Below are 72089 nucleotides of genomic sequence, written 5' to 3'. Positions count from 1 at the left end.
ACATATTTCATGAACTCGCCTATTAGGGTTAAAACTAGTGACTGGTTGAGGGATTGTGTAGTTCCAAAGGCCAAGCTTCGAGATTGAGGCTTGAGACTGTGCAATGTGTAGTTCAAGATGGCCAAGTTCAAGAGATTTCACAATTTAGGGGGTTAAGAGCTCAAGGCTGGGGCTTGAGGCTTGATGATTCCCACTGCACATTTCTGGAAGGACAAAGGCCAAGGAATTGCACAGTTGAGGGACTCAAGGACTCAGTTAGGATGTTTGAGCCTTGAGACTATGCAAATGCACAATTATGGAGGCTTGCGAGGAGGGACTATCTAGTTGAGGGACTTAAGGACTCAAGCTGGAGGCTTGAGCCTCTATTTTACTCAATGCATAGTTCTGGGAAGAAGGGAGGTTAGGTGATTGCGTAATTGTGCAGTTTTGGAGCTCAGGGATAAGGCCTAAGCCTTGAGACTACACAATGTGCAATACTAACTAGGCAGGGGAGAGAAATTGCACAACTTTGGAGGTAAAAGGTTGCACTTGAACACTGTTATTATGTAGTGCACAGTCCTGGAAGGCAGAGACTGCACATTGCGTAGTGCCAAGAGATAAGGATGCTCCTAGAGGGCTCAAACTTCATAGTGCATAGTTCAGGTTGGGCAGAATGAGGCTAAGTGGCTCAGTTGGGGAGTTTTCCCAGTTGGACTAAGTGTTGGATCAGTGAGATGAAGATGAGAAAAAGAGAGAATCTGAGCATGATCACACACTTATATCACTTGAAAACATGAAAAGGAACACTTAGAACGTATGAACAACATACCTTCCTCAATGCAACAACTTTGCGATGGCTCCTACCAAGTGTGACACAAAAGATATACTTTGCGATGAAAGTGGCGACACTCATCCGACAATGCTTGAAACTTTGGGAATGAGTATGAAACATTTCTACATGATAGGAACAACTCATTATAACAAAGATTACCCATTGAAACAAGCCAAAACTCTGCTTTATGCGATAAGCGACAATTCCCATGCCAAAATATGACATTTACGATATGACAAGAAAAGTGTCAACGACACATGTGATATGCAAATGATAGTGAAAAAAACACATGTCAAAGAGAAGATAACATGAAAATGACACTAATTAGAGTGAAAGAAATAAAAAGTTACAGTCAACAACATGAAAACGACACTTGCAAAAGAAAGGGTGTGCAAAAGCGATAGTTTGCAAAACTCACCGCAATAGAAGCACAAACGCAGCTAGAAGTGAGAAACTATCAATGTTAGTGCACATCAGCTATCATCATGGAGTGAACATTGCGTAAGCACTGTTTTGATGGATTGTGCCATGCATGTTCAATCTTGCATGAAGGAATTCTTTCATGAATGCATTACGGACTTAGTATGTGTGAGCAGGTGTCTTCGACACTTACGATCCAAATGCAAGCTCAAAGACTTAATAGAGCATCGACTGAATCAATCTCAAAGACTTAACAAAGTGTTCTCTCAATCCTCAAGCCTACAGCTTGAGTCCTTGAGTCCCTCAACTGCACAATCCTTTGACCTCGACCATCTTGAACTATGCATTGTGTAGTCTCAAGCCTTAGTCCTGGACCTTGGCCTCTAGAACTATGTAATCCCTAAGTTAGTCACTCAAACAGTCACTAGTTCAAGCCCTAACAAGTAATTCTATGAAGCATATTAGGCTAGGGGTTTATCAGATTGATGTTGTCTTGTAATGGGTGGATTGCAGTCGTAGGTATTTTATTATGTCATGACACGATGATGATGAAGGAGACCATGCTATAAGTGATTCAAATTTATGTAGGAATGAAACATAATATAGATATAAACATAAAAATAGAGATGCAACAGAAATAAATCTTCATTTCATTAATATCAAAGAACTAAAAGAGGCTTACAAGCGGAATGGAAATAAACTAGCTCGGGCGATGGTAGCTTATCTCTAAGAAGAGATGTGGTGGCTACATGCCTCTGAACTATGTTACAATGAGACCCAAGGGCTTATATTATTGAACAACAAAGGGAAACCCTAAATAACCAAAACCCTAACCCCAGGAAATGGAACGCTGAGAGTTTGTGGGCCCCCTTGGGATTAGTTAGGGAATCGACTTCCCAACGTCGTAACTTGGTCATATGATCTTCGTTTGGTGCGTACGATACCTCGTTGGAAATATCTCTCTGAGTACTATATGATTTGCAATAGGTCCATAACGGGGCTTATTGTGAACCTAAAAAAATGCCGCTTAGAGGGTCAAAACAACTCCAGAAGTTCAAGACCCGAAAAACTGCTGAAAATAGTAAATATTACTATAATCAAGGAAACTAATGAAACCAAATGGAGGTATAGGTGGAATAGGTTGCTGGCCACCAATATCCACCTAGATCAGTCCTCCCCCCTTACGAAGCATTAATGGTCTTGTTGTAGTGGCTGCAACACCCTCCAAATTTTGGCCTACATTCAAATTTTGGAGCTTACTATGGATCCTATGATTGTTCATTCCTTAGTCACTTATTGGTAAGCTCATGATTTCAAGCTCCCTTCCTAAATCTTAAGAGTTGTTCAAGCTTTCATCTTTATATAGCATGTGTCATCTTCGGGCATGGGGATTGTCGCTTGTGATGCAAAAGGAAGTTTGTTTTTCTTCAAGGGAAAATCTTTGTGGAAATGATTTGTTCTCATCATATAGGCATGTTTTGGACTCATTTCCAAAGCTTTCCGCATTATTACACAATTGTCACCATTACCCTAACAAGTCTATCATTGGAGCTGCACTTATCATAAGTTGCCACAAAGGTTGTTGCATTAAGAAAAGTATGTTTTCATATGTTCTGGATGGTCTATGTTGTATCACTAAGTGTTCAAGTGTGTGATCATAGTTAAGTTATACCACTGTTCACATTGGTTCCACTAATCCCACACTTGGCCAAATTGTAGAGTTTTCCTAGCAACCTAACCTCATCTAGATTTCCTAAACTGCACACTTCGCATATGCAACCCATAAGATTTTCCCTTGCCTTTGGGAATTGCGTAGAAATCCTAGCCTCCCTTGGCATCCAAAACCGTGCAGTGGCTTCCTCTAGTGTCCTTCCCTCATCTAGAATCCACTATCTCGAGAAACTACGCAGTTTCATCCCTCAAGATTCTTAGCTGCCTAGTCCACCTTGCCTCCTGAAACTGTGCAGATTTTTCGTCCCAGGGCCCTATCTTGCAGGAGTCACTACCTGCTTAAACTGCAAAAATTTTTCTCTTAGTGGCCACTGTGCAATTCCTTCCCTCTGTGAGGGCTGTGCAAAAAATTTCCTCTAGTCTGGCCTAAGTTGCACACTACATAATCTCAATGACCAAGATTGACCCTTGGCTGCTTGAATTGCACAATTGCATAGTCACTGGGCCTTCTCCCCTGGCCTGTCACCAAGTCACAACCTACTTTATGAATCCAACTGCAACATCTTAGACTAGGGGTTTATCAAACTGATATCATTTTATCATGAGTAGATTAGAGATATAGGAATTCTACCAGGCTATGACAAGATGATGAAGAAGGAGATTAAGAAGGATGACATGCTAGATGACTCTCAAGGAGCTGAGGAGAAAATATGATTATCAGATAAGAATACTAAGGAACCCGAGGTATGATAGAAGATCAGGACCACATGAAGACCCCATCTGTTGCATAACCCTTTGGAGGGTATGTATGGGAAACAAAGCACATATTTTGAAATACACCTCTTAGTGTAGCATGAAGGACTGCTTATCATTGTCATATCATTATTTCTTCAAATAAATTCATGGTTGCAAGCACTGAATGTCATTCTATGTGTTTCCTCTAAAGTGTCTTTCTCCCTTTCACTTATTGGATCAATTGTCGTCTTTTAGTAGGTTTGGTTGTTATGTCATGTTTGCGAACCTTTATGGTGATATTGAAGATTGGTCTTTGTGTATATGAGTTATCCTAGCCATGTAAACACCTGTCGCACTCATATGCAAAGTCTTGAGCGTTGTCGCACAAGTGTCGTCACGGTCGTCCTAAAGTCTATCTCAAGTGTCACACTTGTTGTTTCTTGTCATGAGACAATCACTTAGAGGGTAATTCTTTGCTTGTTGTTCTGATGGTTTTTGGGTTTTTTGTCGTTGAAGTATGCTAAGTGTGTGATCATAGTTTTATTTCATCACAAGTCCATCTTTTCCCTCAACTTAGCCATTCTCGGAAATCTTCTTGATCGAGAAACTCAGCTTCACCATGCCCTAAATGAGTTGTGCACTGAAAAGTCTCAACCCTCAACGATGTGACCTTACTGATCAGAATTGCATAGTGTGCATTCATTGCCCTCTAGGGTAGTTGAATTGCGCAATTCCGGAGTTCAGCAACCTTCCTTGATTCCCAGAATTGCACAGCAGTTCCTTCCAGTCCAGCTTGAACTGCATATTTCACACTTTTAGTCCTCAATATTTTCCCTTGCATGTTGGAATCCCATAATGCGCAGAGAGCCCAACCTCGCTTGGCCTCTAGAATTACACATAGGTGTCCCCAGTGTCCTCCCTCAGCCGGACCTCACTGTCCTTAAGAACTGCGCATACTTTTCCTCTAGGCCTCTCTGCTGACAAGTCCTCCTTGCCTCTAGAAACTGCACAAATCTATCTACTAGGGTCTCATCTCACATCAACCATTATCTTCCTGAACTGCACAATCCTAACTCCTAGTGGCCATTGCACAATTTTTCTCCCCAGTGGGGACTATGCTGGAAAGTTCCTCAGTCAAGCTTGAGCTACGCTCTGCGCAGTCTTAGTGATCAAGCCCTCTCCCTGTTACCTAGAACTGCACAATGAGTAGTTACTGGGCCTTTTCGAACCTGTCACTTTTCTTATGCCCAGTCCATGGATAATAATGCATCATCTTAGACTAGGGATTTTTTGGATTGATGTCGTCCCATCATGAGTGAATTGCAGGAGCAAGTACATTGTTAGATTATGGCAAGACGATGAAGGAGGATAAGAATGAGTGAACATGCTAGAAGACTCACTTACAGTTGGATGGAAAAAGAATATTATCAAGAACAATCAAAGGGAACACATGCATGCAACCACCTCTCAAAATCGAAGATCATTGAATACCCTGCATCATCAATCTTGCGGAGGAGAAGAGAAATCACATCAAAAAACACATCTATCACTCAACAATAACAACGGCTTGACATTACCACTTCAACAAGCTAATCCATGTCAATAGTGTCATGTCAAGTCATGTCATGAGTTTACAAAGGCCACATCACTATTATGAGCCATGTCTATTGTAAATAGAATTTAATGTAAAGTGGAAGTCCAATGGACACACATGAATATGAAGAGTCATGTTAGTTGAAAAGTCATAGGTAGTTGAACAATCATGAGGGTAGTCAAAGTCACAAGGATCAAGCATCACCCATTGGTTATATATACCCCCCTCATTGTATGAGCAAAAGGATTTTCACCTTGGCTCCTCACGCAAGGCATTAGAGAGATCAACTAGTTCTTTGAGGAGCAAGGAGTGGCTCCAATGTCCCACTACTGGGGTTAGTGATGTACAATATAAATATGTGTCTTCAAACTTTTTATTAATTACAGAAGCCTTTTCAGGCCAATACGTTTCCATGCATGACTTATGGATGTTTGTAATACTATTTTGTGAGCATTTGTATTTCATGTTTTCTTTGACATGTACTAAGATAGTTGAACTATTTCGGTTGTTTTAGTGCTTATCTTGTTGGGAATGTGTTGTAATGGTTGTCACTGCTGTCTCATCCTTGTGGACTATTCCTCAGGATACTAGACATAAATTTCCATTCTTACTAATTATAATGATTGTCACATTTGTTGTGGACTATTTTGTTGGGTGTTAGACGAATCTTCGCTTGTTTATTGGTTGTAACGACTATCACATCCACTGTGGACTATTCCGCTGGATGTTGGATAGGCCTTTCTGGTTCATGTGTGTCTCTTCCTGGGTGGTACTATTACCTCTCACGTAGAGGCTCACTTTTATCGCCCATTTTTTTGCAGCAAGAGAACTCAGATACAGTTGCACTGCACACTCACCTTGTTATTTAAAGACACCATTGCATCACTCTCCTGTGTTGACAACTAGAACAAAGGTAGATCTTTGAGGATTTGGAAACCAGGACTTTATACCGGATTGGACTCCTACACCAAATGGTACGAGGTCTAAATGGGACTTCATATTGGAGAGATCCCCTAGGTTGACGAATTTCCAGCACCGTCAACAGGTCCCCATTGCATGCAAAGCCTCCATGAGGTGAGAAATTTTTTGTTGAACGTAGTCCCTAGAACCACTTGCCCTAGTGAAGGAGTTGGCCCACTTTGCCAACTTGATATATCTAGATCTTCTGTTGGAGAGTGTTCTTGATTTGTGTGTCCAATCCTTTCAGTTGTGGCTTGTTCGATGCATCTTGGGTTGAGCTCTGTTGGTGTCATCTTCTCAACAACATCAGATGTCTCCAATGATGGGGGAAAGTATGGTTGCAGTTGGTCCACATTAAATACTAGGTTCACGCTAAGGAACGATGGAATACTAATATTGAAGGCATTTTCATATACAACCTTGGCCATGGTATACGACCCATATCGGAGTGTGTGAAGCTTTTAGTGGGGCTTAATGAGGCACTCCTTGATCAAGAGCTCAGGACCAAGTGTCGTAAAATGGTCAAAAATGAAAGTGCTCAAAACTAGTCCAAACTTGAATGAACGGATAGGGCTCATCTTCCTGATTCCGACGCCATGAACGGTTCAAAAAACGGTCACCGTATGAGAAAGTTATGCCAAAAACAAAATCGCCCAATAACCCTTAATTTTTGAATTTAAAAAAAAAATTAAAAAAAAGAGAATATTCCTTGGAATATTCCAGGGAATATTCCTTTTGGACAGCGAATCAAAAGCTACCACGTGGCAGGCCTGGAGGGTGCCACGTGGCCCATGATGACGTCAGCAAGGTTTGTTTGGGCGCATATTAAAATTTGTTGGAGGCAGTGAGGTTTGATCCCAAGACCTCCCGCCTAACACCCAAGCGCCTTACCGTTGGGCCACAATAGCGCAACTTGAATGGAATGTAGAACAAATATTATTTAAATGTTAAAATTGTTTGGGCGGGAAAATGAAGGGGGCCAGCCCCTAAGCGCCAGCCCCCATTCCATATGACCTTGTGCCGAGAACCAGGGCCAGAACACTAACCACCGACGCGGAATCCTATGCAAACAGCCAGCCCGAATGTTTTGGTCACATGCGCATTAATCACAGCAGTTAGACTGGTGGAAATTTTGGCGGAGCGCCAAATTTGGGCGGACCCACCATATTTGGCGGGCCTAACTGGCCCCAACTAAAGTTAACTGGAGTTTTTCAAGGGCAGCTGGCAGTTGGGAGTAAATGGCCATAACTTTGGCTAGGAAAGTCCATTTTGGACGATTTTGTTTTTGATTTTGGGTCTCTTCGACCTTCTGAAGCATTGGCACAGGTTTCACAGCCATCTGAGGTCATTTGTAGGTGTTTTAGCTTCATGGAAGTTCCAGGAGCCACCAGGGCCAAACCAGTTTGGGAGCTGCATTGGGAATTGTGCAGCCATTGAATGTAGAACGAAGGTCATTCCTGAAGGTTTTCAGCATTCTAAATCCATTTATACAGCTCGTTTTTCCTGTTGAGGCATTCTTCTCACTGTTTAGCTTCAGGGAAGCTTTCAGGGCCACCATGGCCATTTCAGTGCTTGAGCTGTTTGGAGGCTATGTTCATCCGTTTTTGGTGATTCAAAAGCCTATGTCTGCTATTTTCGACCTTGAGTCTAATGGCAGAGGTTTTAGAACCAATTGAGGTCATCTTCACCTTGAAATTCTCCATGAAAGTTTAAAGGGCCACCAGAACCAATTGGGGAAAGTACTGTATAAGGTACAAAATTCACTGTTTAGTGTTTGGGAAAGAGCATGTTTAGCTAATTCCTATCTTCTGATTCTGTATTTACAGTCAGATCTATCTTTCAAGACACTCATATTCTTGTATTAACCTTTGTAGCATTTTTAATACAAGAGGACAAGCCTAGTTTGAGAGGTTTGGTCCAGTAGATGTAGCCCAGAGGGGGGGTGAACTGCTTTATTATTTTGATGTCTTTATTTGCTGAAGATGAGATGCTAAACAAAACTGATATAAAGTTTTAAACAACAAATAAATATAACTTGCATGCACACATAATCACCTGTTCAGCTGCAGAAAGTTACTTGTCTTATTCCGCAAGACCTTAAACTTCAAGTATGTGTATGTCAAAGACTTCTAAGTGTTTACTTTGTTATTTCTTTAGGCAGAGCCTATAGAGGGCCAGGTAGCCTCTAGAACTCATCCTCTTTGTAGAGGTGACATGTCCGGTGAATGCCCCTACAGTCTATCTCTGTATAAGAAATAATAAGTTTTCACATTTTCAGAGGTCTCTTGGAGTGTATAGCTCACATTTGCAATTATGGGAAATGGATACCTTGCACCCTTAAACAAGTACATTCCATTTTCAGATCACTCCTTATGCAAATGTAACTAAACTTTTTCACCCACCTGGAACTTGTGTGGCACCCAATTTTGATCATGACGTTGTTTGTACTTAACATTGGCTTTGTCCAATATTTCATAGACCTGCTAGAGGATGTGTTGAATATGCTCAATGAGGTTGTTAGCCATGTCAGCTTTAGACTCAACATGACCTGAACCTTCCTGAGTAGCTACAAATGGTATGGCCACATCAATGGGATAGTGGTTGGAATCTTAATCCCACCTGAAAGGGGTTGTGGCTAGTTGAGCTATGTGTTAGGGTCCTATAATTTATAGGATATCAAGGTGATTGAGTATTTTATCTTAGAAATATATTATTGTAAATAATTGTCAATCTACAAATGATTTCCAAATAAAAGAAAAAATAGAATAAAAAATGAAAAGAGGGTAAAAAAAAAAGGGGGGGGAGAAAAATAAAAAATGAAAGATAGAACCCCATCAAAAGAAAGAAAGATAAAACAAAAAGAAATAATATTGAAAGTGTTGCAAGTCTAAATGCCACTACTGATAGATAGTTTTCTTATCATTGATAAATAAAGGTTGTGTGCAATTTGTTTAAAATGACAATGAGTAGTTATTTGTTTAATCATATAATATAATCATGGTTAAACATGTTTAAACTTCTGTAATTTAGACTATAGAATAAAGATTTTCCAAACAGTTTAATCTTGGTAAATCAATAGTTAGGAAGAAAATGACATTGATTCAACTGTTTAATTTGAATCAATAGGAGAAATAAGTGATAGGATTTAGATAGTTTTTCATTTTTCATAAATTAAAATAATACGGGTTTGCTAGTCTAAGTGCACCCTTTAAAAGAATAAAAATGTTAGTTTAGTCAAAGGGTAGGTAGAAATAGTTGGTTTTATAGGTATATGTATATTCCTTTTTCCCTAAGTCTAATAGACATTGTAAAAAGGGTCATGATGGTGATAAACTATTTCATATGTTTTATACTCTAAGCTTTATCCTAAGTTCAAAAGCAAAAATTAAAGGCACATATGGACAAAGTTGTTCTTCCTTATATGGTTAAAGGATGTTGTTGTCAGAGCATCAAAATTTTCCACCCTCATGATCCACAACCCTCATTTGCTTTCGCCCCCCCCTCTCCATCCTACCTTTACCAGGGGGTCCAAAAAGGTAGTTATTCCCACCGATCCCCATCCATACTTGGCGCCCTCTCCTTATTTTTCACCCCCCCCCTTGCAATACTAGTTAGCACCATTTACCCCCTCCAAAACCACCTTCCCCTCATCCACACAATCATGTCCCTACCTTGATACCTTTGCCACTCATCTCTTGCCACATTGAATAGTCGTTGCCCAATTAAATAAGTTCCCAAAAGAATTACCGTTGGGAATTTAATTTGTTTTCTCAGGAAATAAAAGTCAAAGATATTAAAATAAAAGGATGAGGGGGTATTCATGACATTAATGATAAGTGGTTGAGGTGGATGAGAGGAAGAGACATAAAAGGGAAGGATGATGAGAGGAGAGGAGGAGATCATTGGTCTTTGTTTTGACATTGGAGGATTTTATTTTGGGGAGGAATGTGGAGAAAGAGAATGGAGAGAATGGAGAGAAAAATGAGAGAACTTAAACTTAGATCTATTGGAGAGTGTTGGTTTAACTTGGACACACTACAACTGGTTGGACTCGGGCTCAGAGGTCTAGGGAACCTGTGGAGGTTCCCTGGGCTAAGAATTCATCCCTTGTTGGTTGGAAGGTAAATTTAGTTGGGTAGCCAAGATGAGCATCCCAACAGAGTCAAGAGCACCCCAACCAAGCTACTGGAACATGTATTCTTCCATTTGTTGATTACTTATGTAAATTGTTGCAATGAAATTTCTTACTTGTTTAATATGTTGTAAATAAATTTTACTTGTATATTATCATCAGATAAATGTTGAGCTATAAATAGGCTATTTCCCTTCTTATTGTGTTTAAATTAAATAAATTTAGTTTTAGTTAGAGGACCCTAGGTTGGATCCTCACATATGGTATCAGAGCCCAGGTTCAAATCTGGACCCTAAAAACCCACCTACATGACCCAACACACCTTGCTATAGTCTTGTGTAACCCCACATGCCTATAAGAAATCCACCCTGCAATATACAAAAGAGAGAAAAAGAAAAATTAGCTCTACTACATAGTATATATTGCCTGCCATCATTGGATTATGATTATGATACCAATTCACCAAGTAATTTGCATATTGATCATCTGGGAACGTAAGATCTACACCATTTCCCATCCATACTTTAGGGGTCGGCGGGCAACCACTATACTCGCTCATGTTCCCACATGTCTTTTGAAGATATTCTTCATATGTCATATGTAGAAGACCTTCCTTAGGTAGATAATCAACTCTGTGCCTTGGATTCCCACCAGCTCGAGATCACTCTTTATTTACATTTGTTCCTGAAGTCCTCTCTCTTTATGTGCCTATAATTTATCCTCTCCATTGCAAACAGTGAGCATGAGGTAGAGGTTTTTCCTTCCTCCAAATGTCCAAAACTCATATTTGACACCAACCCGCTAGAAGGATTTTATCGTTCAAGTGGTTTTACAGGCGGGTGTTGTGCAGATGGATACAGATTAGGCATTATAGGCCAATTGCCTTGAGATGTTGAATATCCTCCCATGCAATTTACATCAACTATAACACTACCATAATCTCTATGGAGCCTTTTTGTAAGGGTAGAATCTCTCACAACCATCTTGCACTTATGTTTTCCTTCAAATATAGCTCATTCATCTATAAGACCACAAAGAGCTTCTCTAATTTCCTACATCAGCTCTTGAAAATCTCTACTAATCTTCACTGGGTTGTACTAACTCAATGGGTTCTTCAGATGAACCTTCTTTTGGAATGGTAAATTGTAAAGACGAAGCCACCTCAAAAGTGTGTCCCCATGGATTTGTTCCATTACTTGATTCATTCCAAACATTTTCCCTCTTCCAACCAACAAGAGACATCATTTGGGCATATCCTTGGAAGTATCCACTCATATTGATGCTAAAAATTAGAATGACTCTTTCTGAATTATGGAAAGCTTCCTCTAAAATGGGCTTGTTCATCACTTGAGTTACCCAAATTCCCTTTTCAATTGACATTTATATATTATGATGGATCAGACTCTTAATTATGAAGTATAATGTTGAATGAAACCTTCCCTCTTCTGAAGAAGCGTTATTAATCATTATGTTATTAGATAAATGCTTAACTCTCCATTGATTAAATCCTTGGGGTTGTTTACCACATTCCTATGGTTTTCACTTCCTGGCTCTTCTAATGGTTCTTTCTCTTCGAATGCATCTAGTTCCTGCTTGCAGTCAGTCAGAGATGAATCAACCATGGATGCATTTTCCTTGGGGGTTCCACTAGGTGAAGCTTTCTCTATACCCTTCGTGTCCATATTGATTGTTGTAAGTGCTACCCCTAAGGCATCTTATTCTTCTTCAATTTCCATCTTTAGAGTGTCTTCCCAATGTATACCATCACATTTTGAACCCGCATCCAAGTCGCGAGGTCTCCAAAATCGTCAGGATCCCCCATTATATATGTCCAAGTGATGCTTTTCTAGTTTAATCATTTTTTTCATTCCCAATTTAATGAGCACCCAAGCTAACTATGTGTATAAGAAGTGATGCTTTTCCATGTGTTTTCAAGTTTCAACCTTGGTGCCAAAAATACAGCTATGCTCAAGAATGACCAAACAAGCACGATCATTAACTATAGTCTATTCCAAGACAGGTAAACTTGGGATTACCGCATAAGTGAACTGAAGCTCTTGAGCTCTTACTCAAAACTGTGGAAGCTGTAAAATTTTGATATCCAAAATCTTCAATTTCGGGTAGAACACAACCCTGAGTTTCCAGAGTTTCGACGTCAAATTCTTCCTTCCAGACTGTTCTTATTCTCTTCGAATTTGGGGTTGTAACGGATTTGTCGACATCAAAACCTTCATTAACATTTTCTTCTAGCCAAAAACTACCTTGCATGGACCTTTTCTTTTGTTGGACTAGATTAGCTCTTGCCAAATGACACTTAATTTCTAATCCAGGTGGATATTGGTGGCCACCCGCTAATGCCACTTGGATCCCCACCAGTGCTTCTTTCAGTTGTTTAGTTTCCTTAACTATAGCACAATTTACTATTTTTAGCAGTTTTTCGAGTCCTAAACTTTCGGAGCCATTTTGAGGCCCTAAACGACATTTTTTGGGAAATCTACAGCTAGTGATTTTTCATCTAAAATCATCTTTTCCGTCGTAATCCTCGGAGAGATCTTTCCAACGGGCTATCATGCGTGTCAAATAGAGGTAATATGACCAATTCGTGACCCCGGGAAGTTGGCTGTCCAACTCACTCCAATGGGGCCCACAAACTCTTGGTGTTACATCTCCTCAGGTTAGGGTTTTGGTTGTTTAGGGTTCTCTCTTATTGTTCAATAATAAAAAGGTCCTTGAGCCTCATTGTAAGATAGTTCAGAGGCATGTAGCCGCCACATCTCTTCTTAGAGATAAGCTTCCATCACCCTAGCTGGTTTATTTCCATTTTTGTTTGTAAGCATATTTCAGTATTTTATAGTAATGAAATGAAGTGTTATTTCCGCTGCATATCTGTCTCTATAGTTATCTTTGTATTGTATTGCGTTCCTGTTTAAATTCAGATCAGTGGTATCAGAGCGGTCTACTTTTCTTCTCTGTTTTTCTTTGCATGTCCCCAACGCAGTCAGGATATAAAGAGTTAGGGCTTGAACTGGTCGAACCTTTGCAAGACCAGCCTCGCAAATCCCGACGGCCTCCCATGGCGGATGAAAAGAAAGATGAGGGGGCAGGAGATCCTATCAAAATATTGCTTGAAGAAGCCCTCGAGTTGCAAAGGAACGCGATGATGGACAACTTTGCCCAAATCCTTCAGCAGCTACCTAGGGGCGACGCATCGGCTTCCAACAGTAACTCTGGAAATGCCACACCATTTAAGGTACAAGTTAATTTTGAAATCCCCATATTCGAGGGTCAGATAGACACAGATGCTATCGATAAATGGTTAAATGTGCTAGAGGGTTATTTTTCTGTTCATGATTTTTCCAGTCGGGAAAAGATTATTTTCCATCTTCTCAAAGCAGCCCCTACGTCAAGGATTGGTGGGAAACCTACTACAAGCAGAAGGATGAAATTACAGGCTCACTATTTTCAGCCGCACCGACTTGGGATTCATTCCGGGATGCCATCAAGGAGCAGTACTACGTTGTCGGAAGCTGTGAGGATCAATACATAAAGTGGACCATGCTGTGGCATGGAAGGGACCAAGACGTACCAGAGTTTACCAATATTTTCCATACCCTTCGCACAAAGTTGGGTATCAAGGATACAAAGCAGCATTTGATACTTAAATATCGTGGCTGCCTGCACAAGTACATCCAAGAAGAAATAGAATTCTTGAACATCTCCTCGCTCGGAACGGCATACCGATATGCCGTCAAGGTAGAGCAAAAGTTTAAGCAGAAGAAGCGAGACTTTGGGTCTGTGAATCCGAAACAAGAGAAAGGTGCCCCCAAACCACAGAACAAAGGACAAAGCCAAGGTGGGGTAGCCCAGGACAACCCGCCAAAGCTGCAAGCAAAGAATAGTGGCACAAAGCCAAAAAATGACACAGGAAAGTGGTGTGAGTTCCATAAAAGCTCCACTCATAACACAAGTGAGCGTCGGGCCAAGTAGTCACTGGTGGTCGAGCTAAGGGTTTCAGAATCAGATGCATGTTCTAACTCTGAGTCAGAACCCGATAAGGGGAATGACAAAGGGAAGTAGATTATCGAGGCGGAGCCCAACGCCACCATTGCCACCACGAAGATCCAGAAGGAGGAACCTGAAGATCCAGAGGAGGAGGAGCATCTCTTCCACTCCTAGATGTGGGTAAAGGGCTCCCTGCTACAGTTCATTGTCGACAGCGGGAGCCAAAAGAACCTCATTTCGGCAGAGGTCGTGAAATGGTTGGGCTTACCGACCACAGCACATCCATACCCATACACCATAGGGTGGCTGCACCAAGGACATGATCTTCACGTGAGCCGACAGTGTCGCCTTCCATACAACATCAAGCCCTTCACGGATGAGGTATTGTGTGACATTGCTCCCCTTGAAGTTTGTGATGTGTTATTAGGACAACCATACTTGTGGAAGCGACATGCTGTGTATGAGTCAAGGCCCCGTGCTATTATTGTTACTTTGGGAAATAAGTTGTACAGGATACCAGAGGTAGCACCGCCTACCACCATCTCTTTGGTTACTACAAAACAATGCAGTAAGCTCATTTCCAAAACCGTAATTTTTTTTTTTTTCTGATGATACACCCTCAAGAAAAGAAGAAGATGGTGGCCACAACCTCCAGACAGTGCCCCTGCGCACGACAACTACAGATGGACGAGGTCATGGAGGAGTATGAGGACATCTTTACCTCCCCCGCAGGGGTTCCTCTGCATTGTCAGGTCAAGCACTCCATTGATCTGTCCCCAGATTTGCCACTGTCCAATGGACCAATCTATCGGCGCTCTGTTCTGGAGAACGATGAAATCAAGAGGAAGATTCAGGAGCTGCTGCAAAAAGGTCACATCCGTCTGAGTTCATCGCCCTGTGGGAGCCCAATCATGCTGGTACAGAAAAAGGATGGGACTTGGAGACTATATTGACTATTGGGCGCTGAACAAGATCACTGTCCGTAATAGGTACCCAATCCCATGGATTGATGACCTCCTGGACCAACTCAAGGGGGCAAAATATTTCAGCAAGATCGATTTGAAGTCAGGATATCACCAATTACCAATCGAACCCTTCGGTATGTGGAAGACTACCTTCAAATCCAAGGAGGGCCTTTTCGAATGGTTGGTTATGCCTTTTGGATTGACGAATGCTCCTGCAACCTTCATGAGGCTAACAGATGACATCTTGTGGCCATTCACCAACTCATTTGTAGTGGTATACTTGGATGATATCTTGATCTTTAGCAAGATTTTGGAAGAGCACCTCCACCACATTCGACAGGTTCTCCAAACACTGTGGGAACACAAGTTATGTGCCAATTTTGAGAAATGCACTTTTGGCATGGCCCAAGTTTAGTATCTGGGATACATTATTGATGAATGGGGGGTGCATGTGGATCCAACCAACATCCAAGTAATTCGGGATTGGCCATCTCCAACCACTCTGACAGAGCTTCACAACTTTCTAGGCCTTGCCAACTTCTACCGTAGGTTCGTGCTGGGATTTTCTCATATCACTTAGCCCTTGAGTCAAGTCACCAAGGGAGGAGCGAAAGCAAAATTCTTTTGCTCTGAATCTCAACAGATGGCGTTCAAAGAGTTGAAAGATTGTCTCTCCACAACACCAGTTCTTGCATTACCAGACTTGCAACAACCATTTGAGGTTGAGATAGATGCCTCTAACTATGCTATTGGGGCAATCCTTACTCAACACGGGCATCCAGTGGCATATCACAGTGAGACACTTTCAGACACAGTCCGAAAGTATCCCACTTATGACAAAGAGATGTATTCCATTATGTAGGCCTGTCGACAATGGAAGCATTACATTTTGGGGAAGGAAACGGTCATCCACATAGACCACCGACCCCTACAGTTCATACAGACCCAAGGGAAATTGCAAAATGATCGCCATCAGAAATGGTCCACATACCTGCAATAGTTCCATTTGAATATTAAGTATAAGAAGGGCAGCACCAATAATGTTCCAGGTTGCCTCAGTCGACCACCGATCATGGCATTAACCACCATGCTCAACTCTTGTGGGCACGAGACTTCTAATTGGCCACTGCTCTACAAAAGCGACCCGGGATTTAGCCACACATACTAGACACTCTTGGAGGGTCAGCATGTTCCAGATTTTCACCTCCAGGATGACCTATTATGCCACCTGGGTCACCTTTGTGTTCCTTCAAGCGAGCGTGCCAAGATGATTTGGGAAGCACACTACAGTCGGGCTGTTGGGCATTTCGGGGTCGAAAAAACGGTGGCAGTACTGCAGAAATATTTCTATTGGCCGAATCTTCGACAGGATGTCGGGAAGTACATCAGATCATGCACTGCTTGCGCCATTGCCAAACCGACCATCAAGAAGCAAGGCCTCTATACCCCACTGCCTACCCCTAGTCGACCTTGGGAATCCATCTCCATGGATTACATGTCAAGCCTTCCTTCCACTAAGCATGGAAATGACTGTGTTTTTGTGGTCGTCGACAGGTTCTCGAAGATGGCCATTATGGCGGCCTGCAAGAAGAATATCACAGCAGAAGCCACTGCTAAACTCTTCTTTGAATGAGTGTGGGTACACTTTGGGATCCCACAGTCTATCATTTCATATCGGGACAGCAGGATCCTCAGTACATTTTGGTCTAGTCTCTGGTTGATGCTGGACACCAAACTCACTATGTCCACAACCTTCCATCCTCAAACTGATGGCCCGACAGAGGTCATCAACAGGATGATCGTACACATTCTGCACATGTACAACTCAAAGCATCCATGCACATGGGACAAGAGCCTCCCCTATGTTCAGCACAGCTAAAACTGGGCTCTCCACAGCTTGACTGGCCACAACCCTTTTCAGGTGGGCTTGGGATTCCAGCCACTATGTCCCATCGAAGTGGCCATGCCATTTGCAGCTACTCACATAGATTCTGCTCATGTCCAGTCTGAAACAGATAAAGCAAAGAGATTTATTGAGCACATCCAACATATTCGCTCGTAGTTCCATGACATTCTAGAGAAATCAAATGCCAAGTACAAGTAGAGACATGATCAACATTGGGTGCCACACAAGTTTTAGGTGGGCGACAAAGTCTGGTTGCATTTGCAAAAGGAATGTGTTGGGTCCCTATAGTACTAGTGATTACCCCATTACTATTGTAGTTATACCCCTTATTAATATTGTTGTGCCCCTATTCCCCCATATTGTTATTACTGTGCCCCATAGAATCCATCTATTGTTATTTTTGTGGCTTTATATTATTATTGTTAGGTCGGCTGGATTATATTGTGACTCCTTAGACTCCTATATATAGAAAGGAGGTTTTTTCATTTGAATCATCCAAGAATTGTTCATTTATGTAATGTAAAGGAGGTTGCCCCCTCGAAGAGGCTGAATTCTAAGGCGTTGATCTATCTTTTCTATCTTTTCTTGGGCTGGTTTCATAACATTTGGTATCAGAGCTTTGGATTCTAGGGTTTTGCTGCTCCAAACAGGTCATCGTGGCAGTTTCGCTATAAATTTTTTTCTGTGACGTTTCAAAAGTCGCAAATAAAACCCATTTGAGAAGAAATCGTACTGAACCTTGGGTCCGAATTTCAGAGTTTTTCACGCTATATTTGCGGAGATATGATCTGAGGAAGTTGGTCTTTTTGCAGACTCCTGAATTACATTCCAAACAGGTGACCTTGGGAAAATCATCATAACTTTCTCTCTGGGGGTCGGATTGAAATTTTGTAAGAAGGTACAGAAAGAGGACGGACTGTAGTTTCTTGTATGCGTTTTTTAGATCCAAAGGTCGAAACAGTGACTCGTGGCACGTCGTACAAGTTCGCTCTACTGAACTAGTCTATAATCAAGTCACTGTGGGAGATTTTGCATAAATCTTCCTTGGAGAATCCAATTTGGGTCAGAATTGTGGCATTGGAAAGAGGACACAGAGGGCTAATACAGATCACAAATTTAGAACTAGATGATTGGAAGGTAAAAAGATACATCAGAGGCAATATCGAGCTCCTACAAAGTGAAAAAAGGTGTGTAGATTTTCTTAAATTTTTGCTTAAGCTTGGTTTGAAAATTTATTTTGAAGGAATTCAAAGGGCATAGTAGAGCATTATTATCGGTAACTGATGCCCCGAGGAAAGAAAATGCAAACACCTATTAAGGAACCTGAAATCTCTAGCATGACTCATGAAGAAGAGGAAGAAATGCAACATGATATATCAAAATTACAAGACCAAGTGCAACAACTGTCCCTTACACAAAAAGGAACAGAATCTAAGATGGATGGTTTAAAGAAAGGTGTAGAAGCTAAGATGGACTGTTTAAAGAAAGGTGTAGAAGCTAATATGATTGACGTGGAAGCTAAGATGGATGATTTGAAGATAGATTTGAAGACAGACATGGACGAATTGAAGGTAAATGTGAATAAGTTGCTACAAGAAATGGGCACTAAGGGTGAAGGGGTACTAAAGGAAACTCATGATGAGAATAAAAAAAATGTTAATCATGATTCCGTAGATGCTAATGTTGGATCAAAGACTTACCATATTCCAAAAATCGATATGAGGAAGTTTGATGGCAAGGATCCTGCCACATGGATATTACAGATGGAGCAATTCTTCGATCTCAATAATGTGCAAAACACACAAAAGGTACGTGTGACAACTTTATATTTGGAACCAAATCAGTTTGTATGGTATCAATGGCTTTGCTCTCTAAACAATTTATCACTTGGGCAATTTTTACGGAAGAATTGATAGCACATTATGAGGATACAAAAAGCAACACTTTTTTTAGCCAATTGATAAGTCTCAAACAAAAGGGTTCAATAATGGAGCACATTGAGGAGTTCCAAAAATTGAACATAAGGGTAAAAGATATTCCAGAGGAGCATAGGATTGATGTGTTCATAGGGTCTTTAAAGGATAATATCCAACATGATGTTCGCCTTTGGGAACCTGATTCATTAGAGAAGGCATTCAGGTTAGCAAGAAAAATGGAAAGCAAAATTATGGCAACCAGGAAGCATACCACTCACAACTATAAAGACGGAAGTTTTGTTTCCCCTAGTCTTCCACAACCTATAAGGTTGACACCACAACAATTGGAAGAAAAAAGAGCAAAAGGGCTTTGTTACAGTTGTGATAGCAAATACACTAAAGGTCATAAGTGTGCTGAGAAGAAATTATTCTACATAGATTGTGAAGAGGAAGAAGAAAAGGAGCAAGAAAGGTCAAAAGAAGAGGATATACTCCAGGAACAAAGCCTAGATGAAGAACAAATAAATCCGACCATATCTTGTAATGCATTGGCGGGAATTACCACTCCTCAAACCATCAAGATAGAAGGACAAATCAAGAAGAAAAAGGTAATAGTGTTGATTGATTCAGGAAGCACCCACAATTTTATTCATTGTAAGGTAGCAAAAGAATTGAATTGCTTCCTATATCCAGCACCAGAGTGTCAAGTGATGATTGCAAATGGAGGAACAATAAATTGCTCTGGAAAGTGCCATAATATCAAGCTATCCATGGGAGAATATGTATTGACTAGCCCAATGCTTTCCATTCCAATGGGAGGTGCTGATGTTGTACTAGGAGTCCAATGGCTACAATCCCTGGGTACAATAGCTTTTAATTTTCAAGAACTTTTCATGAAATTTTCTATGGAAGGAAAGGAAGTTGAATTAAGGGGTATTGCAGGGAAACCAGGAAAGATAATCAGCTCTAATGGTATGACAAAGCTTCTAAAAAAGGAGCAAAGAGGTGTAATTGCACAATTATGTTGCTAGATGTTTCCACATTGGAATCATCTATTTCTCCAGATCTCCAAAAAGTCCTGGACAATCATTCCAAGGTATTTGAGACTCCCAAAGGTCTCCCACCTATGCGTGATCATGATCATGCTATTCATCTGATTCCAGGAAGTGTTCCTCCAAACATCAGGCCGTACAGATATCCCTATGTCCAAAAGAGTGAAATTGAACGTATGGTTGCAGAAATGCTAGAGGCTGGTATAATTCAACCGAGTCAAAGTTCTTTCTCTGCTCCAGTAGTATTGGTGCACAAGAAGGATGGATCATGGCGCATGTGTCCAGATTATAGGGAGCTCAACAAGCTCACTATTAAAGATAAGTTCCCCATTCCTGTCATTGATGAATTACTGGATGAATTGCATGGATCAATTTACTTCACCAAGTTGGATCTTCGTTCAGGATATCATCAAATCAGAATGAAGATTGAAGACATTCCGAAAACAACATTTAGAACTCATGAGGGTCATTATGAATTTTTGGTCATGCCTTTTGGCCTTACCAATGCACCTTCAACATTTCAAGGTTTGATGAATTCAATTTTCAAACCATTCCTTAGAAAATTTGTGTTAGTATTTTTTGATGATATACTAATCTACAGCAAGTCTTGGAAGGATCATGTTGAACATGTTGACAAGGTGCTACAACTATTGAAGGAGAAACAATTATATGCAAAAAGATCCAAATGTTTCTTTGGAGTCCAGGAGGTGGAATATTTGGGTCATATTGTATCTCATGAAGGAGTTAAGGTAGACCCTAGCAAAATTAAAGCCATTAAGGAATGGAAAATCCCCACATCCATAAAGCATCTGCGAGGATTTCTCGGGTTGACAGGGTATTATCGCAAGTTTGTTAAGAATTATGGGAGAATAGCAGCACCTCTAACAACATTATTGAAGAAAGATGCATTTTCATGGACTCCGGAAGCAACAAAGGCCTTTGAACATCTTAAAGAGGCAATGTGCCAAGCACCAGTCTTAGCTACACCGGACTTCACAAAAACCTTTATTGTGGAATGTGATGCTTCAGGAAATGGAATTGGTGCTGTTCTAATGCAAGATGAAAGACCCATTGCTTTTGAAAGTCGTCCAATCAAGGGAAAGTTTTTAAGCAAAGCTATTTATGAGAAGGAAATGTTGGCAATACTCCATGCACTTAAGAAATGGCGACCCTACCTAATGGGAAGACACTTCAAGGTAAAATTGGATCATGATAGCCTTAAATACTTTTTAGAACAAAGATTATCCTCTGAAGAGCAAAAAAAGTGGGTCACAAAGATGTTGGGTTATGACTTTGAAATCATCTACAAAAAAGGGAAGCAAAATGTGGTGGCAGATGCACTCTCAAGAAAGGATGAGGATGTGGAAGCATTGTTGTGCGCCATTTCTATTATCCAACCAGATTGGATAAACGAAGCAAGGGAGGAATGGAAGAATGACGAAGAAGTGTGGGCACTTATTCGAAAGTTACAACAAGATTCCAGTACATCTGATACATTTAGCTGGAAAAATGATTCATTATGGTACAAAGATCTCTTATACCTCTGTAAGAATTCCCAGCTAAAACAAAAGATTCTTATGGAATTGCACACTTCTCCCTTAGGAGGGCACTCAGGATTTTTAAAAACTTACCACAGGGTTAAGAAGAAATATTTTTGGGATGGCCTTAAATCAGATATTCAAAAGTTTGTGGCGGAATGTTTGGTTTGCCAACAAAATAAAGTTGAAACAATTAAGACACCAGGTCTATTACAACCTTTATCCATTCCAAGCCAACATTGGGAGGAGGTTTCAATGGATTTTATCACAGGTTTACCCAAGTCTGAGGGAAAGAGTGTCATCATGGTGGTAGTTGACAGACTTACCAAGTATGCACACTTTTGTGCATTATCACATCCATTTAAAGCCAGTACAGTTTCTACTGAATTTATGGAAACAATTCAAAAGCTACATGGAAACCCAAAGATTATTGTAAGTGACAGAGATCCCATTTTCACTGGAAATTTTTGGACAGAATTATTTTCTTGTCTTGGTACTCAGTTAGCTCATAGCTCATCTTATCATCCTCAATCTGATGGGCAAACTGAGATAGTAAACAAATGTTTGGAAGGATATCTTCGTTGCTTTGTATCTGATAAACAGACACAATGGGTCAAATGGTTGCCTCTGGCTGAATGGTGGTATAACACTTCCTTCCATACAGCAACAAAAATGACCCCATTTATGGCACTTTATGGGTATCAACCACCATCCATCACATCATATTTAAGAGAAAATTCTAAGGTCAGGCAGTGGAACATCACATCGAACATCAACAACAAGTCCTCCAACTCTTAAAGGATAACCTCGTGTTGGCACAGAATAGAATGAAACAACAGGCAGATCAACATCGCAGTGAAAGAAGTTTTGATGTAGGTGATTGGGTATTCCTACGGCTACAACCATATAAGAAAATGTCCCTCAAGCAAGCTAAGAAGGATAATAAATTATCACCAAAGTATTATGGTCCGTACAAGGTGTTGCAAAAGATTGGTACTATGGCATAGAAAGTGGAGCTTCCTGCAACTTCTCGATTGCACCCAGTTTTCCATGTTTCATGTTTAAAGAAGGTTATAGGCGACAAGCTCCCAGTTCAAACAATATTGCTAGAACTTGACGAGGAAGGAAAAATTATATTGGAACTGGAAGCAGTCACAGAAACAAGAACTCGACAACTACGAAATCGTTCAATTTCATAGTATCTTATCAAGTGGAAGAACTTATCCGCTGAAGATTCCACATGGGAGGATGAGAATTTTATGCAGAAGTATCCAGAACTACTCAAGCATTGAGGAAAACACTTTTTTGAAGGAGAGGGGCATGTTGGGTCCCTATAATACTAGTGATTACCCCATTACTATTGTAGTTATACCCCTTATTAATATTGTTGTGCCCCTATTCCCCCCATATTGTTATTACTGTGCCCCATAGAATCCCTCTATTGTTATTTTTGTGGCTTTATATTATTATTGTTAGGTCGGCTGGATTATATTGTGACTCCTTAGACTCCTATATATAGAAAGGAGGTTTTATCATTTGAATCATCCAAGAATTGTTCATTTATGTAATGTAAAAGAGTTTGCCCCCTCGAAGAGGCTGAATTCTAAGGTGTTGATCTATCTTTTCTATCTTTTCTTGAGCTGGTTTCATAACAGAACGCCTTACTGGAGCCTATCGGAAACTCAGACCACTCCGATATGGTCCTTACACCATTACCAAGGCTGTGGGAGACAATTGATTTGAGCTCAGCATTCCCCCATTCCTTGGCCTGCACCCAGTGTTCAATGTGGACTGCCTTCGGCCATACTTTCCACCATTACTAGACACATCGAACATTGCAGAACAGTGCACACCCACAGAGTTAAATCCAGATTGCATGGAACAAGCTACAAATGATCAGATCATGGACACACAGATCAAGCACACTCGTCAGCAGAATATCCAACTGTATTGAGTTGTCAAAGTAGGCCAACTCCTTCACCAGGGCAAGTGGCTCACCAGGGACCAAGTTCAACAGAAGTTCCCTCATCTCATGGAGGAACTCAACGCAATGGGGACCATTGCTTCCTAATGGGGGAGGAATGATCCAGGTGGATATTGGTGGCCACCTGCTAATTCCACTTGGATCCCCACCAGTGCTTCTTTCAGTTGTTCAATTTCCTTAATTATAGCACAATTTACTATTTTTAGCAATTTTTTGGGTCCTAATCTTCCGAAGCCGTTTTGAGGCCCCAAATGACGTTTTTTGGGAAATCTACCGCCAACGATTTTTTTTCTAAAATCATCTTTTTTGTCGTAGTCCTCGGAGATATCTTTCCAACGGGCTATCATGCGCGTCAAATGGAGATAATATGACCAATTCGCGACCTCGGGAAGTTGGCTGTCCAATTCACCCCAACGGAGCCCACAAACTCTTGGTGTTACATCTCCTCGGGTTGGGTTTTGGTTGTTTAGGGTTCTCTCTTATTGTTCAATAATAAAAAGGCCCTTGAGCCTCATTGTAAGATAGTTCAGAGCCATGTAGCTGCCACATCTCTTCTCAGAGATAAGCTACCATCGCCCTAGCTGGTTTATTTCCATTTCTGTTTGTAAGCATATTTCAGTATTTTACAGTAATGAAATGAAGTGTTATTTCCACCGCATATCTGTCTCTATGGTTATCTCTGTATTGTATTGCATTCCTGTTTAAATCCAGATCAATTTCTCTATTCTTTTGTTGTCTATCATGGATGTGAATTTTTCTCTTATAATAGAAATCTCCCAATTCATGGATTTCATTTTGAAACTGATTAGTCTGCTGATGAGGATGGACAATAGGAGTGGCCAAAGGAAAATTATTGGGCTTAACACGAGAAGAGAATCCTTCCTAGTACCTGTATTAACAACGTTATTGGAGGATTCAATGTCCTCAAGTGTGAGCCAAGAAGGTTATTGATACTCTTGCCCTCGGTTGTATGTTTCCATTTTATAATATGGATGCCATTTATTTGGTCGACTTCCCTGTGAAAAAAAGGAAAAGAAAAAAAACCTCGCAATAAAGATGAACCAAATCGAAGTAACCTTATAATCACTCCAAGCTTGTTGATTGCATATTCAACTTCCCGTCTTGCCACATTTATTCCAGCAGATTTCTAAAAATTAACAAAAGTGGGAAGAGACTCCTTCCTAGTACTTGTATTAACAATGTTGTGGGAGGATTTAATATCCTCAAGGGTGAGGTAAGAGGGTTAATTGATACCCTTGTCGTCGATTGCATGTTTCCCTTTTACACTATGGATCCCATCACCGAACAAGACTTTGTCTTTTTCTTTTGAATCCACCTCAGAATTGAGCAATCTCAAATTCAATAGCCTAGAATTTTGTTGTTAGGAATTGAGCAATCTCAAATTCAATAGCCTGGAATTTTGTTTTTAGGAATTAAGCAATCTCAAATTTAATAGCCTGGAATTTTGTTGCTATTTCCATAACTCTTTGACATGTTCTAAAAATCTAGTATTCAATAGCCTAGAATTTTGTTGCCATAGCCATAACTCTCACATGACCTAGGGAGGAGACTAGAAAGAAGTGTTTGGGAAACCACTCTCCTTCCTTGATCCCTTTTGAGATCAAAACTTTCCTACATCTCAAACCTTGAAGAATAGTTATAATTGCTAAGAGATAAATAAGGATCTGCTTCACAATTTTTATAATCCTACTTTGTGATTTGCAATTGCTAGAAAGATGTTGGAAAGTTGAATTAATTTTGGAGGTTTGTATCAAAATGAGTGACCAAAGGCAAATTATTGGTCTTATGAGATGAGGGAGGTGGGGCCCGGTCTTACAGGTGGCGTGCGTACAATCAACTTATTCCAAGAGAAAAAGAGGCGGTGATTTAGCAAACTGATTGGATTTTAGAAACAAACTTATTAGTTTTATAAGGCTAGCCATGGTAAGAAGTGGCCAGTGAAAAGAAAGAAAAAGAAGCACATCTATAATAGTGATGGAATCCCCCACCAAATTATTACTGACCAAGATCCCATGTTTATAAGGAAATTATGCTAAGAGGTTTTCAAAATAGCATATGTCACTTTTAATATGAACATGTACATATAGAGGTAGTTAGTAATTTTCTAAATGTGTATATTCATATGGCCACATAGGATAAGTATATTAAATATATGATGTGGTTGCATCTAGCTAAATTTGCATATAATTTATGTATTCCTTTATGACCAAATTGATCTTTTAAAGAATTATATGATTACAAACCTTGGACACATAAGGGTTTGGGCATCCAACATATTAAATTATTCCTTATAAGAATGAACATTCTCAAAAGAAATGTAGAACATTGCCAACATTCTAAAGGAAAACATAGCTATGGAAACAATTAAGATGAAGCAATTAACAACATTTAGAATGACACTTTGAATTTTTATTGAAATTAAAGATATGGTCTTCTTGTGACCACAACCAGACAATCATCTAGAAACATGTTAAGACGAAGCTTTAACCCATAATAAATGTGATAAGAGATAAGACACATATTATTTTGTGATCCATATTCAATTATGACATAAATTTATGATAATATCACTTGTGAAACCAATATCGCAATAAACATAAAAAAAATAAAAAATTCTAGTCATATATCATCTAGAGAAATAGTAGTGTAATTTGAAATAACCACTTGGTGTTGATCTATGATGTCAATTGATGGATAAAAAAATAAATAATACAACATACTTTCATGGTTATTTTCTAAATGTTTCTTCAAGGACCAATTGTTTATTTGTTCCTCGCGAAATCCTAAGATTCATAAAATGGACATAAATGATTTTAAAACAAAGGTTGGGAAGGAGCAACTAATTCCCATAGAAGGAAGGCATGACTAAATGGGTATTATTCACATTAGTATTTAATTTAATTATTTGAATATGTTAAACTAATTTATTAATTAACTTTAATATTAAATTAAATAAATACTTATGGTTACTAAATAATTTGGTGTTAATAAAGCATCAAAGCGTGACTGACACATAAATTGCACTAGTAACCTAGTTAGTATCAAGAAAAAATTTATAGGTTAAGTAGAGCTCACACATGAGAAGATTTAGTGGATCCTTGGGGATCTTCCTAGTATAAATAATGCTCATTTATGAGTAGAGTAAAATAAAATCTTATGCCTATAATTTTATATATGTGTGTGTGAGTTGACTAAGAGTGGACAAGTTCTAAGTTGCATTAATAAGTCTCGCATGGAATAAATATTTGAACAATTCAAAATGGTGAAAACATGGGGAAATAGAGGTCGAGGAGGATCATCACAAGGACCTCCTATAAATAACCCATTTCCATCACCAGAACTAGCTCTCATCTTGCACTCCCTAGAGGCAATTAATGAAACTTTAAGAGGGCGCCAAACAACTGAGTTGGAAGTGGAACACCCTCCATCAAGGTTGGGAAATCTTGAGGGACCAAGAGACTCCCATAGAGGATATCCAATCGAGGATATTACTAGGGAGCTCCAAAAGATTAAGCTCCTAGAGTTTGCTAGAGGTCGTGCTAGCGAATGAGTAGAAGCCTGGTTAGAAGGAAGGAGAAGGTGCTTTGCACTAAGAGATTTTACTTCCAATTCAAAAGGTAAAATAGAAATATTCCAACTTAGAGATAGTGCTATGAATTGGTGGGGTAACCTAGTGCATCAACTAAAACTCACTCCAGACACACTTACCTAGGATTTATTTGAGAGATTCAGAAAAAAGTTCCTACCAGCATATTATGAAGAAAAACAGGTAGGAGCCTTCCATGCTTTGGTACATGGAAATTGAACGGTAGAGGAATATGAGATTAGATTCATGGAATTTGTCAAGCATGTCTCCTACATGGATACTAATCAGCGATAAGCAGATCATTTCATTTATGGATTGAACCCTAAGATTAGGGCAATGGTGTAGATGTGGAAACCATCCTCAATTGCAGAATCTGTTGAACATGCTCGTTATGTTGAAGAGCACTTAGACTTAAAAGGTGGAGACAAAACCATTTTTCCAAAACAACCAAGGTTTATGGGGAAGGCCCCACGTACCTTCTCGAGGGGAGGAAATTTGAGGCCACCATAATATGGAAATACGGTTATACCCAGAGCACCAAAAATGGGGATTTTAATGGTTACCAGTGTAGCTTCACTCATAGCTTCGAGGACTCGTGCAAATCAAGGTCATATGCGAGGAGCCACAAGTAGGGGTAGGGTTCCGAAGGGAAGGAACTCTTTCCAAAAAACTTCACAATGAAGGTTTTAACCCCATATATAAATTACTTGCATACGAATTCTGAAACATAGAAAATAAACAATGCGAGAGCATAACACATAAAACACATATACACAGAGATTTTCCCCTGGATCCCAAAACCAGAACTACCAGCTTGATTTTTCATTAAGTTCCTTTTAATGTTACAATACATATTCATACGTGCCAAAGCATCCAATACCATGGACCAAAAACCATCGTGAACCATGGACCGAAAACCATCACGTCCAAAACCATGTGTGAAAATCATGCACAAAACCATAGGTAGGTCTGCCCAACCTAATATAGGGTCCAAAAAACAAAATTTTATGGGGCGCTACCCCGGACGCCATAGAGGGGGCTTACCTGCACCCCTCAAACCCCCTGTGATCCCCCTACTACGCAATCGATGCAACGAAGGGGGGGCTCTACCCCCACTCTAACCCCCCGATGAACTACGTGGGCTAGTCGTGGAAAGAATATAACACAACCCAACAGAAAACATTATGTTCAAAGTCTACCTTGCATCACTTTTTGGGGATGTGAGGGGTCTCATTACCAGCGTAATTGTCCTGAGTTACAAATTGGTAACAACCGTAGAGAAGGAAAAGCATCAACAGGGGGAGAAATAAACCACCATTGAATCTATGCAATAGTTAATAACCAACAAGTTGAACACTAATTTGTCATGGGAAAAACCTCGGGTATGATAAACAATGTAAAAGTTAAAGTTTTGTTTGATTCTGGTGCTATAGATAGTTTCATTTCACCAGTTGCATTAGAAAAATGTGGGTTGGAAACCTATGAGCACGATGACTTTAAACAAGTTGAAATGGCTTCTGGGATAAAACAATGAGTAGGACCTAGTGTTGACTAATGTCAGGTGAACCTTTAGGTGTGTATAAATAAGCTGAAGGAATACATCACAACATTGGGGACGTACGATGTAATCATCATAATATACTGGCTAGAATCTCATTGAGCTTTGGTAGACTATTTCAAAAAGAAGGTGATTTGTTTAGATGATGAAGGTAGATTAATTATGAATTATAAGAGTGTCCCTAGGATTCATTTCCACGATGAATGTAAAACATTGTATCTAACAATGTTGTATACTATATTTCACCAAGGCTATAAGTGACCAGAAAGGACCCTCCCTAGATCAAGACTCAGTTTTGTTATAATTTGAGGATGTTTTCCCCAAGGATTTTCCTGGATTACTGTCTATGAGGGAGATCGATTTCACAATTGACCTAAAACTTGGTGAAAAACCAATCTCCAAGATAGCCTATAGGATGGTAGCTCCAAAACTTTGTTAGTTGTAGAGGCAGCTAAAAGATATTTTAGACGTGGGATTTATCATACCTAGTATTTCACCTTGGGGTGCACCAATGATTTTTGTTGAGAAGAAGCATGTTTCCTTAAGGTTATGCATAGATTATACAGACTTGAATAGAACCAAATAAAGAATAAGTACCCGATACCTAGAATAGATGAACTATTTGATCAAATGAAGGGAGAAATGGTTTTCTCAAAGATCGATCTATAATCTGGATACCACTAATTGAGTATTAAGGAAGGTGACATCTCAAAAACCGCATTTCGAACTCGGTTTTGACACTACAAGTTCGTAGTTGTCCCATTTGGTTTGACTAATGCACCAACAATATTCATGAACCTCATGAATGGTGTGTTCAGGAAGTATTTGGACCAATTTGTGAAAGTCTTTCTAGACAATATTCTTGTGTATTCCAAGAATGAAAAGGAACATGAAGAGAACCTAAGGTTTGTATTGACTTAGTTAAGGGAAAATCAATTGTATGGAAAATTGTCAAAATGTTCCTTCTTTCATAATAAAATTCATTATCTTAGGCACATCATTTCAGGAGAAGGAATTTCAGTTGACCCAGAAAAGGTAAAGGCCATAATGGATTGGATGATACCAAATTTTTTTCATGAGGTGTGTAGTTTTATGGGGCTAGCAGGTTATTATCGTAGGTTTTTGGAAGGGCTTCCGAGGATTACAAAACCCATCACCACATTACAACGAAAATGTGTCAGGTATGAATGGACATATGAATATGACATTGCATTCACTGAACTAAAGAGGTTACTAACTAGTGCACCGATCCTTCGAGTACCGGACATGGAAAAAGAATTCATTGTCTGCATCGATGCTTCAAAGCAAGGACTGGGAGCAGTATTGATGCAAGAACGCAGAGTAATAGTTTACGCATCTATAAAATTGAAGAAACATGAAAATTTGTATGCTACCCATGACTTAGAGTCAGCGGCAGTGATGCCAGCTTTAAAATTGTGGAGACACTACCTCATTAGGAGAAGCTTTGAGTTAAGAATAGATCATCAAATCCTGAAGCACCTCTTCACTCAAATGGATTTGAATGCTAGACAGAGGTGGTGGAGCGAATTCATAAGTGAGTGTGATTTTGGGATCTCATACATTAAGGGCAAGGAGAATGTGGTGGCTGATGCACTAAGAAGGAGGCCATGAACCTTCTCCTTAGTACCCTTGAGGGTCAATTTGAGGGAACGTGTGTTGGAGAAACTCTTTGAACATAGTTGGTATCTAAAAGTTATATCAACACTCCAAGGTGGGAAGCATATAGAACAAAATTTTGAAGGATATATCCTTGAACCAGATGGACTATTGAGATTTCAAGGGAGAATGTAGATACCTAAGGAAGGGAGTATAAGAAGAACCATCCTTGAAGAGTCACATAGAGCACTCTATTGTGCACATCCTAGAGTGAAGAAGATGTATGTGGACATGAAGAAACTCTTCTTTTGGGTAGGCATGAAGCATGAAATATTCTAGTTTGCTGCCAAATGTATTGAATGTCAATGAGTGAAGGTTGATCATCGCCATCTAGCAGGGCTCCTACAAGCACAAGACATCCCTATGTCTAAATGGGAGGTCATTTATATTGATTTTGTTGTGGGTTTTACACTCACATCACAGAGACACAATTCTATATTTGTTGTAGTTGATAAATTGACCAAAAGTGCCCATTTCATCCCAATGAGAGACACTTATGATGTTACTAATGTGGCACGAGTTTTTATAAGTGAAGTTATTTGACTACATGGGTTACCCACAAAAACCATTTCTGATAAAGACTCTCACTTTACATCTGGTTTTTGGACAAGTTTGCAGTCATCATTAAGGACTCAGTTGAACTTGAGCACTACATATCATCCAGAAACAGACAGGCAGACTGAAAGGGTAAATCAGGTTATGGAAGACATGCTTAGAATGTATGTCATGGATAATCAGACTTAGTGGGAAAGATACTTACCATTGGTAGAGTTTTTCTATAATAACAATTACCACAATTCAATCGGGGTGCCTCCTTATTAAAATCTATATGGGAGGCCATGTAGGACACCATTGAGTTGGGAAAAGATGGAGGACCAAGTAATAGTTGGGCTGGAATTAGTTCAAGAAATGGAGGAACAGGTAAGATAGATTCGACAAAGGTTAAAGGAAGAACAAGATAGACAAAAGAGTTATGTTGATTAACATACGACTGATCAAAGTTAGAAGTAGGAGACCAAGTTTTTATTCGTATCCAACCCAAAAAAATCACCAATCAGCTTGGGAAAGGAATGAAGTTGTCACCTTGGTTTATAGGACCTTTTAGGATCAAGGAGAAGATTAGGGCACTTTCCTATCGTCATGTACTGTCACCCCATTTGCATAAAACTTGTGATTTTTTCATGTATATGTTTTACGGCACTATGTTTATGATAAATCTCACAAATTGAATTGGAGGGGATTGCAGGGCTTAGATGTGGGAACCATAATGGTCAAACCATTACACATATTGGACTGCAGGGTTCAACAACTCATACGTTGCATGGTGGACCATGTTAAGGTCTAGTGGGATAAGTATAGTCCAAAATCTGGTACCCGAGAGGATGCAGAAAAAATACATCGTGACTACCCCTCACTTTTTGAGAATATGTGATGCCCATTTTGACTTAAATAGCTACCTATTCTAAGGCTCTCTTTGTAGTCTCATGTTATTTATTTATGAACACTATGTAATATTGATGCATTTAATTGGACAGGTGAAAATACTTATATAAATCATTCGATAGATTAGGTATTTTTGATTGAAATATTTGATGTAGGACCTAATGTACGACTTACTTGGTAACAATTTATCTAGTGTATGACTTATCAGAGTTATTATTGTTTGATGTATGGCTTAAGTGGATATGATTTATCTAATGAATTACTTGTCAGAATTATGATTTATCTAATGTAAGATTTATTTCTAGTATCTTGTTATGAAGTGTAAAATTAACACGTGGATACTAGACTTAAAAACATGATGATTAAGATCACTTATCTATATATATTTTGCTGTTATGTATATGCAAGAATGAGAACTAACTTGCAGATTGGAAAGAACTTTATGATAACCAAGATCTACTCTTCCAATGGGGAATGTTGAGACATCTAATGAGGAATGGTATGATGCACATTTTTCTATTACATTTTGTATCTAATTGATATGCAGTCTTATGAAATGGGTAAAGTGTAAATGGCAGGTGATAATACTACTTAACTGGATTATTCAATGACAAGTATCCAACCAGTGTTGTAGTGTGGTCTATATTAGGGTGTTGACCCTAGTTGTAAGGAGGGGTGAAGGCATTTCCCACCATGTAACCTCCAAACCTGGAATTATGGGAGGGCAGCGATGAACACGCTCCCCTAGACATGTGATGACTATTTCCAGTTACCTGTTGGGGAAGTTAGGTTGATATTGTTGACGGTTCCGCAATATTGATTTTATCAGTGGTTAGATTGGTATAACCGATGTCATAGTATATTGCAACAGATGATGGATAGGTTGGGAGTGAAAACAGGTTAGGAAAGATAGGAGGATATATGTTAGTTGGAGACTCTTGATGGGAAGTGTTATCATTGATTAAATTGCTCAATTTGACTACTATATCTCTCTGTATTTTGTTATGCCTTATTATCAAACTTCTTTCGAACTCTTTGTGTCATTTTTATTCTAACTTTGGGATGAAGTTTTCTTAAGGAGGGGTGTATGTAATGCCTTATTTGATCCTATCATGCTAATTTTGATTAGTGTTTAATTAACCTGAAAATATTGATTTATAATTATTAAGTAATATTGATATATAACTACACTTGTAAAACTGTAAATTTTTTTTATTGATATGACTTTTATTATTGTTATTATTCAATTTCCAAGGTGTTTTCTCAAATTTACTTTTGGATGGGATATGGTCTCCTCCAATTTATTTCTAAACTAAATATCAATATTCCAAGGTGTCTTCTCAAGTTTACTTTTGGATAGGATATGGTCTCCTTCAATTTATTTCTAAATTAAATATCCATATTCCAAGGTGTTTTCTCAAATCTATATTTAGATAAGATATGGTTTTCTCCAATTTATTTGTAAATTAAATATTCATATTCTATTCCCAAAGTGCTTTTTCAAATCTACTTTTGGAGAAGATATGGTTTTATCCAATTTATTTCTAAATTAAATATCCATATTTTATTCCCAAAGTGTCTTCTCAAATCTACTTTGGATAACATATGATAGGAAAAGTCAAGGATATTCAAATAAAAGGATGAGTGGGTAATCATCACATTCAAGGATATTAAAATAAAAGGATGAGGGGGTAGTCATTACATTAGTGATAGGTGGTTAAGGTGGATAGGACAAAGAGACATAAAAGGGAAGGTGAATGAGAGGAGAGGGGGAAATCCTTGTTCTTTGTTTTGGCATTGGAGGATTTTATTTGGAGGAAAAATGTGGAGAAAGAGAAGGGAGAGAATGGAGAGAAAAATGAAAGAACTTAAACTTGGATCTATTGGAGAGTGTTAATTTTAACTTGGACACACTACAACTGGATGGACTTGGACTCGGAGGGCTAGGAACCCTGTGGAGGTTCCTTGGGCTAGGAATTCATCTCTAGTTGGATGGGAGGTAAATTCAGTTGAGTAGCCAAGAGGAGCATCCCAATAGAGTCAGAAGCAACCCAACCAAGCTATTGGAACACATATTCTTCCATTTCTTGATTACTTATGTAAATTGTTAAAATGAAATTTCTTACTTGTTTAATATCTTGTAAATAAATTTACTTGTATATTATCATCAAATAAATATTGAGATATAAATATACTATTTCTCTTCTTATTGTATTTCAAATTAAATAAATTTAATTTTAATTAAATATCCTTAGATTGAATCCTCACATGCAACATAACATTCTACTAATAAAATAAACAAATTAAATTTACATTACAATTTATCGAAAATTACAATCCATAATATTTTTTTATAATTATAAATATATAATAATATTCTAAATTAAAATATGATTTAAATCAACCCACCATCCCTATATATTACAATTCATCATATTTTTTATAATTATAAATATATAATAATGTTATACTTAATTTGACTATAATATATAATAATGTTCTACCGAATTTGATTATAAAAATTTTAGTGATTTGAAATATCTATCCAACTTATTGAAATATCTATAACACATGAAACATAGCATACTATAAAATAAACCAATTAAATTTACACTTTAATAACATTGTAGATGCAATTAATAAAAGAAATATTAAAAACTGGAAAAACAAGTCATGTAATTATTATTATAAATTAGTTAATACTTATTTTACTTCCGCATTGTTCTTATTCTCTTCGAATTTGGGGTTGTAACGGATTTGTCGACATCAAAACCTTCATTAACATTTTCTTCCAGCCAAAGACTGCCTTGCATGGACCTTTTCTTTTGTTGGATTGGATTAGCTCTTGCCAAATGACGCTTAATTTCTCTGTTCTTTTGTTGTCTATCCTAGATGCGGATTTTTCTCTTATAATAGAAATCTCCCAATTCATGGATTTCATTTTGAAACTGATTAGTCTGCCGATGAGGATGGACAGTAGGAGTGACCAAAGGCAACTTATTGGTCCTAACACGAGATGAGACTCCTTCCCATTACCTGTATTAACAACATTGTTGGAGGATTCAATGTCCTCAAGTGTGAGCCAAGAGGGTTATTGATACTCTTGCCCTCGGTTGTATGTTGCCATTTTATAATATGGATGCCATTTATTTGGTCGCCTTCCCTGTGAAAAAAAGAAAAAGAAAAAAAACCTCCCAATAAAGATGAACCAAATCTAAGTAACCTTAGAATCACTCCAAGCTTGTTGACTGCATATTCAGCTTCCCGTCTTGCCATATTTATTCCAGCAGATTCCAAAAATTAACAAATGCGGGACGAGACTCCTTCCCAGTACTTGTATTAACAATGTTGTGGGAGGATTTAATATCCTCAAGGGTGAGGTAAGAGGGTTAATTGATACCCTTTTTGTCGATTACATGTTGTCCTTTTACATTATGGATTCTATCATTGAACAAGACTTTGATTTTTGCTTCTGAATCTGCCTCACTCAGAATTGAGCAATCTCAAATTCAATAGCCTAGAATTTTGTTTTTAGGAATTGAGCAATCTCAAATTCAATAGCCTGGAATTTTGTTGTTAGGAATTAAGAAATCTCAAATTTAATAGCCTGGAACTTTGTTGCTATTTCCATAACTCTTTGACACATTCTAAAAATCTAGTATTCAATAGCCTAGAATTTTGTTGCCATAGCCATAACTCTCACACGATCTAGGGAGGAGACTAGACGAAAGTGTTTGGCCAACCACTCTCCTTCCTTGATCCCTTCTGAGATCAAAACTTTCCTACATCTCAAACCTTGAAGAATAGTTATAATTTCTAAGAGATAAATAGGGATTCGCTTCACATTTTTTATAATCCTACGTTGTGATTTGCAATTGCTAGAAAGATGTCGGAAAGTTGAATTAATTTTGGAGGTTTGTATCAAAATGAGTGACCAAAGGCAACTTATTGGTCTTATGAAATGAGGGAGGTGGGGCCCGGTCTTACAGGTGGCGTGCGTACAATCAACGTATTCCAAGAGAAAAATAGGCAGTGATTTAGCAAATTAATTGGATTTTAGAAACAAATTTGTTATTTTTATAAGGCTAGCCATAGTAAGAAGTGGCCAGTGAAAAGAAAGAAAAAGAAGCACATCTATAATAGTGATGGAATCCCCCACCAAATTATTACTGACCAAGATCCCATTTTTATAAGGAAATTATGCTAAGAGGTTTTCAAAATAGCATATGTCACTTTTAATATGAACATGTGCCTATAGAGGTAGTTAGTAATTTTCTAAATGTGTATATTCATATGGCCACATAGGATAAGTATATTAAATATATGATGTGGTTGCATCTAGCTAAATTTGCATATAATTTATGTATTCCTTTGTGACCAAAATGATCCTTTAAAGCATTATATGATTACAAACCTTGGACACATAAGGGTTTGGTCATCCAACATATTAAACTATTCCTTATAAGAATGAACATTCTCGAAAGAAATGTAGAACATTGCCAACATTCTAAAGGACAACATAGCTATGGAAACAATTAAGATGAAGCAATTAACAACATTTAGAATGACACTTTGAATTTTTATTGAAATTAAAGATATGGTCTTCTTGTGACCACAACCCTATAAGTAGACAATTATCTAGAAACATGTTAAGACGAAGCTTTAACCCATAATAAATGTGATAAGAGATAAGAAACATATTATTTTGTGATCCATATTCAATTATGACATAAATTTATGAGAATATCACTTGTGAAACCAATATCGCAATAAACATAAAAAGAATTCTAGTCATATATCATCTAGAGAAATAGTAGTATAATAGTAGTGTAATTTGAAATAACCACTTGGTGTTGATCTATGATGTCAATTGATGGATAAAAAAATAAATAATACGACATACTTTCATGGTTATTTTCTAAATGCTTCTTCAAGGACCAATTGTTTATATGTTCCTCACGAAATCCTAAGATTCATAAAATGGACATAAATGATTTTAAAACAAAGGTTGGGAAGGAGCAACTAATTCCCATAGAAGGAAGGCATGACTAAAAGGGTATTATCCACATTAGTATTTAATTTAATTATTTGAATATGTTAAACTAATTTATTAATTAACTTTAATATTAAATTAAATAAATACTTATGGTTACTAAATAATTTGGTGTTAATAAAGCATCAGAGCGTGACTGACACATACATTGCACTAGTAACCTAGTTAGTATCAAGAAAAAATTTATAGGTTATGTAGAGCTCACACATGAGAAGATTTAGTAGATCCTTGGGGATCTTCCTAGTATAAATAATGCTCATTTACGAGTAGATTAAAATAAAAACTTATGCCTATAATTTTATATATGTGTGTGTGAGTTGACTAAGAGTGGACAAGTTCTAAGTTGCATTAATAAGTCTCGCATGGAATAAATATTTGAACAGTTCAAAATGGTGAAAACATGGGGAAATAGAGGTCGAGGAGGATCATCACAAGGACCTCCTACAAATAACCCATTTCCATCACCAGAACTAGCTCTCATCTTGCACTCCCTAGAGGCAATTAATGAAACTTTAAGAGGGTGCCAAACAATTGAGGTGGAAGTGGAACACCCTCCATCAGGGTTGGGAAATCTTGAGGGACCAAGAGACTCCCATAGAGGACATCCAATCGAGGACATTACTAGGGAGCTCCAAAAGATTAAGCTCCTAGAGTTTGCTAGAGGTTGTGCCAGCGAATGAGTAGAAGCCTGGTTAGAAGGAATGAGAAGGTGCTTTGCACTAAGAGATTATACTTCCAATTCAAAATGTAAAATAGCAATATTCCAACTCAGAGATAGTGCTATGAATTGGTGGGGTAACCTAGAGCATCAACTAAAACTCACTCCGGACACAGTTACCTGGGATTTATTTGAGAGATTTAGGAAAAAGTACCTACCAACATATTATGAAGAAAAATAGGTAGGAGCCTTCCATGCTTTGGTACATGGAAATCAAATGGTAGAGGAATATGAGATTAGATTCATGGAATTTGTCAAGCATGTCTCCTACATGGATATTGATCAACGATAAGAAGATCATTTCATTTATGGATTGAACCCTAATATTAGGGCAATGGTGCAGATGTGGAAACCATCCTCAGTTGCAGAATCTATTGAACATGCTCGTTATGTTGAAGAGCACTTAGACTTAAAAGGTGGAGACAAAACCATTTTTCCAAAACAAACAAGGTTTATGGGGAAGGCCCCACATACCTTCTCGAGGGGAGGAAATTTGAGGCCACCGCCATATGGAAATAGGGTTATACCCAGAGCACCAAAAATGGGGATTTTAATGGTTACCAGTGTAACTTCACACATAGCTTCGAGGACTCGTGCAAATCAAGGTCATATGCGAGGAGCCACAAGTAGGGGCAGGGGTCCAAGGGGAAGGAACTCTTTCCAAAAAACTTCACAATGAAGGTTTTAACCCCGTACATAAATTACCTGCATACGAATTCTAAAACATAGAAAATAAACAATGCGAGAGCATAACACATAAAACACATATACACAAAGATTTTCCCCTGGATCCCAAAACCGGGACTACCAGCTTCATTTTTCATTAAGTTCCTTTTAATGTTACAATACATATTTATACATGCCAAAGCATCCAATACCATGGACTGAAAACCATCACATCCAAAACCATGTGTGAAAATCATGCACAAAAGCATAGGTAGGTCCGCCCAACCTAATATAGGGTCCAAAAAACAAAATTTTCCGGGGCATTGCCCTGGACCCCATAGAGGGGGAATTACCTGCACCCCTCAAACCCCCTGTGACCCCCCCGCTACGCAATCGGCGCAACAAAGGGGGCCCTCTACCCCCCCTCTAACCCCCCAATGAGCTACGTGGGCTAGTCGTGGAAAGAATATAACAGAACCCAATAGACAACATTCTATTCAAAGTCTACCTTGCATCACTTGTTGGGGAGGTGAGGGGTCTCATTACCAGCATAATTGTCCCGAGTTACAAATTGGTAACAATCGTAGAGAAGGAAAACCATCAACAGGGGGAGAAATAAACCACCATTGAATCTATGCAACAGTTAATAACCAACAAGTTGAACACTAATTTGTCATGGGAAAAACCTCGGGTATGTTAAACAATATAAAAGTTAAAGTTTTGTTTGATTCTGGTGCTACATATAGTTTCATTTGACCAGTTGCATTAGAAAAACGTGGGTTGGAAACCTATGAGCACGATGACTTTAAACAAGCTGAAATGGCTTATGGGATAAAACAATGAGTAGGACCTAGTGTTGACTAATGTCAGGTGAACCTTTAGGTGTGTATAACTAAACTGAAGGAATACATCACAACATTGGGGACATACGATGTAATCTTCATAATATACTGGCTAGAATCTCATCGCGCTTTGGTAGACTGTTTCAAAAAGAAGGTGATTTGTTTAGATGATGAAGGTAGATTAATTAAGAATTGTGGTATCAAGAGAAGAGTGTCCCTACGTTTCATTTCCACAATGAATGCAAAATGTTGTATCTAACAATGTTGTAAACTATATTTCGCCAAGGCTATAAGTGACTAGAAAGGACCCTCCCTAGATCAAGACCCAGTTTTGTCAGAATTTGAGGATGTTTTCCCGAAGGATTTTCCTGGATTACTGTTTATGAGGGAGATCGATTTCACAATTGACCTAAAACCTGGTGGAAAACCAATCTCCAAGATAGCCTATAGGATGGTAGCTCCAGAACTTTGTTAGTTGCAGAGGTAGTTAAAAGATATTTTAGACTTGGGATTTATCATACCTAGTATTTCACCTTAGGGTGCACCAATGATTTTTGTTAAGAAGAAGCATGTTTCCTTAAGGTTATGCATAGATTATACAGACTTGAATAGAACCAAATAAAGAATAGGTACCTGATACCTAGAATAGATGACCTATTTGATCAAATGAAGGGAGAAATGGTTTTCTCAAAGATCGATCTATGATCTGGATACCACCAATTGAGGATTAAGGAAGGTGACATCTCAAAAACCGCATTTTGAACTCGGTTTTGACACTACGAGTTCATAGTTGTCCACTTTGGTTTGACTAATGCACCAACAATATTCATGAACCTCATGAATGGTGTGTTCAGGAAGTATTTGGACCAATTTGGGAAAGTCTTTCTAGACAATATTCTTGTGTATTCCAAGAATGAAAAGGAACATGAAGAGAACCTAAGGTTTGTATTGACTTACTTAAGGGAAAATCAATTGTATGGAAAATTGTCAAAATGTTCCTTCTTTCATAATAAAATTCATTATCTTAGGCACATCATTTCAGGAGAAGGAATTTTAGTTGACCCGGCAAAGGTAAAGGCCATAATGGATTGGAAAATACCAAAATTTTTTCATGAGGTGTGTAGTTTTATGGGGCTAGCAGGTTATTATCGTAGGTTTTTGGAAGGGTTTCCGAGGATTACAAAACCCATCACCACATTACTATGAAAATGGGTTAGGTATGAATGGACATATGAATATGACACTACATTCACTGAACTAAAGAGGTTACTAACTAGTGCACCGATCCTTCGAGTACCGGACATGGAAAAAGACTTCATTGTTTGCATCGATGCTTCAAAACAAGGATTGGGAGCAGTATTGAAGCAAGAAGGCAGAGTAATAGCTTACGCATCTAGAAAATTGAAGAAACATGAAAATTTGTATGCTACCCATGACTTAGAGTTAGCAACAGTGATGCCAGCTTTGAAATTGTGGAGACACTACCTCATTAGGAGAAGCTTTGAGTTAAGAATAGATCATCAAATCTTGAAGCACCTCTTCACTCAAATGGATTTGAATGCTAGACAGAGGTGGTGGAGCGAATTCATAAGTGAGTATGATTTTGGGATCTCATACATTAAGGACAAGGAGAATGTGGTGGCTGATGCACTAAGAAGGAGGCCATGAACCTTCTCCCTAGTACCCTTGAGGGTCAATTTGAGGGAACGTGTGTTGGAGAAACTCTTTGAACATAGTTGGTATCTAAAAGTTATATCAACACTCCAAAGTGGGAAGCATATAGAACAAAAGTTTGAAGGATATCTCCTTGAACCAGATGGACTACTGAGATTTCAAGGGAGAATGTAGATACCTAAGGAAGGGAGTATAAGAAGAACCATCCTTGAAGAGTCACATAGAGCACTCTATTGTGCACATCCTAGAGTGAAGAAGATGTATGTGGACATGAAGAAACTCTTCTTTTGGGTAGGCATGAAGCATGACATAGTCTAGTTTGCTGCCAAATGTATTGAATGTCAACAAGTGAAGGTTGATCATCGCCATCTAGTAGGGCTCCTACAAGCACAAGACATCCCTATGTCTGAATGGGAGGTCATTTATATTGATTTTGTTGTGGGTTTTACACTCACATCAAAGAGACACAATTCTATATTTGTTGTAGTTGATAAATTGACCAAAAGTGCCCATTTCATCCCAGTGAGAGACACTTATGATGTTACTGATGTGGCATGAGTTTTTATAAGTGAAGTTATTTGACTACATGGGTTACCCACAAAAATCATTTCTGATAAAGACTCTCACTTTACATCTGGTTTTTGGACAAGTTTGCAGTCATCATTAAGGACTCAGTTGAACTTGAGCACTACATATCATCCAGAAACAGACAAGCAGAATGAAAGAGTAAATTAGGTTATGGAAGACATGCTTAGAATGTATGTCGCGGATAATCAGACTTACTGGGAAAGATACTTACCATTGGTAGAGTTTTTCTATAATAACAATTACCACAATTCGATCGGGATGCTTCCTTATTAAAATCTATATGGGAGGCCATGCAGGACACCATTGAGTTGGGAAAAGATGGAGGACCAAGTAATAGTTGGGCTGGAATTAGTTCAAGAAATGGAGGAACATGTAAGACAAATATGACAAAGGTTAAAGGAAGAACAAGATAGATATAAGAGTTATGTTGATTCACATACGACTGATCAAATTTATGAAGTAGGAGACCAAGTTTTTATTCGTATCCAACCCAATAAAATCACCATTTAGCTTGGGAAAGGAATGAAGTTGTCGCCTCGGTTAGTAGGACCTTTTAGGATCAAGGAGAAGATTGGACCACTTGTCTATCATCGTGTACTGCCACCCCATCTGCATAAAACTCGTGATTTTTTTCATGTATATGTTTTATGACACCATGTTTCTGATAAATCTCACAAATTGAATTGGAGGGGATTGCAGGGCTTAGATGTGGGAACCATAATGGTCAAACCATTACACATATTGGACCGCAGGGTTCGACAACTCAGACGTTGCATGGTGGACCATGTTAAGGTCTAGTGGGATAAGTATAGTCCAAAATCTGCTACCCGAGAGGATGCAGAAACTATACATTGTGACTACCCCTCACTTTTTGAGCATATGTGATGCCCATTTTGACTTAGATAGCTACCTATGCTAAGGCTCTATTTGTAGTCTCATGTTATTTATTTATGAACACTATGTAATATTGATGCATTTAATTGGACAGGTGAAAATACTTATATAAATCATTAGATAGATTAGGTATTGTTGATTGAAATATTTGATGTATGACCTAATGTACGACTTACTTGGTTACAATTTATCTAGTGTATGACTTATCAGAGTTATTGTTGTTTGATGTATGGCTTAAGTGGATATGATTTATCTAATGAATTACTTGTCAGAATTATGATTTATCTAATGTAAGATTTATTTCTAGTATCTTGTTATGAAGTGTAAAATTAACATGTGGATACTAGACTTAATAACATGATGATTAATATCACTTATCTATATATATTTTTTTGTTATGTATATGCAAGAATGAGAACTAACCCGTAGATTGGAAAGAACTTTATGATAACCAAGATCTACTCTTCCAATGGGGAATGTTGAGACATCTAATGAGGAATGGTATGATGTATATTGTTCTATTACATTTTTTATCTAATTGATATGCAGTCTTATGGCATGGGTAAAGTGTAAATGGTAGGTGACAAGGCTACTTAACTGGATTATTCAATGACAAGTATCCAACAAGTGTTGTAGTGTGGTCTATATTAGGGTGTTGATCCTAGTTGTAAGGAGGGGTGGAGGCATTTCCCACCATGTAACCTTCAAACCTAGAATTATGGGAGGGTAGTGATGGACACACTCCCCTAGACATGTGATGACTATTTTGAGTTGCCTGTTGAGGAAGTTAGGTTGATATTGTTGACGCTTCTGCCATATTGGTTTTATCAGTGGTTAGATTGGTATAACCAATGTCATAATATATTGCAATAGATGATGGATAGGGTGGGAGCGAAAATAGGTTAGGAAGGATAGGAGGATATATGTTAGTTGGAGACTCTTGATGGGAAGTGTTATCATTGCTTAACTTACTCAATTTGACTACTATACCTCTCTGTATTTTGTTATGCCTTATTATCAAACTTCTTTCGAACTCTTTGTGTCATTTTTTTCTAACTTCGGGATGAACTTTTCTTAAGGAGGGGTGTATGTAATGCCTTACTTGATCCTATCATGCTAATTTTGATTAGTGTTTAATTAACTTGAAAATATTGATTTATAATTATTAAGTAATATTGGTATATAACTACACTTGTAAAACTGTAATTTTATTTTACTGATATGACTTTTATTATTGTTATTATTCAATTTCCAAGGTGTTTTCTTAAATTTACTTTTGGATGGGATATGGTCTCCTCCAATTTATTTCTAAATTAAATATCAATATTCCAAGGTGTCTTCTCAAGTTTACTTTTGGATAGGATATGGTCTCCTTCAATTTATTTCTAAATTAAATATCCATATTCCAAGGTGTTTTCTCAAATCTATATTTAGATAAGATATGGTTTTCTCCAATTTATTTGTAAATTAAATATTCATATTCTATTCCCAAAGTGCTTTTTCAAATCTACTTTTTGAGAAGATATGGTCTTCTTGAATTTATTTCTAAATTAAACATCCATATTTTATTCCCAAAGTGACTTCTCAAATCTACTTTGGATAAGATATGATAAGAAAAGTCAAGGATATTAAAATAAAAGGATGAGGGGGTAATCATGACATTCAAAGATATTAAAATAAAAAGATGAGGGGGTAGTCATGACATTAGTGATAGGTGGTTAAGGTGGATAGAACAAAGAGACATAAAAGGGAAGGAGGATGAGAGGAGAGGGGGAAATCCTTGGTCTTTGTTTTGGCATTGGAGGATTTTATTTTAGAGGAAAAATGTGGAGAAAGAGAAGGGAGAGAATGGAGAGAAAAATGAAAGAACTTAAACTTGGATCTATTGGAGAGTGTTAGTTTTAACTTGGACACACTACAACTCGATGGACTTGGACTCGAAGGGCTAGGAACCTTGTGGAGGTTTCTTGGGCTAGGAATTCATCTCTAGTTGGATAGGAGGTAAATTCAGTTGAGTAGCCAAGAGGGGCATCCCAATAGAGTTAGAAGCAACCCAACCAAGCTACTAGAACATATATTCTTCCATTTGTTGATTACTTATGTAAATTGTTAAAATGAATTTTCTTACTTTTTTAATATCTTGTAAATAAATTTACTTGTATATTATCATCAAATAAATGTTGAGATATAAATATACTATTTCTCTTCTTATTGTATTTCAAATTAAATAAATTTAATTTTAATTAAATGTCCCTAGATTGAATCCTCACACGCAACATAACATACTACTAATAAAATAAACAAATTAAATTTACATTACAATTTATCGAAAATTTCAATCCATAATATTTTTTATAATTATAAATATATAATAATATTCTAAATTAAAATATGATTTAAATCAACTTACCATCCCTATATATATATTACAATTCATCATATTTTTTATAATTATAAATATATAATAATGTTCTTCTTAATTTGACTATAAAATATATAATAACGTTCTACGGAATTTGATTATAAAACTTTTAGTGGTTTGAAATATCAATCCAACTTATTGAAATATCTATAACACATGAAACATACCATACTATAAAATAAACCAATTAAATTTACACTTTTCATAAGATTGTAGATGCAATTAATAAAATAAATATTAAAAACTGGAAAAACAATTCATGTAATTATTATTATAAATTCTTTAATACTTAAAGAGAAACACACCTCAGGTAGGTTTTAAAGAACATGATAACAAATAGTTGGATAAAAGATTGTTAGACATGCCTATTTGATATTCACACTCGTTGGCTACTGAAAAAGAAATCAAATTTCACATTCTGATATGCAGGAGAGACTTTCCAAACTTTCATTTAAATTTATTCAAATTCACTTTAATAAATAATAATTTTGAAATTATAAATAAATTAATAAGATTTTTTAATATAGAAACAAGTTTCATCATCAATTTCAATTTTTAATGTTTAAAATCGATTTATAAATAATCTAACCTGTATTATAATTAACTTATTTTACTTTACATTTCAAATCCCATACAACACAAATGTTAAAAAATAGACTGAACATGCCATTTTTTATATTTTTTCCTAACCTCTCCTCATTTTGCACTATGATCTCCCATGTGCTTCCCCATCATTGTTTAGGCCCTTAGGGTGATGCCCAATTGGTCTTGTGACCCACATTTTTGTTTGCTTTTGTTGTTTATAGCCTTAGTGTCTCATAGTTTTTCTTACCAAGGAAGCACAGATCTCCCTTTTTAGCCAGTCCTCTGCCTCTCAATCCTTGGGAAATTTGAAGATTTGTTGCAAATTAAAGTTAACAAATCGGAAATTTGAAGATGTTTTAAGTAAAACTTTTACCAAACATGATTCTCCAATAAAAGCACTCAACATAGAGATTATAAAATGAATTGGAAGTTGTTCTCAATATTGTAAGAGAATTACAAGGTTGAAAGGATTTCAGAACCTGAATGATGCTGTGCTCTTCGACACCTGAATGATCCTGTGCAAGAGGAGAAGAAAAAAGATAACCAATGCAATTTGTGTCCAACTTTCTCCAGATTTTAGTTAATGAAGTGCTTTGTTTTCTAAATTGTAAGGCTTTGAAAAAAATTATACAAGTCAAGATCTCTTTATGCTTGAAGCCAAAACAAATTTGAACTCTGATTAGAACTAAAATTGATTGGGACTAAAATTGTAATTTTGTGTTGTATTTTTACGGTGTTTTTTGCACATATTTTACCAATACAATAAACTCAATTTTAATATTTGAAAAACAAAAATGTCACAAATTAGTTTTGAAAGTTATTTTTCTTTAGAATCTAGCCATTTTTTTTTCAAAAAATCTGATTATAGAAGTGTTAGAATTGTTTTTTATGGTGGAAATAGATTCAACATTATCAAAAATCTTTTTGGCACTCAAAATTTGAAGTTTGACAGCTATAACCCAGGACTACAAAAATTTCTACAAAATTTTAACCAAAATCATACTGAAATTTCCACTATTTTCCAAACAAATTTGTAAACTAATAAACTATTCTATTTCAAAATCTGCTAAAATCAAAATTACAACCTAAATAATAAACCATTTCAAATCAAAATTACAACCTAAATAATAAACCATTTCAGATTATAAATGCTTTTAATGGTTATATTAGGATAAAGATGATGGGTTGATGCCTTTTTCAGAAGATCTAATCAGGCTGTTTTATGCGTTTTTAAAATTAAAATTTTTGTAATTAGAAAATTCACAGAAATTTGAAGAAAAATAATCACAAATTCCGATATATATATATATATATATATATATATATATTTTATTTTATTTTATTTTAAAAAGATTAAGCATTCACAGATATTTTATGAAAAGTAATCACAGATTTGCCGGACTACCGGGAACATCGAAAGTGCAATCTTTCAAAAATCAGATTTATGATCGAAGCCGTATTCGTATTCTGACCAGGGATGGAATTTGACGGGGTTTTTGGCTGTCATGAGGCATTTTGCCAGTATTTGACGCTTAAAATTTCTGGATGCCCGTCTTTTCGAACGTGCTTTGGAACTGCGGGAAACGTATTTTTGACGGGCAGTAATTTTCTCAAAACGTTATTAAATCCTATTTATTTTTGCTTTAAATTTTGTAATATTGTAGGTTTATTTGTATTAATAATACAGATTTTAGATGAGTTATAACTTGATGTGAGATGAGCTGTAACTGGCAAACTTGCAACTTGCTGCGTAGAGGGTTCAAATCAATATAAATAGCATATGACCAATATCACTAGGGAAAATTGAAACTAAACGGAACATAAGTAATGGAGTTCATATGGAACGATGTTAAAATCAAAACTCTTTTTATTCTGCATAATAATATATGGTCAGAGTATAGTTTCACTTTGTTTATTTCCGCCTACATTACAATTTATTATCGTGGATGTTTAAAGCATGTCAGTGACTTCCAATTTTTTTCTTTGAGAAGAAAAAATATGTGTCATATTAGGACAAATTTATCCATTTTAATGAACGTAGCAGTTATTCTTAAGGGACAACATGTTGCAGAGAGGTAAGTGAAAGCCTCTTTAAAAAAAACTATTAACCTTTATAATCATAGAAATATGCATAGCATTACAAGTAGGACAATGATTCAACTCATAGAGTGAGACTTCGATCTCTATAATCATCGAAATCTGCATAGCACTACAAGTAGGACATCGATTCAACTCATAGAGTAAGACTTGCCTTCTCATCCCTTTTTTTTTAGGGGCAATGGGTATTACAATGTTACATTATTTTTTAGAACACATTTTATTGATAGTTAGAAAACTAATGTTGCACATTCCACATTTAGGTGAAGACTTAATCTTTTCATAGATATACGAAAGATATACTTCAGTTGCATAGATCCAAAGAAACTAGCTCAAGCTACTCCATAAGATTATTCAGATCATTTCTCAGAGACCTGTTCCACTGAATTCTTTTTCTGTAAATTGTTCTATAATTGCATTAAAAATAGCTGTTCTATAATTGCATTAAAAATAGCTAAATCAAATAAATTTCTTAATGGACCTCGCCAGGGGCTTTAAGAGAGTAAAAATTGCCCAGGATTTAGTGAAAATGGGGTTGACCGTTGACTCACTAAGCACAGTGCAAAACAACCAGACTTTAATACATAATTTAATCCGTCAAGGAGTGCAAAAAGGCCCTTAATTTGCGGCAGAAGAATACTTCAAAAGTATGATGTGTTTGTGTCTCACCAAGTAGTCAAATACCAACAGATATTTCATTATTTTGTGAGACCAAGACACATCATTCATTTCGAAAAGATTCAATGCATTCACATCTTAACCATCAACATCCAAGAGAAGAGATTTAAGTCATTCACATCTTCCATCCCTTAAAATGGTAAGACAAAGATACTTGCAACATGAATGAATGAATTTTTGACGAATTGTCATCAGGGAAAAACTCAGGAAAAAACTATATTTATGTATTCACTGCTTCCGGATACACTCACATGCTTAAGCTACAGCTGATGTTCAATGAAGTAGATTTTCTGATGTCAAACATTTGACAGTCAAGGCTTAGGACTAATTCGCCTCCCTCTGGCCATGCATTTATAGCTAGCAAACTAGCAATATGTCAAACTCATTCAACCACATGGTCCCTCTCGTTGTTTCCTCCATGGATCGAGCTACTCCCTTGTAACAAATGTGAAGGACGCTGGAGCTTTGGAGCTTTGAACCTAGTAATCGGTGTCCACAACACCTCACAAATCTCACCCTCAAATACCAGTGGGCAACGGTTATCCCATGTTAGTGTTCCCTTCAACTTCATTATTAAATTTGAACATGTGTTTCTCAAAATGAAATCCTGAAACCCATTAATAAATCACAAATTTGCATGTTATGAATTATTTTAACTTACTCTTTTAATTTTTTGGCATTATCTAGCGTAATATCTTCTAAAATAAATAAGTGATTTGTGTGTTATGATCATTTTGTAGTTAAGATAAATATGTGAAATTTTTTAAAATAGTTATGTTGTTGAAGGGTATTTTTTTAATCAAGCTTTTATTTGTAAACAAGTTAATTTATTATGAGAATATTATTTTTGAAGGGCAAAATTTTAAACATAACGTTTTTTTATGGGTAACATAAGAAAGAAAACATCAAAAAAAAAATTTATGACGGGCAAAAAGAAATCCAAATTCCAACCCTGATTCTGACTATGCCTTGTTGTTTTTATTAGGAAAAATTGGGAATTTATTTATGATTTTGAAATATTTTTTTTTTTTTGGAAATTTGAGTTATAGTTATAAGATTTTAGTTGTTTTACAGATTTTTGATGTGCTAAATCTATTTTTGCTATCCAAAACAAGATTCAAATACTTCTATTGTAGTCTAACCCGATTGTCTTTCTGCCCTGAAAATCATGGAAATTCTGGTAAGATTTTGATAAAATCTGGCAGAGATTTTGTAAATCCAAGTTAAAGCTGTCAAACTTTAAGGGTTGGGTGCAGAGAAGTTTTTGATAGTGCTGAATCCATTTCCATTGTCAAAAACATGATTCAAAGGCTGCTGTTGCAAAAAAAATTGAATTTTTTTAACCTAATGTAATTCAGCGGCCTCTATTGACACTTCCTAAACTTGGAAAAAAAAGGAAAATAACTCATCTTGCCAATTTTAGGCGATCAAGGCGAAATTGACGCTCTGTAGACAACACCTTTCGCGTCTGTCCCGAAAAAGCATGGAATCTCAACGCCTTTTCCCCGACACAAATTTTCCAATGGGTCACCTCAACCCAAATTCGTGGTCACAATTCTGGCGTACACACTGCAATTCTAATTGAAGAGGGTTTGCTCTCGTGGTCACAAATGAGGCGTACACACTGCAATTCTAATTGAAGAGGGTTTGCTCTCAGCCTTTATTAATGGGTCGGTTTTCCAGGTTCTGGCGTGACTCGCCGATCAATCCGTGTTGACCTGTTTTGCAGTCTCTGGGAGGGAGAAACAGAGAGAGATTCAATGGCGGCGATCAAAGTGCATGGTTTTCACGCCTCCGGGGCCACCAGTATGGTGTTGGGCTGTTTGAATGAGAAACAAGTTGAGTACGACTTCGTCCTGGTCGATCTCCCTACTGGTGCTCACAAGAAACCCCAATATCTGGCTCTCAATGTAAGAAAAACCCTCTTCAGTTTTCTGCAATCTCTGTGACATATCAATTACTCTGTTCATAATGTACTTTTTGTTTCTGATTGTGTTATGATGCAGCCATTTGGGGTAGTACCCACAATCCAAGATGGGGATCTCACCTTATTTGGTAATTGCCCAGCAACCCACTTCATCTGAGCTCAGTTTAATTGAAGCCCTTATTTTATTTTGGTAGTTTATATCCATCCCTGATATGGGGATCTTAACAAAAGATGTGTTTCATTGGTCATGAGTAATAGAGTCAAGAGCCATTGTCAGGTATTTGGCCCAAAAGTTCAAGGGGCAGGGCACAGATCTCTTGGGAAGTACCCTGTCTGAAGAAGCCCTAGTTTATCAATGGTGTGAGGTGGAAGGGCAGTCGTTCAATCCCCCTGTTTCGACCATCGTTTCTCAAATCCTGCTCGTCCCAATGAGGGGAGGCAGCACAGACGAAGCAGCAGTGGAGATGAATATAGAGAAGCTGGGAAAAGTGTTGGATATTTACGAAGAAAGGTTATCAAAGAACAAGTACTTGGCAGGTGATTTCTTCAGCTTGGCCGACCTCCAACATCTGCCTCATACTCACTACCTCGTCAACGCTTCCGGAAAGGGTGATCTCATATCTTCCAGGAAGCATGTGAATGCATGGTGGGAGGACATCTCCAGTCGCCCTACCTGGCAGAAAGTTGCAGAAAACATGAAATTTCATTGAGAGTAAAGATTTTATATATTTATCTATGTATGCATGGCAGGCAGTAATTAAATAAAATGTGGCGACCCTGTTTATATATGATGTAACAATCCTTCATATAGGTTAATAAAGCTTTACTTCTCAGTCATTCATGGGCACAAGCACACTATGCATCTGAAAAATTAAGAATGAAGATAATCTATAATAGGATGTTAGCATTTGCTGCATTTGTCAAAACCATATATATTCAAGTTTTTTAAAAATTCGGTGAAATTTGAAAATTTACATCTTTACAAAATTTAGTGACAAAAGGTTTACTGATTTACAAATTTCAGGTCAATATTAGATAAATAATTTATTAAGATGCAAATTTCTTTTTTAACCTAAAATATAAAGGAAATTGTGCATTTCAAAACATGTAATTTCTTTTTTGTTGGCATTTTTCTTATATTTTTTACATGTTTTATGAAAAAAAAATTAATTTTATGTTTTTAATGTAAGATTCGTAATCACAGAAATAGATGGTGGGTTTGGAAGTAGCCATATACATAATATTGATTTTTCTTTTTTGAATTAAGTAGAGCTAATTCTAATGTTGGATGGAGTGGGATTTTATCATCAAAATTGTGTGAAGCTTGATTGAATTTGGACAGTGTTTGAAATAGTTTAATTCCCCAAAGATGGTTCCTATCTTTTACCCTTCTTCATGAAATTTTAACTTATGATTTGATGAGACTAAACCCCTCTCAAACCAATTAATCTACACCATATAGGTCATATGCACAATATTAATTATATATAAAAAGACTGGTTTAAAAAAGAATTTATTCTAAATATTGAATTTTTATACACTTATTAATTAAATTTAAATATGAATTTATAAAACATAATAGTTATGAATATGAAGCAATATTTTAATTTATAAATAAAACTTATTATTAAATTATGGTTACTATATACATTTTCTATATATCTCACATTTCTATATAAAAATATTTTTATTTCACTCATAGGCCTTCAGTCTTTGGAATCTATTTGCAAGTAGTCCCACAAGGGTTCTAATTGTATTTTATTAATTAAATTTATTAAATTTTTTATATGTTTTGAAATATCATGTTTATGAATATGAATTGTTAATTTTTTAATGTGATGCATATATTATGATTTCTTTAATCTAAAAGATTGTTTATAAAATCAAAATTGTAATATAACATATTGAATTAATTGAATTTATTCTTTTTATTTATTATTATTAATTTATGTTAACAAAATATTATGTTTTGTTATTATTATTATTTGATGTAAATGTGTATCTATTTCCACAAAATATTATTCAAATTTTATATATAAATAAAAGACATGAAACAAACAAAAAATATTATAAAAATCAAAATAAATTTGATTCTTTTTTGTAAGCTATTTTTTTTATTCATTTGTCAAAAAGATACATAGCAGTTTAACTAAGGAAAATAGATGAGTCCCTAAGAGCAGTTGTTTTATCCAAAACATGATACATACAACATACCATTTATAACAAAGATTAATCAAAACCAAAGTGACTAGATGACTATTGAACCCATCTAATCTATATTTGTGTAGCATAACAAAGTTCCTATACATAAACAAATATCTTATATATTAACATGGTAGATAGAAGGCAAAAAACTTCAACAAAAAGAGCATGCATGGCACTATGAGGACGTAGAAACATCAATGGGATTGAAAGGGTGTTGATGGTGTTGGAAATCCGTCAACCAAGGGGTCTCCCCAATGTGAAGTCTCAGTTGGACCTTACAACATTTGGAATAGGAGTCCCATCCTGAGTATTGGCCCAATTGCCATGTATTGTTGTAGATTTTCCTTGGCTACAAAGTTCAACACAAGAGAATAATACATAGGTATCTTTGGATTAGCATGTGAGTATGCCTTGTGAAATGCTCAGTTGCGGAAAGTAACAAGGTCCTTCTATTGAAAGGGGAGAAAAAAGTGGGCCCTTTAAAAACGAGTAATAGTACTAATCTAGAAAAGGCACACAAGCACATACATAAGAATGAATCATTGATCAACCAACAAAATAGTTCACAAGGAAGTGACGATTATTAAAGCAAATACAACACACCTTCAACAAGATAAGCACCAAAGCCGCTGAAATAGTTCAATTTCCTTAGTACAAATGAGAAACAAAATACATTGCAAACATTCAAAGAAAAATCTTACAATATTCACGACATATGCATGAAAGTGTTCCGACTCAACGAGCTTCTAAATTAAGTAATGGTTCCAAGATACATGAAGACATCAAACACTACTAGCCCCAATAGTGGTGCATTAGAGTAGTCACTTTCTCCTCCAAAACAACTATGTTCCTCTCCAATGCTTGGTAGGAGGAACCGAGGTGAAAAGTCCTTTGCATGTATGATGAGGGTGTATATATAACAAATGGGGTGATCATTCACTTCCCATGTGACTCTTGGACTACCCTCATGATTGTTTGACTTCTCTATGACCTTTTGACTCCCACATGACTTTTCACATTACATGGATGACCCTTGGACTTCCACTTTACATTACATTTTCTGATATAGAATTTACATAATGCACAAATGATGTGGCACAAGATTACTTGTGACATGACATAACACTGATGACATGGAAATGTCCAGCCACTCTTTTTTGGCACTTTGTCTTCAATAAGAGATGTGAAATGCTTCATCTTCATGAGAGATATGATTTGTTCTTCATATCCACCCTTCAAAGGGTTCTGCATCAGATGGAGCCTTCATGTGGCCTTGATATTTGATATTCTATTGTAATATGGCGTTCCTTTGTCTTCTTGCACGATGATCAGCTTATCCCTTCATCTCCATATGTTTCTTCTAACATGGTCCTCTTCTCCTTTTAATCCATCATCATCCTTTCATGATAAGATAGAGTACTTGCAACTGAAAGCCATTCATGACAAGCCAACATCAGTATGAAAAAACCTACATAGTTCATGAACTCCCCTATTAGGGTTGGAATTGGTGACTGGTTAAGTGACTGGCTGAGGGATTGCACAACTCCAAAGGGCAAGGTCCAGGACTGAGGCTTGAGACAGTGCAATGTGTAGTTCAAGATGTCTAGGTTCAAGATATTTCACAGTTCAAGGGCTTAAGAGTTGAAGGCTAGGGCTTGAGGATTGATGATGCCCACTACGCAATTTTAGAAGGACAAAGGCAAAGGAATTGCACAGTTGAGGGACTCAAGGACTCAGCCAAGAGGTTTAAGCCTTGAGACTATGTAATGCATAGTTTTGGAGTCTTGGGAAGAGGGACTATGCAGTTGAGGGACTCAAGGACTCAGGCTGGAGGCTTGATCCTCGACTTTACTTACTACGCGGTTCTAAGAGGAAGGGAGGCTAGGTGATTGTGCAATTGTGCATTTTAGGAGCTCAAGGCTGATGCCTAAGCCTTGAGACTACACAATGTGCAATACTGACTAGGTAGGAGAGAGAAATTGCACATTTTTAGAGGTTAAAGGATGCTCTTGAACACTGTGATTATGTAGTGCACAGTTATGGAAAGTAGAGACTACGCATTGCGTAGTGCCAAGGGATAAGGATGCTGCTAGAGGGTTGAGACTGCATAGTGTGTAGTTCAGGTTGGCCAGAATGAGGCTAAGTGGCCTGGTCAGGGAGTTTTCCCAGTTAGACTAAGTGTTGGATAAGTGAGATGAAGATGAGAAAAAGAGAGACTCTGAGCATGATCACACACTTAGATCACTTGAAAACATGACAAGGAACACTTAGAACATATGAACAACATACCTTCCTCAATGCAACAACTTTGCGATGGCTCCTACCAAGTGCGACACAAAAGATATACTTTGCGACGAAAGTGGCGACACTCATTCGACAATGCTTGAAACTTTGGAAATTTGTGTGAAACATATCTACATGATAGGAACAACTCATTATAACAAATATTTCCCCTTGAAACAACCCAAAACTCTGCGTTATGCGATAAGAGGCAATTCCCACGCCAAAATATGACATTTGCGATATGAAAAGAAAAGTGTGAACGACACATGTAATATGCAAATGATAGTGAAAGAAACACATGTCAAAGCGGAGATAACATGAAAATGAAACTAATTAGAGTGAAAGAAAGAAAAAGTGAGTCAATAACACGAAAATGAAACTTGTAAAAACAAGGGTGTGTAAAAGAGACAGTTTGCAAAACTCACCGCAATAGAAGCACAAACACAGCTAGAAGTGAGAAACTGTCAATGTCAGTGCACACTGGCTGTCAACATGGATTGAAAATTGCACAAGAACTTTCTTGGTCTACTATGCCATCCCTATTCAAGCTTGCATGAAGGAATGCTTTCATGAATGAATTACAGATTGAGTATGTGTGAGCAGGTGACTTCGACACTTACGATTCAAATGCAAGCTCAGAGACTTAAAAAATCATCAATTCACTCAAGCTCAAAGACTTAACAAAGCCTTGTCTCAAGCCTCCACCCTGAGTCCTTGAGTTTGTCAACTATGCAATCCTTTGACCCCGACCATCCTGAACTACGCATTGTGTAGTGTCAAGCCTCAGTCCTAGACCTTGGCCTCTAGAAATATGAAATCCTTGAGTCAGTCACTCAACCAGTCACTTGTTCGAGCCCTAACAAGTGATTCTATGAAGCATCTTAAGCTAGGGGTTTATCAGATTGATGCTGTCCTATAATGGGTGGATTGCCATCGTAGGTATTCTATTATGTCATGATAGGATGATGATGAGGGAGACCATGCTAAAAGTGATATGGAATTATGTAGGAATGAACAGAACACATATAAAAACATAAACATAGAGATCCAGTAGAAATAAATCTTCATTTCATTAATATCAAAGAACTAAAAGATGCTTCCAAGCAGAATGGAAATAAACTAGCTTGGGTGATGGTAACTTATCTCTAAGAAGAGATGTGGAGTCTACATGCCTCTGAACTGTGCTACAATGAGACTCAAGGGCCTTTTATTATTGAACAACAAAGGGAAACCCTAAATAACAAAAACCCTAACCCTAGGAGATGGAACATCGAGAGTTTGTGGGCCCCATTGGGGTTAGTTAGGTAATTGACTTCTCAGGCCCGTCGTAACTTGGTCATATGATCTTCGTTTGGTGTGTACGATACATCTTTGGAAATATATTTATGAGTAATATAGGATTTGCGATAGGCCCCTAAAAGGGCCTATTTCGAACCTCAAAGAAACATCGTTTAGAGGGTCAAAACAACTCTAGAAGTTCAAGACTTGAAAAACTACCAAAAATAGTAAATGTTTCTATAATCAAGGAAACTGATGAAACCAACTGGAGGTATAGGTGGAATAGGTGACTGGCCACCAATATCCACCTAGATCAGTCCTCCCCACTTAGGAGGCACTAATGGTTCTATTGTAGCGGCTGCAACACCCTCCAAAAGTTTGGCCTACATTCAAATTTTGGAGCCTAATGTGGATCTTATGATTGGTCGTTCCTTAGTCACTTATTGGTAAGCTCATAATTTCAAGGTCCCTTCCTAAATCTTAAGACTCGTTCACGCTTTCATCTTTATATACCATGTGTCATCTTTGGGCATGGGGATTATCTCTTGTCATGCAAAGGGAAGTTTTTTTTTCTTCAAGGGGAAACATTTGTGGAAATGAGCTGTTCTCATCATATAGACACGTTTCGCACTCATTTCCAAAGCTTGATGTAATATTACACAAGTGTCACCATTATCCTCACAAATTCTATCATCGGAGCCACACTTGTCGTCTGTTGCCATAAAGGTTGTTGCATTAAGCGAAGTATGTTTTCATATGTTCTGGATAGTCTATGTTGTATCACTAAGTGTTCAAGTATGTGATCATAGTCAAGTTCTACCACTGTTCACATCGGTTCCACTAATGCCACACTTAGCCAAATTCCAAAGTTTTCCTAGCAACCTAGCCTCACCCAGCTTTCCTGAACTGCGCACTTTGCATCTGCAACCCTTAAGCTTTTCCCTTGCATGTTGAAACTGTGCAGAAATCCTAGCCTCCCTTGGCATCCAAAACTATGCAGTGGCTTCCTCTAGTGTCCTTCTCTAAGCCAACACCCACTTGTTATAGACATTTTTGTGCCTTGCAGCACCAAGCATGAAATGTCCATAGACCAAGGGCTCCTAAGTCCCTAAAAGTGTTGTTCCAACCCCTAAAGGAACAAGGTCAACAAATTACAGCTTCTCCCAGAAGTTCTCCACCAGAAATTGCTCAGAATAAGTCAAAACAGGATCATTTCAGCTGCTCCACTGGCTAGCTGCGTTGCATAGCACCTAAATACACTAGCTAGGTGCGTTTCAACGCACCTAAATGCACTATGAGGGTGCGTTGAGCGGGAAATGACAAATGGCAGTGCCATTCCGCGAGGTGGAAAGACAATGGAAGCTTCCAGAATCTTCTCCTGTGACACTTGCCTCACTGAATTCGACCAAGGATGAGTAAGAGGCTTTCAGTCTCCAAGTGGAAGCAACAACTGATAGAGAGAAGACACTAATCAAATCATAAGCTGACTCATCCTCCTTGCATACATCTATATATGGATCCCTCATCCCAGAGATCCAGAGGCTGGAATTTTGTACATTGCAAGGAATTGCTGTTGGTTTTGAGATAGATATCAGAGTATTGGGTGATTTATGCTTTGTTGGAGGTGAAGAGGGGCTTCTTTGCTAGGAGGTTGATGCTGGGTCAGGAATCATCGGTTGTAACTCCTCCTAGATCTTCTTGTTATATCAATAAAACTATTTGAGTTTTTCCTACATGCTTGTGTATCATTGATGCTTGTTACATTTGTATGTTTAGCTTAAATATGATCCTAAGCTGTTTATGAATATAGATCCATGTCTTTGTGTAGTTTTCTTCTTCTGTGATCTTACAGGAACTTGGTGAAGCTGGGCAAGTAAGGGAGCAGGTAGCTGGAAGCTGTCAAAGAAGAGAGGGATTGGATCAAAGGATTAGCGCAAGACACAGGTCGGTTCTTTCTATCCCCCTCTATCTTTAATTCATAAAGGAAATAAAAAAGTAGTTTTCTCTGTTTGTTTCTAAGGCAGCTGTCACACCTTAGTGGGATAGAGCAGTTCTAAATAGACACTTTTCCCGGTAACAAAATGGCGACTCCGCTGGGGACGATTGTCTAATTAGTTTGTTTGTGTATCTTTTGTTGTTTGTTTCATAAACTTATAAGTAGCATTCGAACTGCATTTGCCATAACAAATGCAAAGTAGACATCTGCTACTTCAATCCATTCACTGGATCTGTTTATGATTTGAACAGCTGATTCACAAATGATCTGATTGCCCTTTGTGATAGCTCTTAGACCCTCCTTAGATCTACCCCCTGATTGTGCATTACTGATTGCTTTTATTCGGCCAAAAACCAAAGACTAAACTGCAAACTGTGACCCAGAACCCGGATAGAATTCTCATTTCTGCCCCAGCGCAGGCACTGTGAAGAGATCCTGCATTTCAACGCACTTCCCGAAAGGGCAACCTGCGCTGCAATCCAATTTCTCTGTGTTACAGGTGCGCTGATCAGACTAGCCCTGTGCAGCTGAGGTTCTTGTGCTTCATCCTTTCGAGTTTTGTCTTTGATTTTTGCAGCCTGTGATCAGTATATGTGTCTGTTTTAAAACCCCTTTTCCTTGCTGTTATTCCACCTCCTTTGTACAAAAGAACTGTAGATGTTTTTGTGTGTTTGTTGAGTTGTTTACAGTTTTCCATTGCAATAGTAGAATAGTCGTACTGTCGTCCTTTGATTTAGATCTGTCGCAAGTGTCGATTTTGATCATAGGAGAAAGTTTGATTGCTGTTGATGGTCGATTATACTTGTACTATTGCCTTTGGTGTGAATTTGTGACTTTCTAGTGTAAAAAACGAGTATTTATTTCAAAATCGTAAAGCGTCGTAATCGTCTTTATCTTTTGATTTCGAAAAGAAGTTGTTTGTGTTTGTCGCTTGAAAGCAAATTCAAATTTGTACATCAACTTTCTTTTTAGCATCAATATTAAGAAAGTCGAAAACAAATACATGCACCTGTGCATTTGCATATTGACAGTCTGTTTGGCTTGATTTAGGAAAGTGCATTTACAGTGTGCTCTTTGCTCTTTGTGAAAAGATTGTGTCTTTCTTTTCCTCTAGTAGCTAGGATTTTCATTGCACAAAAGAGATAAAAGTTTGTTTATCATCTTTAGATTGAATTTTAGGAATTACATTTACATCTCGTGGTGAACCAAAAAGGCAAACTTCATAAGAAAGATCAACTTAAAATAAATTCAATGAATCTAACAACGCTTTGGAACTTAACGCACAACATTTAGAGGTCTAGGCTAGAGACGTATTCCGACGTCGTAAAGCCTGGTAACTATTGTCCTCATTGATGGTTGGGTGATTCCTCCACTTTGAGACGATAAGTGCCAGTACGGACTTGTGCTCCCACGTACCGTCGAGTATATTTTGGGAGACCCCTATAGGCTTAAATCCTTTATCCATAGGAAGCCGTGTCTGCCGCCCTATCGATCGCAATGCCCTGAACACAACATTCGGGAAGATTGACTGCCGTACCATAAAAATTATTCTGCAGTTTTGCGATTGGTTTGGTACTCCCTCTAACTAGATCTCCAGAGCAGTCCCTTTCGTTCCTTTTCAGACTCCTTAACGGAAAAGGTCCATCTGAGCACTTGTCACTTCAGGCTCATTAAAAATTGAAGGAGACTAGAGTCATCTTTTGTTTTTTCTCGACTCTTAAAAACTGAAAAAACAAGTTGTGTCAAAGCGTCTAAAAATTTATTTTAAACAGAATAATCATCACCTTTCCCTCGTTGGTCTTCGAAGTTAGTCTCCCTTCATCGCAAGTTCTTGTAGAATCGCTAGGAAATCTCTTGGATAGACTAGATATGTCTGAACAACCGTCGACATCTAGGACTGTGTCATCCGACACAGCAGCAGCAGAACCTCCTGCTGCTACTCCAACGATGTTCGATGGTATATCATCTGTCCCAACAAGTTATCAAGAACAAGCCGGAGTCCAATCAGGGACTGTTTCGACGACATGGTCAGTTCCTATTTCTTCATCCGGATTATCATCTGGTATTTCTTATGTTGAAACTCAACAAATCGATCCAATGTGTCTTCAAAGGCCAATATACCCTTTAAGTACTGGATTTCCACCATATGGAGGGCAGTATGCCTTTTCATTTCTCGGAGAACAACCATATGGGAGTTTACAACAAAGTTCAGGTCAAACTGGAATTACATCCAGCGGTTGGGTACCAATACTGCCTCAGCAACCAAGGGTTGCATATTCAATGCAACCAGTCCACCCTGTGTCGAATATTCCCACTATACCTGGTATGGTGATTGCGTCGCAAGTACAAGCGCTACCTGTTGTATGTCAACCCCAAGTTTCTCAGGTTGCAATACAACAGCCTCTTGTCTCGACAACTCAATCACAACCTCAGGTTAGTGCCTCCTTATCTGGAGCGACTCAGGCTCAAACAAGTACTATGACTCCTCATCTTGGTCAATCATCCAGTATTGGACAACAACAAATGGTCCATCAACCAGGGCTGGTTCAATCTCAACAACTGCCATTCCAGCAATCATATCAAGGACCTGAGCAACAAGTCTTTGTAAGTAATGGGCAACCGCATTTCCAAGGCGATTATCAACAACCATATTATAACGGTTATGCCCATCAACCTTGTCAAAGTTGCCAGCATCAAATACATTATGCTGGTATGCAAAGACCCACTGCTCAGGCGATTCCATCTTATCCTGGGTATGCTTCGCCTAACCTGAATCAACAATTGCACTTTGTAGCAACTCTAGAATTACCAGATCTAAACCGGCTGATGAATGATCCAATTGCTTATGCCCCTTGGTGGCCAGCGATTCCGCATAAACTTCCGTCAGATATTCCTAAATTTAATGGAAATCCGGGTGAAGACTCGTCGAATCATGTGATGAAATTTCATCTGTGGTGTTCATCAAACACCCTAAACGATGATTCGATTAGGCTTCGCCTTTTCAGAGTACGTTAACTGGTCCGGCAGCAAAATGGTATATCGAATTGCCTAGAGCCTTGTTCGACAACTTCAGTACCTTAGCCACAACCTTTTAAACCCATTTTCAGTTACCAATAAGGTACGAAACGGGAACAGAACTTCTTACCAACTTCAAACAGACAACGATCACTCACATGTCTGATCATATACATGAGTGGCGACGTCGTCGTAGAATGGTGAAAACATATGTTCCTGATCAGCTTTTAGCTGAATGGCTTATTAAGTCATTATTGCCTTCCATCACGGAAGATGTGGCAAAAGGGGGAGTCGTCACCGAAGAGCAAGTTATCGCTCGTGCGCAATATTTGGACTTGATTTACACTCAGTCCGGCACGCTCTACGATCAAATACCTGACGCCCCTAGACCGGAATTCTCAGTTTCTCCTCCTCCTAAATCAAACAATGACTCTCATGCTGCCGATGGCGTGATTGGCGCAACAGACACGAAATCGACAAAAACTACATCTAAAAAGGCCCGTAAGATTTCTAGTCAAAATGCAAATGAGGAACTTCTTACCTCGGAAGTAAATGCCATGTCAACCGACAAGGGCAAACAACTGAAGCAACCAGGGGGCAAGAAGAAAAATAAAGGGAGAAAAAAGAAGCACAATAAAGCTTCTGCAAACCCTTCTGGGCAAAGGAAACCCCCTGCAGGGTGTCATATATGCGATGAGGATCATCGGACGAGATATTGTCCACATAAAGCTGAAGTTAAGAAACTCTTTAAGAGTTCAAAAACCTCAGCAGTATTGACTGATCCATTTCCAAACCCAGGAACCAAACTGGTTGCTAATCAAAATGCTTCCCGATCCCAAGTGCTTATGTTGTCTATCTAAAAGCAACAAAATGATGCTTTGATAAGGAATAAAGATTATGGGAATCCACAGCTGTCGAATAACAAGGCTAATGAACAACCTAGTAGTTCGACAACAACTTTGACCAAAGTTGTGCCACCCATCATTCCTGAACCAATGATAAAGTCGCCAAAGGGAGTAGTACACAAATCGACATTTAATCCTCGTGCAAAAGTAGCACAGAATTATAATATAGTAGAGGACTTGGCCCAATCGCCGTCCGCTGTGTCAACACTTGAGGTACCGCAAAATTGCTCCTCCCAAAAGCAAGCTTTATTATCAGCAATAGGTGGGATTGGCCCAATGGATTCCAATCTTGTGGCCTTTGATCATAAAGGATATGACCCTCAATTACCGGCTCAACTAGCATTCCTTATTCAAGTGAAAACCCTCAACAAAACTTTTCATCGAATAATTATTGATGAGGGGACATCCACATGTATTATGTCGATGAGTTTCTAGAAAAATTTAGGCTCACCACCCTTGTCGCAATCTTCAACAATGTTAAAAGCATTGGATGGATGATCATACACTCCATACGAGATTTTAAGTAACTTGAAAGTTGAACTAGGGGGAAAAACAGTAGAAATTGATGTTGAAGTAATCGACGGAAACCTCGATTACAACATCCTACTGGGAAGGCCCTGGATATATGCCATGGCCGCAGTTGTGTCGACCTACTTCAGGAAGATTGCATTTCCCTTCCAACGAGGAATTACAATCGTCGACCAACAAACATTTCTCCCCAACAGTGCACAAGTTACGGGAAGCATTCCAATGATCCATGGAAGCAACCATTCGCTTCAAAATATTGGAGTAGTGTCTAGTCAATTTAACGTCTTAAATTTCTCTACATAAATTATCAATCTGGGTATCGTAAACTGATGAAGTGTGGTGCACTATATGTGCTTAGTTATACCTGCATTTTCATTTTATTGCACTAACATCTTGACTGTAAATTTGAAAAACGGAGTGGTGGCTGCGGAAACTGTTTCTGGCTGCGGAAACTGATTCCAGCTGCGGAAACTTGGCACAACAACCACTTAACTAAATAGAGATAGTTAGGCAATCTTAATGGAAATGATCATGGGGAAATAACTTTTATTGATGAAATGGATGGTATGGAGTGAAAATGGAAATGAAATGAAGTTTATTTTGTCTCTTTTTTTTTTTTCTTGAATCAATTGAAGTGATGAAGTTTATTTTGTCTCCTATTTTTTTCTTTTTTTACATAATAATTCTTTTTCTGATCCTCCAGATCACACAAAGTGCAAGAGGAGAGCATACTCAAGAATCATTAACTTCTTCTTTTTTTTTTTTTTTTTTTTTTTTATACATAACAATCATTTTTCTGATCCTCCAGATCACACAAAGTGCAGGAGGAGAGCATACTCAATAATTGTTAATTTTTTTTTTAGATGTAAGAAATAAGGTCTCCTAATTACACTTCCCCGGCAACGACGCCAAAATGTCTAGTCAATTTAATGTCTTAAATTGCTCTACATAAATTATCAATCCGGGTATCGTAAACTGATGAAGTGTGGTGCACTATATGTGCTTATTTAACCTTTCTCTTACTTCGTTGTTTTATAGTTTATGTTGTTTTTGGGGTTTTGTTCTTGTTGGTTTTCTAAAGTGTTTAATGCAAATGGAAATCCTATTCTAAGGTCTTAAGAATACTTTTAAAGGACAAGTATGGATAAAGATTTCAAGACAAGGCCTATGTCCCTAATGGTAACTTCCAAAACTTAGTCACTTCAAAAGAACTTAAAACATGTTATTGATGGAGTTAGTATTTAAACAAAAGTGTAAATATACAACTAGTTCAATCAAAATAAAATGCAATAACCAAACAATGAGCTAATGACTATGAGACCCAGTATCCTTGCTGCTTCAGCAAAAGGACAAGATGATTCTATCATGTCATTAGTTTAATCAAAATAAAATGCAATAACCAAACAATGAGCTAATGACTATGAGACCCAGTATCCTTGCTGCTTCAGCAAAAGGACAAGATGATTCTATCATGTCATTAGTTCAATCAAAATAAAATGCAATAACCAAACAATGAGCTAGTGACTATGAGACCCAGTATCCTTGCTGCTTCAGCAAAAGGACAAGATGATTCTATCATGTCATTAGTCATTAAAAGGCTATGTGCATCACTAATCTACAATCAACTTGAAAGCAATTTATGTACAGCTAATATACATAAGCATAACAAAATTAAATGCAAAATTAAATGACAACTATACAAGGCAGGGGCCCTCTACCACCTATGAAATCAAAGCAAAATTAAACACACTTGCATGAATTAAAATTGCATGAATGAAAAATCTAATCTACCTTACATTCTACAAAGCAATATTTACAAAATGAAATCTACTCTACCTTACATCCTAATATGCTCCATGACATCTACTTCACATCTCCTTCCATGTTGAGAACATCAAAGCTTTATTCAATTTCTTCAAAAGTACAAAGTACAACAAAGTTCTCCAAAGCTTTCAAAAGCCATCAAGGAAGAACTACAAACTTAAGAACTAGGGACTAAAAAGACTAAAAAGGACTAACAAATGAAGGAGAGAGATCTCCTATTTATACAAAAAGATGAGAGCCATCTCATTAATGATAGTCCATGAATCTCTCCCTCTACCTCTAGAGTCCTAATCAAAATAGGAACTGATAAGACACATGTCTTCTTAGAGTTACAATACAATTAGGAGATGTGACACATATCCTCATGATCCCATGATTCTTTCCAACCAAATTCGAATTTAGCCTTAGAGTGCCACATAAGGGTCTTCTAGAAGTCTCCTTTCAACCTACACATGTCAACAACCTCAACCCATTTGTTAGGTATAAGCATATGCACATTATTTTCTAATTTTTAACCACAAATTCACTTAAAAGACTTAGAATTAATAAAGATTGGAAAAACATAAAGGTGGCCCAATGATAATGAAAGTGGGAAGAATGTGGTGACATAGTAGTGAAATGGAGGTGAAATGGAGGTGATATGATGGACATAATAGTGAAAGTATAATGCAAATGAATGACATTTTCAAGACTCAACAAGTAGGCCTCCCAAAAGACCCTGCCTTAATGGGTACTTTTGCCCTACCGCCTCCGAGTAATTTGGTGGAAGTGGCCACAGTGGAAACCTACAATATGAAATCTTCTATATCTAATGGATTCAGAAGATTCCTGAACATTTTGTCAGCATGGATCATCGCCATTTTAGAAATATTGTAGCAATCAATTTTCTTGGCCCGGGGGGCAACCCCAAATCAAAGCTCATCGAGTGTTTGGATAGATAGGTCTAAGGAATATGGCACCTCTTCAAATCCTTGGTCACATGTACATTCTACAAACGAAGGAATCATTCAATCAATGATGAAAGAAGAGGCACCATGGGAATATTACCACCATCACTCCCATCTTCCGGATTACCACGAAGATTATTCCAGCAACCTTAATCATCCTTCAGGTTTTGATTTTCCATCAAATACTGTAAATACGGTGGATGCCGAGGACAGTTCTTATCTCGTGTCGACCTCGTTAAAAAATGAAACAAGGAGTCATGAGGATAGTTCTTTTACTGTATCAACCTCATTAAAAAATGAAACAATCCCCTTTCCGAATCTCAAAGGTAAACCTTCATTCCAACCACCGAGTTGAATGCAATGAAGCTTGGGGGACATGCACCTCGATTTGCGTTATTATGCTGGGGGCATGCAAACTTATCGAGCAGTGTTACTGCAAGGTTCAAGCTCGTTAAAAAATAAACCCGGACCGAGCAAATGTTTCCACCCGCGTTTAAGCTCGTTAAAAAATGAACTATTCCCCGGTAAATAACCACCGCGAATGTAGTACTTCAGCCATTAAAGCCTTGGTCGTGTTTACATCGTCACCTCCACTTTTACATTGACCGATCATTCACCTCCATTTGATTGTTTACCCATTTTGAGGAACAGCTGCGAAGAGTGATTTCACTAGCCATCCTTGTGACACTGCCGTGATTGGAAAATTCCAAACCTTACCTGGAATCAACTGCTACCCATTTTATCACTCGTTCCTCAAAAGACGAGTCTCCTTTAAGCTCTTTTCAACTGACTCGTAAAATATGAAAAGATTGCCGAGCCATTGGCCTCTCCAGCTCGTTAAAGGGACAGGAAGTGCTATCCCTCCTCTAGATTTTAATCTTTTTGGACCTGAGGGATTATCACACAAAAAGATCGAGCGCTTGTTTTGTTCGGCTCGTTAAAACTATCGAAAATTCATCCCTTCTGTATTGTTTTATACTTTTTCGGACTTAAGGGATTAGATAACGAAAAGGGAATTTTGGAGTTACCTTTACGTACCTTTTCAGACTCTCTAAATATGAAAAGGACCGAGTTATCTTTGTCGTTAAACTCGTTAAAAATATTAACAGCGACAAACTTGTCTTTAGACGAGAACGAGTTTCACTATCGCTAGGCTCGTTAAAACATAGCGATGGGTTTGCCCAAAGGGCAAATTATAGAACAAGCATATGTTATCCTCCTCAAGCTTGACAAAAATAAAGAGGTACTGGTCAGCAATGACTGGGGAAAAATTGGGAAGAAAACTCAAAGAATCTTTGTTGGTAGCAAGTCGCTCTTGAACATGACACTTCCACTCCGTGTCCAAGTCAGGTTGGGTTGTTTCATTCACTGGTCACATCACCATGGTCATGCCATACCATCCACATTTGGGGTTAATGCTACCAATCCATCACATAAGTGTAGCCGACATGTTCAAGAGAAGTCATCCAGAGAAGTTACCTGTGTCCCACCCACTACCATAAATTATACTCCATTCTTTCATGACCACCATCCTGAACTGTATATCATCAGATTGTTTTCACCTCCATCAAAATCATTTGCTCCGTTCCGTGTCATTGATGTGGGATTCATTAAGGCCCTCCTTTGACGGATCACTTCTTGTCGACATCAGCTCATTATCCAAGAAGTTGGTCTAGGAACACCCCATTCAGTACTTTGAAGCTTGCATGCCTTAATGGCAAGTTTCTCACTTCCGGCGACAGGTTTACATCAATGGCCTTCCACCGAAAGATTTTGCGTGGTGTTCGACGCCAAGTCGTTTATTCACACCAAGTGAATTGTACTGTAGTACCTTGAGGGTCATTATCATTATCGGTGATTCCTCTCGCGCTTGTTAACAGTTTACATCATTGACTGGTAATCAAGCGATGTCTTTCCATGTTCAACTTCAGAACATTTCTCACATGGATCGACTTGTACTTCGAGTGAAGATCGGACGAGATTGAAGACCCCGGATCTAGTTTCATCCATCCGGGCTGCGATATATATTCAGGAAAATAAAGACATTAAATGTACAGCATTGCAGCACAGATAATCATCCTACCAAAAGGATGATGGCTCTATCAGAATCATCAGTCTACACTCAGACGATTGTCTATCCTATGTACATGAAAATGAATTTATAAAGCTGAGCATGGGAATGCCCGCCTCAGTTATATCATGAAAAACAGTATGAAGATAATTTATTGTATTGTATCTTATTACAGGTCTCCTCCCAGCATTGAAAGAACTTCGGATCCTCATAATAAAGCATTTCACCCGATTAACGGCCTCATACTTTAGGGGGCAACTGTTATAGACATTTTTGTGCCTTGCAGCACCAAGCATGAAATGTCCATAAACCAAGGGCTACTAAGTCCCTAAAAGTGTTGTTCCAACCCCTAAAGGAACAAAGTCAACAAATTACAGCTTCTCCCAGAAGTTCTCCACCAGAAATTGCTCAGAATAAGTCAAAACAGGATCATTTCAGCTGCTCCACTGGCTAGCTGCGTTGCATAGCACCTAAATACACTAGCTAGGTGCGTTGCAACGCACCTAAATGCACTATGAGGGTGCAATGAGCGGGAAATGACAAATGGCAGTGCCATTCCGCGAGGTGGAAAGACAATGGAAGCTTCCAGAATCTTCTCCTGTGACACTTGCCTCACTGAATTCGACCAAGGATGAGTAAGATTCAGTCTCCAAGTGGAAGCAACAACTGACAGAGAGAAGATACTAATCAAATCATAAGCTGACTCATCCTCCTTGCATACATCTATATATGGATCCCTCATCCCAAAGATCCAGAGGCTGGAATTTTGTACATTGCAAGGAATTGCTGTTGGTTTTGAGATAGATATCAGAGTATTGGGTGATTTATGCTTTGTTGGAGGTGAAGAGGGGCTTCTTTGCTGGGAGGTTGATGCTGGGTCAGGAATCATCGGTTGTAACTCCTCCTAGATCTTCTTGTTATATCAATAAAACTATTTGAGTTTTTCCTACATGCTTGTGTATCATTGATGCTTGTTACATTTGTATGTTTAGCTTAAATCTGATCCTAAGCTGTTTATGAATATAGATCCATGTCTTTGTGTAGTTTTCTTCTTCTGTGATCTTATAGGAACTTGGTGAAGCTGGGCAAGTAAGGGAGCAGGTAGCTGGAAGCTGTCAAAAAAGAGAGGGATTGGATCAAAGGATTAGCGCAAGACACAGGTCGGTTCTTTCTATCCCCCTCTATCTTTAATTCATAAAGGAAATACAAAAGTAGTTTTCTCTGTTTGTTTCTAAGGCAGCTGTCACACCTTAGTGGGATAGAGCAGTTCTAAATAGACACTTTTCCCGGTAACACCACTGTCTCCAGAAACTGCGTAGTTTCATCCCTCAAGATTCTCAGCTACCCAGTTCACCTTGCCTCCTAAAACTACACAGATTTGTCCTCCCAGGAGATTGTCCCACATGAGTCACTACCTGCTTAAACTGCACAATTTTTTCTCTTAATGGCCACTGCACAATTCCTTCCCTCAGTGAGGACTGTGCAGAAAATTTCCCCCAGTCTGGCTTGAGCTATGCACTACGCAGTCTCAGTGATCAAGATTGACCATTGGCTACTTGAACTACATAATTGCGCAGTCATTGGGCCTTCTCCCTTGACCTGTCACTAAGTCCCAACCCAATTTATGAATACAAGTGAAGCATCTTAGACTAGGGGTTTATGAGACTGATATCATATTATCATGAGTAGATTACAGATACAGGAATTATACCAGGATATGACAAGATGATGAAGAAGGAGATTAAGAAGGATGACATGATAGATGACTCTCAAGGAGCTGAGGAGAAAAGATGGTTATCAGATAAGAAGACCAAGGAACTCGAGGTATGATAGAAGATTGGGACCACATGAAGACTCCATCTGATGCATAACCCTTTGGAGGGTATGTATGGGAAACAAAGCACATCTTTTGAAATACACCTCTTAGTGTAGCATGAAGGACCACTTATCGTTTTCATATCATTATGTCCTCAATGACATGCATGGTTGCAAGCACTAAAAGTCATTCTATGTGTCTCCTCTAAAGTTTCTTGCTCCCTTTTGCTTGTTGGATCAATTGTTGTCTTTTGGCATGTTTGGTTGTTATGTCATGTTTGCAAACCTTTTTTGTGATCTCAAAGGTTGGTATTTATGTATATGAGTTATCGTAGCCATGTAAACACTTGTCGCACTCATATGCAAAGTCTTAAACGTTGTCGCACAAGTGTCATCACGGTCATCCTAAATTCTATCTCAAGTGTCGCACTTGTCATGAGACAATTTCTCAAAGGGTAATTATTTTCTTATTGTTTCGATGGTCTATGGTTTTTGTATCATCCAATTATGCTAAGTATGTGATCACAATTTGAGTTCATCACGAGTCCATCTTTTCCCTCACACTTAGCCATTTTCAAAAATATTCTTGATTGGGCAAGTCAGCTTCATCCAACCCTCACTGAGTTGTGCAATGCACAGTCTCAACCCTCAATGATGTGACCTTGCTAACTGGAATTGCCCAGTGCGTACTCACTATCCTCCAGGGTAGTTGCACTGCGCAATTCCAAAGTTCAACAACCTTCCTTGATTCCCAGAATTGCACAGCAGTTCCTTCTAGTCCGGCTTGAACTGCGCATTTTTCACTTTCAGTCCTCAAGATTTTCCCTTGCTTATTGGAATCCCATAGTGCATAGATATCCCAACCTCCATTGGCCTCTGGAACTACGCAGAGATGTCCCCCAGTGTCCTCCCTCACTCAGACTCACTGTCCTTAAGAACTGCACATATTTTTCCTCTATGCCTCTCTACTAACCAGTCTTTCTTGCCTCTGGAAACTGCATAAATCTATCTCCTAGGGTCTCATCCCACATCTACCATTATCTTCCTGAACTACACAATCATAACTCCTAGTGGCCACTACGCAATTTTTATCCCCAGTGGGGACTGTGCTGGAAAGTTCCTCAGTCAAGACTAAGCTGCGCTCTGCGCAGTCTCAATGATCGAGCCCTCTTCCTGTCACCTAGAACCATGCAATGCACAATTACTGGGACCTCTTTCCTAGCTTGTCACTTTTCATAGGCCCAATCCATGGATAAGAATGCATCATCTTAGACTAGGGAGCTTTTGGATTGATGTCGTCCCGTCATGAGTGAATTGTAGGAACATGTACACTGTTAGATTATGGTGAGATGATGAAGAAGGAGAAGAATGAGTGAACATGCTAGAAGACTCACTTACATCTGGACAATCAAAGAAGATTATCAAGAACAATTAAAGGGAAAACATGCATGAAACCACCTCTCAAGACCGAAGATCATTGAAGACCCTACATCATCAAGCTTGTGGAGGAGAAGAGAAAGCACATCCAAAAACACATCTATCACTCAGCAACAAAAATGGCTTGACATTGCCACTTCAGCAAGCTAGTCCATGTTAGCAGTGTCATGTCAAGTCATGTCATGAGTTTTCAAATGCCACATCACTATTATGAGCCATGTCTATTGTAAATCGAATGTAATGTAAAGTGGAAGTCCATTGGACACACATGAATATGAAGAGTAATGTCAGTTTAAAATTCATAGGAAGTTGAACAATCATGAGGGTAGTCAAAGAGTCACGAGGATCAAGCATCGCCCCTTGGTTATATATACCCCCCTCATTGTATGAGAAAAAGGATTTTCACCTTGGCTCCTCCCACAAGGTATTAGAGAGATCAGCTAGTTCTTTGAGGAGCGAGGAGTTGCACCAATGCCCCATGACTAGGGCTAGTGATGTACAATGTAAATATGTGTCTTGGAAAATTTGTTTAATTACATAAGCCTTTTTAGGCCAGAATGTTTCCATGCATGAATTATGGATGTTTGTAAGACTATTCTATGAGCATTTGTATTTCATGTTTTCTTTCACATGTACTAAGATAGTTGAACTATTTTGGTTCTTTTAGTTCTTATCTTGCTGGGAATGTGTTGTAATGGTTGTCACTACTGTCTCATCCTTGTGGACTATTCCGCGGGATACTAGACATACCTTTCCTTTCCTACTGATTATAATGTCTGTCACATCCACTATGGACTATTCTACTGGGTGTTAGAAGAATGTTCCCTTATTCATTGGTTGTAACGACAATCACATCTGCTGTGGACTATTCCGTTGGATGTTGGACAAACCTTTCTGGTTCATGTGTGTCTCTTCCTGGGTGGTACTATTACCTCTCACTTAGAGGCTCACTTTTCTCGCCCATTTTTTTGCAGTAAGAGAAACCATATACAATTGCATTGCACACTCACCTTGCTATTTGACGACACTATTACATCACTCTTCTGTGCTGACAACTAGAGCCGAGGTAGATATTTAAGGATTTGGAAACCAGACCTTTATACCAGATGGGCCTCCTACACCAAACGGTATGAGGTCTAAATGGGACTTCATATCGGGGAGATCCCCTTGGTTGAAGGATTTCCAACACCATCAACAAATCCCCATTGCGTGGAGAGCCTCCATGATGCGAGGAATTTTTTGTTCAACGTGGTCCCTGGTGAACCACTTACCCTGGTAAAGGAGTTGCCCCACTTTCCCAACTCTATATGTCTAGATCTTCTACTGGAGAGTGTTCTTGGTCCATGTGTCCATGCTCCTTTCAGTTGTGGCTTGTTCGATGCACCTTGGGTTGAGCTTTGTTGGTGTCATCTGCTCAACAACGTCAGATGTTTCCAACAATGGGGGAAAGTATGGTTGCGGTTGGTCCACATTAAATACTGGGTGCAAGCTAAGGAACGATAGAATGCTGATCTTGAAGGCATTCTCATATACAACCTTAGAGATGGTGTATGAACCATATCAGAGTGGGTGAAGCTTTTGGTGGGGCCCAACGAGGCACTCATTATGAAAATGTAACCAAACTTTTTTGCCCACATGGAACTTGAGTGGAACCCAATGATGATCATGAC

At 38.1% G+C, this 72089-nt stretch overlaps 1 protein-coding gene across 1 annotated transcript; it reads left to right on the top strand.

Annotated features, from left to right (window-relative positions):
* Window positions 1–49780: 49780 nt before the first annotated feature.
* Window positions 49781–50930, top strand: LOC149141106 (glutathione S-transferase F10-like). The gene is made up of 3 exons (XM_089446753.1): window positions 49781–50098; window positions 50195–50243; window positions 50374–50930. Exons 1-3 carry the CDS (start codon window positions 49949–49951, stop codon window positions 50823–50825), a joined length of 651 nt encoding a protein of 216 aa, XP_089302879.1. The 5' UTR covers window positions 49781–49948; the 3' UTR covers window positions 50826–50930.
* The last annotated feature ends 21159 nt before the right edge of the window (window positions 50931–72089 follow it).

Source organism: Pinus tabuliformis, chromosome X (assembly GCF_031772625.1).
Source record: "Pinus tabuliformis cultivar Carrire ecotype Pingquan chromosome X, CPIR1, whole genome shotgun sequence".
NCBI classification, from domain to species: domain Eukaryota; kingdom Viridiplantae; phylum Streptophyta; class Pinopsida; order Pinales; family Pinaceae; genus Pinus; species Pinus tabuliformis.
This window is presented reverse-complemented; position numbering and strand designations above follow the sequence as displayed.

What these genes read in the sequence shown, in the direction of transcription:
- LOC149141106 (XM_089446753.1), top strand. Translation starts at nt 49,949, where the DNA reads ATGGCGGCGATCAAAGTGCATGGTTTTCACGCCTCCGGGGCCACCAGT. An exon ending in CCCAATATCTGGCTCTCAAT is followed by an intron (nt 50,099 to 50,194) that starts GTAAGAAAAACC and finishes GTTATGATGCAG; the next exon opens with CCATTTGGGGTAGTACCCAC. An exon ending in TGGGGATCTCACCTTATTTG is followed by an intron (nt 50,244 to 50,373) that starts GTAATTGCCCAG and finishes CATGAGTAATAG; the next exon opens with AGTCAAGAGCCATTGTCAGG.